The sequence below is a fragment of the Pinus tabuliformis genome, chromosome X, assembly GCF_031772625.1.
Source record: "Pinus tabuliformis cultivar Carrire ecotype Pingquan chromosome X, CPIR1, whole genome shotgun sequence".
NCBI lineage: Eukaryota > Viridiplantae > Streptophyta > Pinopsida > Pinales > Pinaceae > Pinus > Pinus tabuliformis.
Window position 1 is genome coordinate 1,422,722,248 of NC_142308.1, and position 72,089 is coordinate 1,422,794,336.

Below are 72,089 nucleotides of genomic sequence, written 5' to 3' on the forward strand. Positions count from 1 at the left end.
ATGGGAATAATTGAACACCAAGGAGAATGGTCAATGGGATCATTGGTGAGCTTGGTTAAATCTGGAAATTCGAGAGTTGCTACCAATGACAGCTGGTTGTTGAGGTCTCATGGAGGATATCGTGGATAAGATGGGATAGCCTATGAAATGAGTATATTTGTTCTCGGATACGGAGGATTTTGATAACCATTCTACACATAACCTTGCTTCCCAACTCTACGATAACCTTATAAAAGTTGAAATGGTTGAGTTTGGATTTGTTGACCGCAAGCCACTTGAGGGATACCTTGATATGGTTGATATTGTTCCCTATGGGATTTTTCATCATCCCAACATAAGGTTGGTTAGATTGTGCATGCACCATACCATACACATTCTGACCCAATTGAATTTGAGGAATGACCTGACCAAGTTGTTGTGATTATAAGTTACCTTGAAAAGGTTGGGTATACAGGGCTTGAGAAGTGCGAGACACTGGTGGGATAGGTTGAGTTAAAGATGAAGCATGTAAAGGTTATATCACATTCACTTGAGCTTGAGCAGGTCGAGATATAGGTTAATGAATAGGGATCTGAGATGTAGGTGGAATACATTGAGAAACTACAGATGAAGCCACAACTGAAACATGTTGTACAAGCATGGTGGGTTGCCAAACATTAGCAACCATCCTTGAATATGGAGGACTCATTTGAGGCCAATAACTAACTTAAGGAGATGTAAATGTCCTTGCAACAGGTTTACCCGCTTCATAAAGATAAGGGTCATGTGGAGGCAACTTCCCCCAAGAGGAGTGTTCCCAATAGGAGGTGGATTGGGCTATTGTATGTATCCATAGCCACTAAAATAAAGACTAGTTTTCTACTAAGCCTTAGGAGTAGATGGAGGAAGAGGAGCAGATTGTGTAGTGCTCATAAAAGAAGTACTAGATGGAATTCCATATGTGGATGACATGGGAGAGGTCCATGGACTGGATACCATGCTAGAAAAGCTGCTAGACAAAGAGCGATAACTAGGCGGGACATACGGGCCACCAAACAAATGTGTCTTTCATGATGTTAGAAACATAGATAATGTTGAAACATGGGTTGTCTCAGTCATGGTAGTAGATATAGGCTGAGAAACCATAACAAATCTAGTCATGGTTAACTATCCCAAAAAATATTACCGAGGGAAACTCATGGGTGAGTTTAAAGGAAAAGAACCCGATAAAGGAGCCTGGGATGGAGTATAAGCAGAAGGAAAAGGATGGGCCTAATAAAAATGAGCCCCTACTTGAATGGGAGAGGAAGGTTCAAGATCGTCTTGTGGAATCACTTCGATACTCGGAAGACTAGGTGGAATTGGTTTACGTCGGGTCCGAGATATATAGTTTGTGGTTGGGTCTAAGACAGAGGAAGAGAAGTGAAAGGTTCTGAAGTAATAGCTACAGATAACTTAGGTACCTTAAGTTTTATAAACTCAAGTTTTATTGTTTATGATTCGGTATAGTTAGGTTCAAAAACCTCAGGTAATGAGATTTTAGGTGCTTCTATTTCAAGTATGTCAGACTCATTAGCCAATGGAGAGGTAATATCGGGCTTCGTACTCACAAGAAAAGATGACTCTGGTGGATCTATATTAGGTGGAGGGCCAAAAGTATAACCCTTGTCCAAGGTCATCATGGTTATAATAGCTATTCAATTTGTTAAGAAGTAATTAGTGTGTATCATTTCCCTCAAGTCATAAAATTATAGTCTTCCTATGAGTCAACACATGATTCATCTCTATTAGGTTTATTATCTAGCAAATTTCCTTTAAATAAAGTTCCAATACTGTGTGTAAGAACTATACTATTTAATACATAATCAAGCTTTGTCAATTCTATTAATGATAGAGACCTAGCAATCCTCAACACTCATGGCACACCTTAACATGCTTTGGAACAATACACTAACATTCCTTGGAACCTCGCATGTCTTGGAACATCTTTGTACCTAGAACATCTTGCCATGAGTAGGATGCCAAAGCACATGTTTGTATACCATAACATAGCATAGCACTCCCCTATCATGTGTTGGCATTCCATTTACTCCCTAGAATTCCCTGGAACTCCTTGGCATAATATTACATTGACAAAAATTATCACTTGGCACACATTGGCACTTGGCATGTATTGGAACATATTATTAGTGTGCCTAGCATGCCCCTTTTGAAAAAGATAAAGTCCTGACTTATTAACCCTCTTATGTGTTCATTTCATTTCATTCTATCTTGGTTATTCTTTTTGTTTCCTTGAAACTCCTTGACGCATATTGGCACACTCTGGCACCATGCACATCCTAGCATGTCTTAGCACTTGGAATGCCTTGGCACTATTTGGAACATGTTAGCACACCTCGAAAGTACCTAGCACACTCTATCATTTCTTTACATTCCCTGATATTCCCTGTCATGCCTTACCCATTCTTAGCATACCTTGTCACTCCCTCCTTGGCATGACAACTAGCACTGATTGACACTCCCCAACACACACTCATATTCATTCACTTCCATGCATTTTGACCTAGTGCTCCCTTGTGATGTCCTAGTACTCCCTAACACTCCTCAGCATGCATTGGAACTCTCTATCACACCTTAGCACTCATAAGTGAAGAATGAAACTTGTAACCAATGTTACTAGACTCGGAATAGGCAATAAATTGGTGAGGAAAAAGAGATAAGAGTTTTAATCAGATTGGGGGAAAATCAGAAAAAAAATCAGGAAAAAATCAATGAATTCAATAAATAAAAATATACACATATATTGAATTAAAAAAGGACATTTTTCATTGATATTCAGTAAAGCCATGTCCAAATAATTCATAATATCAATAGATGTCCAAAATATCATGAATGAATAAGCATCTCATATATGTTATGAGTACAAACATGATCCAAAGTACTAAGTCATGACTCCTAACTAGTGACTACATAGAACTAGAAGCAACTGCTTCTAAAAATTTACAAACAATTGCATACTAATTAGAAAAAATCAGTAACTAAGAGTCTAAGACTCTTAAGAGTGATAACTGGAAGTGATTCCTCCCAATCCTCTGCTTGCTTGACTCTCAAATTTCTTCAAGTCGTGTAGGCTTAAAAGAGGAGCGTCCTCTACTTGGACCCAATCTGCTGCATTTGTAGTTTGTAAATCTACCTCTTCAAGGTCTATTTGTGAATGATCCAAACCTATCATTATCATGAGACATTGAAATGTGAATTTAAGTTTGACTTGAAACTTTAAAGTTTAAACTTTAAATTCCAAATCAGATTATGAAACCTTCAAATTCAATCTCTCACCTAGTATTTTCCTGTTGCAAAGTTGTATATTGTAATGGAAAAAAACAAGGTCATTTAAGCACTTTTGTGTCAATCAGTTGCACTTCTTAGAATGTATTTTCTCAAGCATGCTCTAGTTGCACTCACAACCTGAAGCATTGCATGCTTGGTTTAAGATATGAATGGAAAATATCTTCAAATTTGGCGTATCACTACGAAAGTTCTGCCACCAAAGACCTAGCAAGTGGCAAGGGTTCATGAGTAGACATACTAAATACTAAATAGTAAAAACTTAAAAAGACAACAAAAATTAATAAAACATTTAACATGCTTGGTTTAAGATTTGAATGGAAAATCTCCTCAAATTTGGAATATCACTACAAAATTTTTTCCACCAAAGACCTAGTAAGTGGCAAGGGTTCATGAGTAGACGTACTAAATACTAAATAGTAAAAACATAAAAAGACAACAAAATTTAATAAAACATTTAACATACAAAATAAAGTTTAAACAAATTTAATGAACTGATAAAGCATTCAAGCCTCAAAGGGTACCTAGCAACATCTTAGACCTTTCTCGTATAACACTGGTATAGGAAAATAATTTAGGTGGTGCTCTGTAATCCTATAGTTGGGAAAAGACTTGACATCGAAATTCTAGATCAGGGAATCACCTTTCCATGCATGTCATAAGTCCTCTGTGAACCTCCCCATCCTCATTAAATTTTCTCTTATCATAAAAATACTATGGGTTTAAGAAGTACCTAGTAGAATGTAAGGGGGAATGCAATTTCCTATCACAATGTGCATCAATAATGTCCCAAAGAGGCATATAATTTGCCTCCTCATCCCCATATCTTCTTTTGATGGCCTCCTTTGTGAGATCCATTGCCTCATAAATGTAACCCATAACAGGTTTGTCACCATCAACCATCCTGAAATTTCAAGCTTTCAAATTTAAATTAATATGAAACATTGAAAATAAAAAGAAGCTTGAAATGAAATTTAAAACATGAAAAGGTTAAAAGACTTGAAGTACCTGATAACTCTAACAAGGGACTCCATCACAACAATAATCTCTTCAGCATATTTCCAGAAACCGTCATTAAACAAAAGTGCAACAACTTCAATGCCTTCAAGGGTCATGGAATGTTTAGATGACATCCACTCAGGTCCCAAGGACATCCTCTTTAGATTTATCTTTTACTCAACCAAAAATTTCAAATATATGAAATTTGTTGCAAATCCAGTCACTACAGGTCGAATAATTTCTTTACCTTTAGTGTATTTTCTCATGGTGTTTAGGACAATAATGTGGTTGTATATGTATTTGGTTATGGATTTTTCCTTCTCCACAACCTCATGTATCCAATGTAGCTTACCAATGTCCTCAAGCATTAAATCTATACAATGGGCAACACAATAGGTCCAAAAAATAGTGGGGTGCCTAATCTCAAAAGGTCTACCAGTAGCGATATAATTAGTTGCATTGTCGGTGACAATTTGTACAACATGTTCTTCTCTCACTTCTTGAGCGAATTCCTCCATCATTTCACAAATAAGTTGTGCAGTCTTAACCTTGTCTGAGGCATCCACTAATTTGAGAAACATTGTACCTACTGGACAAGATACAAGGAGATTTATTAAAGGTCTATTCCTCTAATCTGTCGATCCATCACTCATGATTGTGCACCCTGTTTCTACCCATGATGAACCAAACTCAGATAGCACAAGCATGGCATCTTCAAAACTTTCTAATAGAAAATTTTCCTAATATTGTCTAATGAAGGAGCTTTGATCCTTGGACCTGCAACAACAACTGCATCAATCATAGCTTGCCAATAAGGACTTATGGAACAGTGGAAAGGTATGTCACAATGGTACCAAAATTTGGCAATGGCCTTCCTTACCTGACTATGGATATTTTTTTTCCAACCAGTGGTATCCAAGATGGGTTGGGAACTGGGTTTTGTGCAGGGAGAAAAAAAGTGTTTATTTTTCCTCCTATAATGTTGAATGCAAGAGGATTCATTTGGCCTTGAGTTTGACTTAGACTTGGAGACATGTGTGGGAAACTTGGGAACTGCATTGAGGATTCAACAGAGGGAGATGACAAGGGGGTAGTGGAAGAAAAATTGTCAACTCTAGGAGTCCCTATTTCTTCTTTTTGCTTTTCTCTCTTTGCATTATGCTGACTCAACATATCAATCGCCAAGGTTGCTTGGTGTTTAACATTTTCATCAACATTTTTGTAGAGACCTATATCATGGACGGGTGTTTGTGCAAGGTGGTACTTGAATCTATAAATGCCTCCACTAAATTTCTCTTTACAAAATTTACAAAGAAGCTTAGGGTCTCCAATAATCTTGTCACAATAAGCCCAAGAAAAGCCCTTCTCCCTTAGAATTGTTGCCGTTTTGGACTTGTGTTTAAATTGTGGCTTCTATTTATATATGGAGTTGTGCCTTCTATTCAATTGGCTCCTGTAAAATACAATAAAAAAATTAAAATTAAAAACGAAATATATAACTTCGCAAAAATGAGGGTTGGATTTAAAGGATATGATGTTTTGTTATGGATCAAACAGGAGTCTGTCTAGCAACACAAGCACATTTCGATCTAATATATCATTATGACCTTGAAACACAATTAGGCATATATCAGGAAATGCTACCTATAGGAAATATTATCAACATATATTGCATTGTAATCTTGAATTTGCAAGTTCGTTTAGCATAAGACAACTGAACCAATACATCAATAATAGATTCTGGAAGAACAAAAATACCTAAAGTTGCGAATGCTTGGTTAAAGCCTTTGAAGTCGGCAAGACATCGACCAGGGAAGGAATTCTTGATGACTGGGTCGATGGTTGGTATGAAACCATTTCTTAGTGCATTTTTAAAATCTATTTAAGCCCCATTTATAGGGTTGAAAATTCATAACCAAAGGAATGTGCTGAACATTTGATTGTTGAACAGTGAAACTTGAAACTTGCCATTGAAAATGACATTGAAACTTCAATATAGTAATATACCTATTATTTAAGCCAATTGCCAATGTACCTCAATTGTTGAATAGTGAAGCGGCTAAGCCTAAAGGTAACACATGTTGAAGGTGACGCGTGACTACCCAAGGGTCGATATGGGGTATGGATAGAATGCACATTGGTGACTACTCGATATGGAATCTGGACTTATGCTCACCTTGGTGGTTCCTTGATATTGAGTTTGGATTGTGTAATAGTGAGTAGTGATTCATTACTGAAGGTCTCAACGTATGAGTTTTGGGCCTAAGAAATGATAAATAAATTTTGGAATGACTGGCATTTAGTTTTTAGAAATGCAGCATACCTAAACTTGAAAAACTCGTGCTCATCAAGTCAAGGCTGAAAATTGAATAAATTAGAATCAATCGCAGGAATCTGCTTTAATCGGAAAGTCTCAAGTCAAACTTGCATTGACCATGAGTTAAACTTGGTCAGCGTGAGTTAGACTCACAAATATTTAGATCGGATCATTTGGAGAGTGAGCAGATTCCAACTCATGATTAGTCGTGATTGATAGACGAGTCCTGTTTCATTGGTTGTAACTGAAATCTGAATTGAAAATAGGAGATCTTACAATTGAAACTAATTGTGAATTTTCTAAATTGAAATTGGCCCATCGACATCATTTCTATTTGCGGATGGGCACGCCAATGGAAGAGATTAATTTTAAATCAGGTTCATGGAGAAAATATTTTATGGAATATGTTTCTTTTATGTCGAGGAAGACATAGTAATATTTTTTATTAAATTTGAATAACAATAGTATCTACTCTATATCTCCCATATCTCATTATTTTTATCTCCTGTAACTCATATAAAAAGTGGGGTAATAGTGGACATGTAGCATCAAGCTCCACTCCTTTTAATCCAAAGTTCTGCATGCAAACCTTTGTGTCACTTGTGCCGCAAAGCCTTCGATGTAGAGTATGGAGTTAACACATACCTCTACATGAAAAAAGCTACACATACCTTTGACTTGGTTTTTTCACCTTTTTTCCATTCTTTGTTTGGAGTCTAGGACAACAAGATCCACATACTTTTTTTCCATACCTCTATGTGAGTGTAACTTTGCACATTTTATTTGCTTCAACCAATATCAAAAGCATTTGTGAGCTTTTGTCAAGGCATGAATACATGCTCAATCATGGAAATTAGCAAAGTTTCTAAAGAAAAAAATAACGATGGAGTTATCCTTCTCCATTTCAAATATGTTAGGATTCTATTGAGATTTTTTTAGAGATAATTATTAACTAGCCTTCTACTTTTCCCTTTTCCTTAATATAAACTACATCTCTTATTACATTTCTACTCAATATATTTACATCAAATACTGGATCAAAGGGCCAAGGACTTTTCATAAATGCTTCCTTGTACAGTAGAAGAATAAATGGTCAACATGTTAGCGTGGCTCCAATTTCTTGGGAATTAATAATTGTTTTGAAAAATGACTACTCTTTCTTGAATCTAGAACTATGTTTAAGCTTTGAAAATAGATTTTCCTCCAAATTGATCTAGGAAAGGTCCTTATTAAAGGCTTCTCTGTATCTCCTCCACTAGAATGAATGGTTTGTATGTTGAAAAGTATAACAGAGTTCCCTTCTAAAAATACTGATCATTGCATTATCACCAAGAGCTCCTCCTTTTCCCCAAATTGGACCCAAAACAACATTTAGTACTTAATTATGATCCAACCTGAGAAATTTTGATTGATGCTGCAACTCAAGAGCTATTAAATTTGAAGTGCGCTAATATGATTCATCATTTTTTCATTGAATAAGTATATTATTGTTTAATTTGTCATTTGTGCTTGTAGTATGTTGTACTTACCTTGTTTCACTTGAAAGGGTTTTTATTCTTAGACTATGACAATGCTAGCAAGATTTAGGCCTTTTCTAGTATTTGTACCCCTTGATCTTTTTTACGAGATGTATGTCCTATGTGGAAAGAAATAATAATTTAGTTATTACCTCCTAAACTGAGGCATTGTTTCTTTTATTAGGTGCCATGTAACGTCCTCTACAAATTAAGGATGAATGGGATGTAATATCCTATCCATCCCCATAGACTATAGTCCTCCGTAAAGGGGAAAAACCCCAAAATACCCGTTGTTGGGCAATTTTTGGGGAAACTGGGCTTAAGAAACCCAAAGTTGGGGTTTGGAGTAAGGTTTACTCTATCACTTAAGAATATGAAACCCCTCCGCAAAATCTCTAAATAAAGAAGAATTGAATTCATTTTGGATCACCATGTGTGAATTAATTCATTTGTTCTTGAGCATTAGGTTTGATAGTTTTTGACCCCTTCTATCTCTTGTCAATTTCGGTTGTGAAATATTCCACCCTAGTTGACATTCCCTTATTATCTCGTTGTTTGAGCACAAGGGTCTCTGGCTCGTCAGCAAATTCTATTGGATATTGGTCTCTTGTCTTTTTCTAGGCACAAGATTTCTGTTAAAGGTGAATTAATTTGGAGGATAGTGCATGACAGCTTAGTTCTATTTGGAATACACCTCTCTTGAAGGAAGAAACAAAGTTTCTAAGTCCTTAATATCTTGTTCTGGGCAAAGAACTTACCTTAGGCAGTGGATTCGTTTCTGGCACCTCGAGTAGCCAAACACCTTGATTTATTTAGTTTTTGCATGCACAGTTAAAAGGATCACTTCCCTAGTTATCAATTCTCAGCCTTAGCTAAGGAAGCATGTTTGCATATCTCATATCATATTCACTAGCAACAGATTTTAATTGTCTTATCTATCCATGCAAGGAAGGTGCATTAGGATTACGACTTAAGAAAGTTGAGACATTGTTGTACATGTTTCCAAATTCATTGTACCTTCTAGACTAAAGGAAAAGTGAATAGTAGTGTTTGAAATTTTTAGTTATTTCTTGTTTCGAAGAGTAATAAATAGTGATGTGATTTGAGTTTCAAATCTGTGTACTTGTTGTTACTTTCTTCAGTGGCATGTGCTTCCCTATTCAGAACAAGGGGGTTTTCTGCAATATCTAGCCTGTAAAGCTTCTTCAATGCAAAATAAATATCAAATCATGCCTGCATACTCCAAATCATCTAAGGCATCACCCTAGAGAAGTTCAAAAGTAGACCAATGAGCTTTGACAATCCAAATCCAACCCCATGTCACTATACAAGTGTTGACATCACTGCTACAAAAATTATTCTGAAGTGTTGCACCTACACCAATTCCTAAGATGGATGCCCAAAGGGTTCTAGGATGAGTCTCAACCTTCATTACCAGATTTAAGACTTTTCAAAGGAATCGGTCCCTTTAAACCATACCAATTTTTACACTTTCACAATTTGGCCATGTTCCTATCAATTTGTATTTTGTATTGAAAAGTCAGTCCTATTTTACATGTTTATTAAATTTAGGAACAATTATAGGTCAACTCCAGCAAAATGTGAACAAATTTGTGGGTTAGGTTGGAATTTCTCCAAATACTATCACACATGTGTATATAATCACACATTTTCCTTTTTAAATCTTGATTGGTTGAACAAAAGGATTCGATGCCTATGTAATTTTGTCCCATACCTCGACATCAACACTCATAGATAACAATATTCTTAATTCTTCATCTATGTGCACAGTAAGGTCCCTTTCGGTTGAAATTTTTGATGGAGAAACCTTTGACATTACACCTTTTACCACAGAGATGTTGTTGTTGGATAGAAATTTCTAGAGTAGTCTTACACCAGACATATAAAGGGATATTATATATCACAATAATAAGCATTAGCATATTAAGATGTGTAGACCCTAAACTATGTGCATTCAATCCATTACTTTTTCTTTCATGGTAGATTTTGTTTTGCATAGTAGATGTTTTGTGGCACTTGAGAGTGTTCGCATAAAAAATTCTAAGGCCAAACCTGGATTCTCATGTGTCATGGAAATTCAACATATGCCTTGTTCACCTAAGAACTACTTGTAACTCATCTTAGGGTACTCATGTACAATGTCACTCATCCCACTTAACAAGTTACCAAGACAAGGCTCATCACATCCAACATTGGTCTAAAACAATTAAGCAACACAATTTACATCTTGACATGCCATAGCACTTGACATGTCTTAAAATTCTTTAGCACTATGTGGCATGCGTTAACATCCCCTACATTCCTTGGCATGCTTTGACACTCCCTAGCACACCGTGGCACTTCCTAACATGCCTTGGTAGTTTAGCATACCTTGGCATTACCTAGCATATAACCTTGACAATCCCTCCTTAACACACCTAGAACTCATTGAAACTCCCTCTCACACACTCTTATTCATTAATTTCCATGCATTTTGAACTAGTGCTTCCTTATTTTTCCTTGACACCCCCTAACACTCCCTATCTCACCCTAGCACTTGACTTATCTTGGCCTACCACCTTAACACTCTAGCATTCCTTGGCACTACATAGTATACCTTGTCACTCTCTCCTTAGCACACCTAGACATCGCTGACACTCTTGGTCACAAACTCTTATTCATTCATTTACAAGCATTTTTACCTAGTTCTCCCTTGTGTCTCCCTAGCATTCCTTATCACTCCTTGACACGTTTTATTACACCCTAGCACCTATGACATCTTGGCATGTTGCCCTAACCTCTAGCATGCCTTAACACTGCCTAGCATACCTTGTCAATTTGTCCCTAGCACACCTAGAACTGAGAGAAACTTCTAATCACAAAATCTTATTTGTTAGTTTCCATTCATTTTGGCATAGTTCTCCCTTGTGTTTGCCTGGCACTCCTAGCTAACACTTCCTTACATGCGTTCGCACATCTTGGTTGCATGTCGCCCTAGAACTCTAGCATTCCCTAGAATTGCCAAGCATGCTTTGTAACTCCTCCTTAACACACTTGTAACTCACTAACACTCCATGTCACACACTCTTATTCCTTAATTTCCATGCATTATGACCTAATGCTCCCTTGTGTTTCTCTAACACTCCCTAACACTCCTTGGCACACATTGGCACACCATGGCACTTGTCAGATATTAGTAGGATTTCCTAGCACTCTATCATCTATTGGCACTACTTATAATATGTTGTCACTCCCTCCTTAGCACACCTATAACTTGTCAACACTCTCTATCACACATGCACATTCATTCATTTAAATCTAATTGAAATGAGTCCTCCCTTGTGTTTCCTTGACAATCCCTAGCATGTGTCGGCACCACATCCTAAAACATAGCACACATTGGCATGCCTTAACACTTGGCATGTATTGACATGCCTAACATTCCTTTGAAATTTATAACATGTGTTAGCAATTCCTAAAATTTTCTTCACACCTTGGCACTCCCTAGTTTTCATGCCCTCATATATAACCTTACTTTTTTTGTGACTTGGGAACCCAACCAAGTCATTGAAAAAATAGTGTTGTGCCTAGAACAAAGTCTCCCTTTGTCTCAAACTGCTTTCTCCATCCTCATATCACAATCATAGGCTTTCCTCCTACAAGTTCTAATATGAAATTTTCCTAACACACTTCGTCCATGGGACACCTACAATTCACTAACACTCCCTAGCATAATCTCTTATTCATTCATTTCCATGCACTTTGACCTAGTTCTCCCTTATGATTCCCTGACACTCTGAAACACCTGTTGACATGCATTGACACTATCTGCCATATGTCAGCATGCCTTTTCATTACTTGGCACGCCATGGCACTCCTTAGTTATCATTCCCTCATAGTTATAATTATTTTCTTTTAGACTTAGGAACCCATCCAATTCATGCCTCGACAAAACAAATTTACCAAGTTACATTTAATACAACTAGGCTATGCCTTGTTCCCCTAATGGACTATAAATGATCTTAGGCTTCTCATGTCCAATATTAAATCATCCCACTTAACAAGTTACCAAGTGAAGGCTTGGATCCAACAGTGCCCATAAAAAAACTAAGCAACATAGTTTACATCTTCACATGCCATAACATCCGGCAGATATAACAATCTATTGGCACTACATGGCACACATTATCATCCCCTGCATTCCTTGGCATGACTTTCCGCTCCCTAATAGACCCTACCACTCCCTAACATGCCCTGACACTCTAGCATTCCTTGGAACTGCCTAGCATATACCCTTGTCACTCCCTCCTTAACACAATTGGAACTTGTTGACACTCCCTATCACACACTCTTATCTATTCATTTCCATGCAATTTGAACTAGTTATCTCTTGTGTTCTCATGGCACTCCCTAACAGACATTGGCACACCCTAGGACTTGGCACATCTTGGCATGTCTCGCTAGCACTCTAGCATTCCTTGGAACTACCTACCATACCTTGTCACTCCCTCCTTAGAACACCTAGAATTCGCTGACAATCCCCGTCACGCACTCTTATTCATTCATTTCCATGCATTTGAAACTATTGCTCCCTTTTTTTTCCCTGACACTCCATAACTCACCCTGGCATGCATTGGCAGACCTTAACACCTAACACATCTTGTCATGTTTCCCTGTCCTCTAGAATGCCTTAGCACTACCTAGCATACCTTGTCACTCCCTCCTTAGCACACCTTGAAATCACTGACACTTCCTATCACAAAATATTAATCATTCATTTTCATGCATTATTTTCACCTAGTGCTCCCTTGTGTTTCCCTAACACTCCCTAACACTTCTTAGCACTATTTGGCACCCCTTGGCACCTAGAACATATTAACTGCATGTCACTTTGGCATGCTAGAATGACTTAGCGCTTCTTAGCATACCATGTCACTCCCCTCTTACCACACCTAGAACTCATTGACACTCCCTATCACACACTGATCTTATTCATTCATTTCCATGCATTTTGACTTAGTGCTCCCTTATGTTTCCCTAGCACTCATTAACACTCACCACACATTGGCACACCTAACTACAATGAGTTTCACTAACAGTTAATCCAAAAACGCTTCCAAAGTCTAGCTAGTTACTTTTTCTTCACTAAGATATTAGGGTTAAGTTTATTGTATAGTGTTCAGTGTGAAAATATTATTGGGTGTTTTTATCGCATATAGTAATTTGTACACAAGGATAAATGAGAAGTGTTTCCCATAATCATGCAAGTGGAACTTCAACATGTACATCAGGGTAACCACAAAATATTTATCATATTTACATAATGCAAGGTGATAGGAAAATATTTACATTATATACATGAATGTACTAAGATTAGGACCATTAGCATCATATCTACATATTTACCACAAGACAAGGGTCATCACAACCCCTTAAAAGTAGCCATAAGGCCTTCCTCTTTGGCAGCTCCTTGACCACAAAGGTTTAATTGAGAAACACATACTTCCTTTAAAGATTTGTAGGTTGAAGCAGCCACTTCAAACCCTTGAACTTAAAGATAATCAAATATTTGCAATTTGTTACAATAATAAGTCCATTATGCACAATCCTCATATTAGAGTTGGGTAGAGAGGGAGAATACTTGATTGATGCCAACCTTGTAAATGAAAAACTTTGCCTACTCATTGGTTGGACATTTCACCACTAGTTGACACCACTAACACACACCAAAAGTCCAAGATACCCATAATATGTGCCCTACACCCAAGGGCTTAGACTACACCTCCATAAAATGTACCTTCAACTTTAGATGTCCCAAAACAATAATATCCTAACCCTAGCCTATTTGTTAGATTTTTGTAACTTTCTCCTTAACTAACATTTGTTTTTAACTATTTAATCCACCTACCATATACTCTCTCTTTTTTGCACCCACCTAGTATACAAGAACACTTATGTTTTTAATACAACCAAGTTGAGAGGACATGTTTCTTTCTTACACGTAAATGTTTTCAATATAGCCAAGTTAAGAACATGTGTTTCCTTTTCAAATTCCAAAAGTATAACATGTCTATCTCTATGAACTAACAACAAAATCATTGCATAAAAAAGGTAAGCTTAAAATTAAATTAAAATTAGATTATTATTATTATTATTATGATAAATACACCAAAAATGGAAAAATTGTTTTCAAACACAACCATAAAAAAAAGTGTTAGTTTACCAAATACAACTACAAACTTATTAAGCTAGCCTAGATCCGTCTTAACCCCGATCTATCAAGTGTCGAGAGGGATCCAATCTCTCGATGTGCAAACCTCTTTTTTGGTGCTTGGAAGATCCAAGTTAAGATGGATCTAGGCTAGTTATATAATACTATATAATACTATATAATATCTATATTTGTATCTATGTGTCTCTTTCTTATTCCCTCTCTCTATCTCACCCCACAAACATACACACTCTCTCTCCATATCTATCTCTCTCTCCCTCCCTCTTCCTCTCCACCTCTCTCTCTTCCCTCTATCTCGCCTCTCTCCATCAATCTCTTGTCACTCCCTCTCTCTCTCTACCTTTCTCCCTCTATGTCTTTCTCTTTCCTTCCCTCTCTCTCCCCCTCTAATTTCATCTCTTTCTCCTCTTCCTTAGTCCTCTCTCTCCCTTTCTCTCTCACCTCCCTCTGTCCCCCCATCACAATCTCTCTCTCTCACCTCCCTCTGTGCCCCCATCACTGTCTCTCTCTCTCTCCCCCCTCCATCTTTGTGCCTCCCTCTCTCTCTCTTTCCCTTATCTCCCTATCTTTATCCCCACCTATTATCTCTCTCCCCTCCTCTCTTTTCTCCCTCTCTCTCTATCCATCTATCCCTTGTCACTCTCTCTCTCTCTCCACCTCTATCTCCATATGCCTTAGTTCTTTCCTCCCTCTCTCTCCCCCTCAAACTCCATATCTCTCTCTCCCCCTCCAACTCCGTATCTCTATCCCACACTCTATTCTTCTCTCTCTCCCCTCTCTCTCTTCCTACCTCCTTCTCTCTGTCTCCCCCCATCTCTATCTCTCTCTCTCTCTCTCTCCACCCTCCATCTTTGTCACTATCTCCCTCCCCCTCTCTTCCCTTCACTTTGCTTGCTATCATCACTTGGATCCATAGTTAAGATAGATCTATGTTGTTTCTTACTAATAGTTGTATTATATAAATTTCACATCTTTAAATACAAAAGTATTCTGATTTTTTATTTTATTAAAATCTTAATTTAATTTATATGGGAACAATTTTAGTAGTTGTGAGGATAGAGGGTTTATATATATCTCAAAACTAGTTACAACCCTTTTCCTATTAGCTTCAAATAAAAAAATGTTATAAAATTAAATTATATTAAAATATTTTTATTGTGAAATAAGTTATGGTTTTTGGGCATGTGGTATTGATAAGGCATGATATTGGCCCATGGTATTGTAACAAAGCCTATTTACAAGTTAATAATATCCATGGTAAAGTGGGGGTGAATATCGATGATTAAGAATCTTGTCATATTGTTATAAAATATTTAGATTGTGAAATAAGATATGATTTTTTGGCATGTGGTATTGATAAGCCATGGTATTAGCCCATGCTATTGTAACAAATCCTATTCACAAGTTCATAATATCAATGACAAAGTAGGGGTGAATATCTATGATTAAGAATCCTGCCATATTCTTATAAAATATTTTGATTTTGAAATAAGTTATGTTTTTTGGGCATGTGATATTGATAAGCCATGGTATTGGCCCATAGTATTGTAACAAAGTCTATTTCCATGTTAATAATATCCATGGTAAAGTGAGAATGAATATCCATGGTTAACAATATTTTCATATTGTTATAAAATATTTTGATTGTGAAATAAGTTATGTTTTTAGAGGATGTGGTATTGATAAGCCATAATATTGGCCCATGGTATTATAACAAAACCAATTTTTTACAAGTTAATAATATCCACTGTAAAGTGGGGGTGAATATCCATGGTTAAGAATCTTGTCATATTGTTATAAAATATTTTGGTTGTGAAATAAGTTATGGTTTTTGGGCTTGAGGTATTGATAAGCCATGGTATTGGCTCATGGTATTGTAACAGAACATATTCACAAGTTAATAATAAAATCAAAATGTAACAAATTGAATTTTATTATTTTTATTACTAATTGAGCCAACATTTTGATTTTGGAACTCATCCCCATACTTTCGACATTTATTATTATTATTACTATTATTATTTAACTAAGCACTTATTTAGAATTGTTTACATACTTACATTACACCTACACAACTACTCTATACTTTATAAATATTGTATTTATTGTTTTTTAGGGAGCAAAATTTTAACATTTTTTAAAAAATTCAGCCTTAATTTTGATGTAACAAAGCCCTCCTAATTCCAATATTCATTTAAATTCTCAAAAAGTAATATATTTCATTTTTCATAGGGCAGAGGGGAAACTAGTAGAAATTTTCATTTTCACACGGCAAAAGGGAAAATGAGATTGAAGATAGTTGTGAATTAAATTTTCGCTTTTCATAAGGCAGAGGGAGGGAAAACTAGTAGCATATTTTCAATTTTCACAGGCGGGAGGGAAAACGAGATTGAAGGGAGTTGTGAATTAAGGTTTTACGAGTAGCAGATTGATATCGAACCCCACCATTAGATCTCCAATCCACTAATGGCGCCCAGGTATGTTTCATTTCTAACATTGCTACATTTACACCCCACTTTTAGTCTTCTTCCACACGGGAGGAGTACACACACCTCAGATATCTAGTTCAAAACTCACTATTTTTTTCATCCTTTCTTTTAAGTTTACGAGTAGCATATTTTCACTTTTCACAGGGTAGGAGGAAAAACGAGATTGAAGAGAGTTGTGAATTAAGGTTTTACCAGTAGCAGACTAATATCGAACCCCACCATTGGATATTCAATCTATTATGGTGCGCACGTATGTTTCATTTCTAACATCACTGCATTTCCACCCCACTTTTAGTCTTCTTCCACACAAGGAGGACTGGTTCAAAATTCACTATTTTTTTCATCCTTTCTTTTATGTTTAAGAGTAGCATATTTTCACTTTTCATAGGGTGAGAGGGAAAATGAGATTGAAGAGTGTTGTGAATTAAGGTCTTACCAGTAGAAGAGTGATATCGAACCCACCATTGGATCTTAAATCCATTAATGGCACTCAGGTATGTTACATTTCTAACCTCGCTACAATTCCACCCTTCTTTTAGTCTTCTTCCACACAGGGAGGAGTACACACACCTCAAATCCCCCACCATTGTATCTTCAATCCATTAACAGTGCTCAGGTATGTTTCTCTTCTAACCTCGCTGCATTTACACCCCACCTTTAGTCTTCTTCCACACAGAGAGGAGTACACACAACTTAGATATCTGGTTCAAAATTCACTATTTTTTTCAACCTTTCTTTTAATTTTATGAGTAGCATATTTTCACTTTTCACATGGGGAGGGAAAACGAGATTGAAATTCACTATTTTTTTCATCCTTTCTTTTAAGTTTATGAGTAGCATATTTTCGCCGTTCACATGGGGAGGGAAAATGAGATTGAAGAGAGTTGTGAGTTAAGGTTTTACCTCTTCAATCCATTAATGGTGTCTGAGTATGTTTCATTTCTAACCTCACTACATTTCCACTCCACTTTTAGTCTTCTTCCACACAAGGAGAACTATTTCAAAATTCACTATTTGTTTCATCATTTCTTTTAAGTTTAAGAGTAACATATTTTCACTTTTCACAAGGCGGGAGGGAAAATGAGGGAATATAGGTAAAAAGCATATGTATTTTTCTTTCTTTTATGGTTTGTCTCTATAGAGTTGATTTTACTTGGTGTACATTGTATGAATCTCAAAATTTCTCTTTAGGAAATCCTATTCGAAGAAAAAATCTATGGGGAATCCCAATGGATGTTTCCCCACATTCATGGATGGCATTCCTGGTAAACCTATTGGCATTAACTAGTGCACCTCACCAAAGGGTTTCAAATAGGGCACTTGCCAGCACAAAACTAGCCAAACACCCAGTAACATTAATGACATTCAGTTGGGCTAACCCCTTGGGCTCAATAAATCATAATCAACTACACTATTTTCCATATTAACATATTGATCCTATTTAACATTTTATTAGAGTAACCATAACAATCCAAGATTGTTCCTATTTTTATTTTGGTTTTTAATTCCTTCTTTGGTGTGGTGACAACTTTATATGACTGTATATATGTTTATTCTTGTCAAATTATATGTTCAAAAGTAGATGCTCTCTTACATTCTACCTTGTGTGTTATGTATTGATGGAGTTTAGTTTCATTAGTTGTGACTAAAGAACCGTGTCAGGCATGTATACAAGGATTCTTGTATCACTATTTATAAATTGAACATTGTCCTCAAACAAGCAACGTAGATCTTTAATGCTACATGTTTGTATCTCAGGGAACTTCCCATCCTAATAAATGAGGTGAAATTTAAGTGTTTCCAGAATCCAAATCTCAGGTTTTGTGAATTCACTCATATATGGTCCTGGAAAAGAAGTGAAATTTAATTATTTCCAAATCTTAGGTTCTGTGAATTCACTCATATTTGGTGCTAGAATCTTTTGAGCAAATAGGAATAATTTCTTTTAGTTGCATTCAAACTTTCCAAAAATAATACTAAACTTCTCCCTGAATAAAATTCTACCTGAAATGGCTTTGGGATTGAAAATTTTAAAATATTTTTAGGGAAACAACCCTGTCATGCAGAAAGAGTCGATAGTGCGGACACAACCGACCTCCCTAGAAGCAAAAGTTTTCTAGTGACAAACAAGACAAATAAACACTACCTTTCTCTAAACATGCATCGAGAAAACAAGTAATCAGGTGATTTTAACATACCTTTAGTCCAATGCTTTGTAGTAGTCCAGCCTCACCGATCCGCATGAGCTCCTCCTTCTCTTCGAAACCTGCATTCACTAACAAGCCAAAAGATTAAATAGCACCTGATAAACTCATAAAACAATACATATCTATCATACAAACCAAGGAGTATATGAAACAAATCATGAATAACAATCTGTTGAGAAAAATGAGTTCATTTGTATTAAGAGGAAACAAAAGGAACCATTACAACCTGAGCCTTGGTGTTGTGCAAGTCCCTCCTAGGGTTCAGCAAGAGTTTTCCTTTACTTTGATCAGCTCACCTACTCTCAAATAAAGCTAGGAAAGGATGGGAATCTCTCCTCTCAAGCTTTACAAGGGAGTCCTAATTCCAGTAGCATCTACACTTAGGAATGTTCAGCTTTCAACCTCCCCTCCCTTTGGCACAATGCCTGTATTTATAGTGCTCTAGAGGAAGTTATTCAGGTCCACCATCAATGGGATAAGCCCCTCTTTGGATGGGATAGCTCCCCTCTTGATGGGATAAGTTCCTCTTTGGTAGGGATACATGAACCATCTGGAAGCGCTTCATACACGTCAAACAAGCTTCTAGAATGCTCTAGAAATGACCACAAGTAACTTTTTTGGAGTGAAACTTGCGCCTTTTGACCTTTACAGGAGTACGCACCCATTGCTTTATAGACAGAGCGTACAAGTACGTAGGTATTGTGAACTTGGGGTGCGTACACGCAGGTAAGGCTTAGAGAAACTGCGTACCCAGAGATATATAGATTTTTAATGACTTTCTCTCTTTCTTGGAGTTTGACATGGAGAGCAGAGGTATGAGGCTTGCCAAGGAGGATAGTATGACAGTTGATGGAGCCATACTAACTGCAAATAGTCATGGTGAGAAATTTTAGTGTAACAGATTGCCCCCTAAAGTGTGAAGCCTGTAGTAGATAAGGGTTTCATATCATCTAGGAAGGGTGAAGTACTTTATCATTTCAAGGATTATCTTGTGGAGAGCCCAGTCGGAACTTGCAAGTATTCAACACAAAATACATATATAATATCATATCATCGCTGAGGTAGGCATTCCCATACTTAGATTGAAAACTTTAACTAATTGACTATCTACTGCTCTGATACAGGAATGATTCTGTAGTACATCATAATCATAGACTTTTGTAGACACAGTATGGACGCAGCCATCTGTTTATAGTTAGTCTACTGTATAATGAATACAAAACTCCTCGCAGCCTGGATGGTGGAAACTAGATCCAGGGTCTTCATTTCTATTTCCCGAACAGGTACGATTCTATCCATGCGAATAAATGAGTTGATGTCGAACATGGTAGAAACCACTTGATTACCAGTCAATGATGTAAACTGTTAATAAGTGTGAGAGAGACCACCAGTGATGTCAATGGTTCTCAAAGTACCCAGTACAATCCATGAGATGTGAATGAATGAGTTGATGTCAAACATTTCACGGAATCCTTCGATCGAAAGTCAATGATGTAAATTGTCGTCAAAGGCGAGAAACCTGCCATTGATGCATGCAGACTTCAAGGTACTGACGATTCCTAGGACATCTTTCTAGATAATATGCTGATGTCAATAGAAAGCGACCCGTTGCAGGCAAGCCCACAACACAAAATTATACATCAAGTTGAAGAAATGTAGCTGTAAGGACTGACTCAGGGATGGTCAAAATGGATGATGAGTATTTTGCAGATGAATGTTTATTGCAGAGACCTCTTGAACACATAACGACATGACAGATGGCTTGGTGACATTTGACCCAAAGTTAATACCCGGCTGAAGACTTTCAATGTGGTTTGATCAACTGTGAGGCAAAGGATTTCCCAACCCAGGTGAATGAAAAAGTGTCGTGTTCAAGAGTTGTAATAAGGCTTCTTCTGAGACAAAGGATAACAAATGGGCTCATTTTTCTCTCTTTTCCCCCACCATTTCTGGCAAGTACCTCTTTATTTTTTACAAGCTTGAGGAGGATAACATATGCTTGATTATAAGCTCATCCTTCGGATGAGTCCAACTTAGTTTTGATTCGAACCCTAAGAAGGAGTGGTCCGTTCCTGTTTGTAATCGAACAGGTCCTTTACTGTGAAATTTTAACGAGTCCAGTATAGGAGAAACTCGGCGTTTTTCATTTTTAGAGAGTCTGAAAAAACTTAAGAAGACTCCAGGTTGAACTTTTTCGTAAAGTTGTGTCTCCCAAGCCCGAAAAAGTATAAAATAATACTTGAGAGAACCGCTTAGTCTTGCGACCAAGGAGTACTTTCATGATTAGTGTCTTTGACATGAAAAGTAAAAAGAGATCAAGGACATGTCGTTTTATTTCCAGTATCAAGTTTGAAACGACAAAAACCCGGCAATCTTTTCCTATTTTTACGGTCAGAAAAGAGCTATAAGGGGACCATCTTTTAATTTCGTTTTAACGAGTGTAAAAGAAACGCTTGGCAATCTTTTCATGTTTTAGGAGTCAAAAAAGGGCTTAAAAGATGACTCTGATGTTTTGGTTCGTAAAAAATGATAATTTTCCGTGAAAGTCCTTTTGTCCTGCACAAAAACGACACATTACTCATACCTGTTTAAGATAAGCAAAAATGCATTGGAAAATATCCTTCCATGGTGAAAAATAAACAAACTTAGCATTCATTTATCCAAAAAACCTATAAAAAGACCTTTTACCATGTCATTTTTACCATTTTACTGTTGAGGGAGAGAAAAGGGCTTTTGGAAAGAAACTTCCCGTGGACTTTGCGGAGAATCCGACCATCGGAATCGAGCGCCGTCTCTTTCAGGTATTTCACAACATCCTCCTCTTTGTTTTTATCCATTTGGAATTTCATTTTAAGCCCTAGTTTGATTTTTTGGGGGCTTTGGGGTTTCAAGATCCGCTTTTCGGGGTACGCAGGTGCCCCATAGGCGACCTACATACCCCGACATTTTTGTTAATGGGAAAATGGCAGGAGTACGCAACCTACCTTCAGAACAGCTGCGTACCCACACTCTGTTTTCTGAAAGCGGGGTGCGTACTCCGCGCAAAGTAAATTTAAAACCCCAAATCTCAAAACTAAACCATTAATTTTTTATTTAATGAATTCTAATGAATGTTTTTTGGTGTGTAGATTGCCCACCATGCTTGATTGGCGTGAAAGAGAACACGAAGATGTCGATTTGGCTGCAATAGATCATCAACCCTCGATTAATGCTTTGAAGGCATGCGGTCTCTACAAATACTGGGCCATACCTGGCATGAGGGCCCACGTGCGATTCTTAGAATGGCTGGTTGAAAGGTGGAACGTTCAGGATCAATGCTTTTACATCGGAGAGCACCAGCTCGAGATAGAGCCCTCAGACATATATTTTCTCACTGGTTTTCCTAATAGGGGCGAGCAACTGACTCTGTCTGGGACTAGGCCGGGTGGCCAATCCCTTGCTAGCGTCCGGCTAGAGTGGTGCAATAATCAAAACCAGGAGAAAGGGATAGAAATCAAATACATATCCCTGTCTGAACTTATGGTAATTGCCTTTACAGTTACCAGACTCTGCGGTACAGCCACTTTGCATATTGCCACCGGGTCCCAAATGCGGATGGCGATAGATTGCTACCGAGGCACCATTTTCAACTAGTGTGACGCTGTGTTGGCCAATATGAAGGGCCAACTGACTAGGGCAAAGAACGGGCAATTAAAGACCTTTGGGTATGGGCCTCTAGTTGTGAGCTTTGCCCTAGAGAGGGTTCCGATGCTGATCCCACAGCATCTCACTGTTGTAGCTGGGCCTCCTCGGGAGCCAAAGTTGATGCGATGGGTTGTGGTGATGGCCCGACATCCTGATGATGGAGCGGGAGTTGTCCGATTTCCTGCAGGTTACTTTCACTGGTTGGAGGACCAGGTCTTTGCGATTCAAGATTTTCCTTATGCCGGAGTAGATTTTCGCGGTGATCCGAACATGGTTCTTCCACAGGGAGAATAATGGGATGACAGAGGTACTTCATTTTTCACAAGTTTTTAAATCATTTACTTTTTTTTGTTTTTTATCTCGTCTCAAAACCGACAGTGACAATTTTCAAAATGCAGATGTAGGTCCACAGCGTCCAGCCAATCTCCGGCCATTCGAGAGAAGAGTACCATTTGCACCAGCACCGGCCCCACAGGATGCGGCCGCAAAGACCTTAGCCGAGTTGGAACAGGACCTAGAGCGTCTCACGGCAGACATACCAGAGACGACTATAGACGATATTCCTATCCGACTTCAGCGCTATGTGGTTGCAGTCCCAGGACCTTTCAGGAGGTTCCTGTGTAGGGTAGCGCGGGCAGTGGTCTCGTATAGAGAGCACCACCAGTGATTGGCTAGTCACTTTTTGTAGACACATGTGACATTTTTGGTTTTTTGTACTTATCATTTTTGCCGATCATAAGGTGTTTTTCAACCTATGATCGAAGACGATGTATATTTTTTGACACACTCCTATCTATATATATCATTATTACCGGCTTATTTTGTTAAACATGTATGCTGAAATGTTTTTAAATTTACATTTATGATTATCGCAAATGTCTGTCTAACATTCGAGAAGCAATTGCATCTGCTAATGTATTTAATGACCTTGGAATATGTTGATATTCAATGTAATCAAATTCACGTTCCAAGAGGCGCACTCTCAAAAATAACCTTAATAACACTGGATTTCTAATGGCATATACTCTATTAAGCTGTAATACAACAAGTTCAGAATCTAACCTCACTATCAAACTCCGAATCCCAAACGAAATAGATTCGGATAATAACTCAATCACTGCACTGTATTCTGCAATGTTGTTTGTTGTTTGACCGAGGCTCACCCCATGCATAGAAACTAACTTGTCAGAGGGCGAATAGATAACCCAAGCTGCGGAAGAGATATTCCGTGTACTACGACAAGCACCATCAACGAATCCAATGTACGTTTGGAGAGGCGTCGACATCTGCAATATCAAGAGTAAAACCGAGATAAGCCAGAATAACGACCAAAAACACACTCTCTAAGCTAAGCACACTGTCTATACTAAGAAACACACCGGCTAGAAAGAAAAAACTAACCTAACTAAATCTCCATACCCATCATTTAAGCATAATACCTCTTTAGGTAATGTCCATTTCTGGGCTTACCCAAAGAGTCCCCATCAAAATCTACCAGCTCATAGGCCCCTTTTGCTAGCTTTCGCTTGACAATGTAGGGCCCATGCCACATAGGAATGAATTTTCCAGCACCTAATTTATCGTTAGCTTGATCATATAATAGCACTAGGTCGCCTTCCGAAAAATTACGAGGGGTCACGTTGCGATCATACTGAGCTTTCATCCTTTTTGCGTGAGTCTCGATTACCAATGCAGCGTCACGTCGAGTCTCATCTAATTTAGCTAAGTATAATAGACGCTTCTCCTCTTCGGAAGTAGTTGGAAGTAATTCGACAGCCATTTGAAGTGATGGGATTTCGCATTCAATGGGCAACACTGCTTCCAAACCATAAACTAGTTGGAAAGGAGTGAACCCTGTTGATGTTTTCACTGAGGTTCGGTACGCCCAAAGCGCTGAAAATAACATGTTGTGCCAATTCGACCGATGAATACCAATGATTCGTCGGATCATGATAACTAGAACTTTGTTGGTGGACTCAACCAAACCGTTTTCTTGGGGATAATAAGGAGTAGAACTATCATGACGTAAACCAAGCTGGCCTATAAGTTCTGTCATCATAATGTTTCGAAAATGGCACCCATGATCAGTGATTATCACTTGTGGGACACCAAACCTAGCAATAATATGATTGAATACGAAAATCGCAGCTATCTTGCCGTCTGCCTCGAATGTAGGCATCGCCTCGGCCCACTTAGTAAAATAATCAACCGCAAGGATGATATACGCATGCCCCCCGGCCGAGTGAGGGTTACATGTAATAAAATCGATACCCCATTTAGCGAAAGGACCAACGGCAATTATAGGGTGGAGAGGAGCAGGTGGTGCGCGCATCTTGCGATCAAACACTTGACAGTTGTGGCATTTTCGGACCGCAATGATACAATCTTTAAACATGGACGGCCAGAAGTAGCCAGCACGCAACACCTTCTCGGCTGTGGCATACCCAGACATATGACCGCCACACGCTCCAGAATGACATTCATTCATAATCCTTTCTACCTCTTCATGAGTTAAGCAACGACGAAAAACCAAGTCCGCCCCACGACGATAAAGAGTATCTCCAATAATTTTGTACTGTTGGGACTGGGATCGAATTTTTCGGCGTTCCGACTTTGAAGCTTCGGGCCGAAAGGATTGGGTTTGGAGATAGACGATTATACCCCATACCACGGATCTAAAGTGCTGATGAGAAACAGAGATTCATCCGCAATTGGTTCCTCTGCCACAGTTTCTGTGTCAGCACGCGGGAAGTCACACATCAATTCCGCAAAAACTAAAGATTTCTTAGACTTAGACTTTTCAAATTCCAAGTCGAACTCCTGCAGGATAATGATCCATTTAGAGTACTTTCCCCCTAGCATCTGTTTAGTCAAAATGTAAATCATAGGGTTGCAATCTGAAATGACTGTAGTTTTACGGAGAAGAATGTAATGACGAAAACGCTGGACAGCCTGAACAGCTGCCAGGGCCAATTTCTCCACATGCGAATATTTTATTTCAGTGGGATTTAACGTCCTACTAAGATAATATATCACATGTTACGTTTCGAATTCATCTTCCTGTACTAAGACCATTCCAATGGTGGAATGAGCGGCGGCGAGGTACAAAAAGTAATCCTGGTTGTAGTTGGGAGGATGCAGCAACGGTGCATGGGTCAATGTGTGCTTTAGCGCATCAAAAGATTTATGAGCTATCTCATCCCAAAAGAATTGAGCATTTTGTTTCAACAACCGGGTAAAACCCTTGGTAATCTCGGTGTAGTTAGGAATGAATCGACGTAAAAAGTTTGCTTTCCCTTGCAAACTTTGGAGTTGGCGCAGACTCGAAGGAGGAGGCAATTTGATGATAGCTTCGACCTTCGAGGGATCGATGCGAATGCTGGCTTTTGAAACTACAAATCCCAGCAATCTTCCCACTTCTATGTAGAAGACACATTTGTGTGGGTTCAACTGTATACAATAATGCCTACACCTCATAAAAATTGCTCGTAAATGGACAAGGTGATCAGCTCGATGTAAGGAGTGAGCGGGCAAATCATCGAGATATGGTTGCACAATGTGCTTGATTTCATGAAATACATAAGACATCGCCCTTTGAAAAGTAGCTCCGGAATTCTTAAGCCCAAAAGGTAATTTGCAATAAGCAAATGTCCCCCATGGACAAATGAAAGCCGTTTTTGGTTGATCGGCAGGTAGAATATTGATTTGGTTGTAACCGGAAAAACCGTCCATGAAGGAAAATATTTCACTGCCGGCACAATCATCAATTATTTGATCGATATAGGGCATTGGATAGTTGTCCTTGGGACAAGCACGATTGATATCCCTATAGTCGATACATATTCTTATTGTTCCCTGCTTTTTGTTAACGGGAACAATATTCGATACCCAATCTGTTAACGGGATCGGATAAATGAAACCTGCTTTCAACAGCTTCTCAACTTCTGCTTTAATTGCAGTCGCTTTCCGAGGGTGTATCTAATGCAGACGTTGCCGAACGGGTTTAGTGTCCGGGTAAGTCTTGATCTCATGAACAACAATGGAGGGATCAATTCCTGGCATCTCCTCGTAAGACCAGGCAAACACGTCGCTGAATTCTTGAAATAGGGCCTTGTATGTTTGAATTTCGTCATCTGAACACGAGGCACCTATATGAATGTGTTCAACAATTCCGGGCTTTACTGAAATGTCAATGGGAATAGTGCGAGAAACGTTTCCCAAATTCAGCTCTGAATCAGGATGTTTCATTGGACTCTCAGCGTCTTTGACATATTCAGCTGTAAAGATTGATGAGAAATCGTTTTCAAAACGATCATCCTAAGGTAAAAACGAAGATCTATGATGGAGATCTTCCCATGGTAAATCGTCTACACACAGGACTTCACAAACTTGTTCGTCAGATGACACAACTTCGGGAAATGTTATTAACTCTGAGGTTGACGCGAAAAGGGATTCCTCACGGACCACATTCATTTGGTCGATTTGGGTTGAACTTGGGTCGGAAAAAGACTGCACGGCTTCATAGGCAATTTCATATGGACTCAAAGGCATTGCATCACCGAATGAGTCTATCTCAGATTCAGATGGGACAATCCAAGGATCATCGTAAATATTAGTGTCTGATGTAATCATATGAATGAATGCCAATGAAGGATCTGCGTTGACTGGAGGAAAAGGAAAAGTTCCTAGTAAACCAGAATCTTTAACTAATCCTACGCCAACATCCTTATAAGGGATAGTCATTTTACCGACATGCTGGATACTCTCTGAAGAGGCTCGGTCGGATGAAAAATAAGCCAGCTGGTCTATTGTCACGATCTTGCCATTATGTGGAAACTTTATGACTCTCAAGACGGATGAAACGACCACTGTCATAGCGTAAGACCAACTTCGACCCAAAAGAAGGTTGTAGTCCAGAGGGACATCAACCACCTCCACATCCAGACTAACGGTTTTTCCTTCAACCCCTATAGGCAAATGCTGTAAAATGCCAAACGAATGGAACCCACGGCCATCAAAGGCCTTAAGAATTGTCGGGGATTGGTTCAGCGAAGGAGAACCAAGCGATCTCCAACACTGAATCGACATAATGCACGTGGAAGCTCCCTCATCAATTACAGTCCGATGAATAGGCCTGTTTTTGACTATCACTGGAATCTGGAAAGCCATCTGATGAGGGAGACACAGTGTACTATTTTCTAGATCAAAGATTATCAGGTTCGAGTCATGAACATCAACAGCTCCTATAGCCGACAAAAGTAATTTTCGCTGTGCTGGGCATGATTGCAGCACTTATAAAGCCGACATTGCTGAGGGTGAAACAGCTAAATCCTCAACAATGTTGTAATTCTGGGCCGCTCTCGCATGTGGATTGAAAGCAGACCTTCGAAGTACACCCTTGGCGGGCGGTTTTATTACTAAGTCAGGGTTAGGTTTCTCAATTTGTAGTGGATCGGAACCGGGAGCTGAGGTTGATGGATTTGAATGAGAAGATTCTGCTTCTTTCGATCCATCAACAGGACTTTTACTACCATAATCTTGCGATCGAGTTGCAATCCTTACATGAGACATCATCAATATGGGTTCTTCAGTGGCACTCGAGGAAGAACCTATCATCTTACTCTCCTGCTTTGGAAATGTATCTTTCAAAACAGCAGGAGTTGAGGATCCTTTAACAATTTTCACAACCTCAGCCCGATGGGGGCAATCTCTCGTAAAATGATCCTCTTCACAAATTAGACAAGGATATCGAGGTTTGCATTTTTCGTCATTGGTTTCCGACTTTTCTATTTTCTCCTTTGGAGTCTTCTCTGCTTTATTCTTCTTCTTACCCTTCTTCTTCCCACCATTTTTTGATTTAGCCGTAGATGACTCTACAGCGTGAATGTCAGCGGAAATTTCAGGAGAAGGCTCTCCTGTCGGGGAATCTGGTAAGGTTATAATGGGCGAAGAATTCTTTGAAGATTTCTTCTTGCTTTTAGTATTTACCGAACCAATCATGCCATCAGCAGTATGAGATCCCGAAGGAGCAGCAACGATTTGATTTGACTTTCGAAGATCTGGGATCTTTTCATGTAACGTACCTGACTGAGTGTAAACTAAGTCAAGGTACTGCGCTTGAGCAATTACATGCTCCTCAGTAACTACTCCGGCCTTAGCTACGTCTTTAGTAATCTTCGGTAATAATGATTTAACAAACCATTCAGCTAAGATTTGGTCCGGGATAAAAACTTTCACTAATCGCCGTCGACGCCTCCATTCATGTATATGATCAGAAATATAAGTGGACGTCGACTATTTTAATCAAGTTAGTAGCTCCGTGCCATTATCATATCTGACCGGCAACTGAAAATGAGTTAGGAACGAGGTAGCTAACTGACTAAAATTGTAAAAAGAGGCCTATGGTAACTCAATGTACCACTTGGCCACGAGACCAATGAGCGTACGCTGGAAAAGACGTAAGCGGATCGAATCATCCAAGATGGAATTTGAAGCACACCAGAGATGGTAAGTCATCACATGATTGGATGGATCCTCTCCAGACTTACCTTTGAACTTGGGTATATCACTGGGCAACTTATTTGGTATTGGCGGCCAAAACGGAAGATAATTTATTGGATCGTTCGTTAGGCACGACAAGTCTGGTAAATCCAAAGTTGCGATAAACGGTAATTTCCGATTAGGATCCCTAAAACTCTGGGTCACAAGACCAGTCCCAGGAGGAGGATATCCAAGATAACTTGGAATAGGAATCGCATTCGGGATATTATATCCTCCTGGAAAACCAGGATTAACCGGACCGTACTGGGGTTGCTGAGGTTGTTGATAAGTGTACCCAGGATACGGTTGATACTAGTAAACCGGCTGTTGGATAGCAGGCCCGTATTGATACTGCCCCTGGTATGGTTGATAAGTGAATTGTGGTTGACTAGTGACAACCGTACTTAAACCAGGTTGTCCTGCAGGCATCTGAACCATAGTTTGAATCATAGATCCAGACGATGGTAAAGATGTCTGAGGAGTAGTTGCAGAGACAGTAGAAACCGGAGCTGTCGATACTCCAGAAGTAAGTGTGGTGGAAGGAGCAGATGTTGCGGTAGTTGCACTAGCCGTTTGAGATGGAGTACTAGGTGCAATTGGCGGCTGAGTAACTACCGAAGGCACAAAAGTTTGAACATTAGACTGGACTGGTTGCTAGGATGGACCAGCGACTAAGGGTTGTCCAGCTTGAGATGACAACTGTACGCTTGGCTGCAATACCTGCTGAACTTGTGATGGATCCCACACTATGTTCATTCCGGGGTATTGACCCATGACAGGTTGAGGATATTGAGATCCATAACCGGATTGAGGATAGGATTGATAACTGAAAGGCACAGTTCCCATACCTTGAACATATGATTGACCTTGAGGTGGTTGATAACCTTGACTCAAGTATTGACCTTGAGGTTGATAACCTTGAGGTAAATACTGATACTGGTTTGACCTTAACCTTGAGGTTGATACCCTTGAGGTAAATACTGATACTGAGGTTGACCCTGGGGTACATATTGAGGCTGGGGTTGACCTTGAGGAATGTATTGTACTATGGGTACATACTGTCCTTGAGGTTGCCCCCCAGACGCAATTTGTGTACCTTGAGGTTGCCCCCCAGGCGTTAATTGAGGCTGCCCCCCAGGCGGTAATTGACCACCTTGAGGTTGAGAACCGGGAACTGAACCTGACATCATGTAAATGTCTCCTACACCCAACGGTTTATTACCATTGTTTCCAACTAATAACCCATGTTCAATGGGTTGAGGAGATGCTCCCGCAAAAGTACCAGAAAGTGACTGATACCCAGAGGGAACAGAAGGACCGCCATACAAGAAAGATTCAGGAGATTGAGTGAACACGGACAACTGACCAGACATATTTACAGGAGTATAAATACCTCCAGGTGGAAAAGGAGTATGAGGTGGATAAAAACTTATCCCTGAGTTGTCTAAATAATTGGTCAACGAAAGGTACCAAGTAGTACTTCTAGGAGGATTGTAAAAGGTAGATTCACGCTCCCTTAGATCAATAGTAGGTTGATCTTCATGGATAGATACGCCAAATTCTTCCTCTGGAGCAAGTCCTTCAATAGCTATCAAACCAGCAGGAAGATTTTCGGTGATGACTCTTTCTACCCTTGGTGAATCAGGTGCACTAGAAGTTGGAGTAACAGGTTCAGATATTTCAGGTTCTTCGCCTATATCACTAGTAGATGAAAAACTACCAGCAAGCTCGGAAACTGCAACAGCTTCAGGATTATAACCTGTTTCTAGACCTTGGTAATCTGGATGGACTACCAACGACGATTCTCCTTCTTCAGGTGAACCTACTTTACTACCACTAGGAGTTACAAGGACCTTCAAACCTTCGTAATGACTCGGGACCTCTTCAGGAGGTTTGCCCCGAAATCTTCGGGACTTCCTCAATAAATCGGCCACGGTAACAATCTCAGGAGACTTGCCCCGAAGTCGACGGGACTGTCTCGGTAATTCAGCCACGGTTAAAAACTTTTAACTACTGCACACGCAAACAAAGTAAAATCTCAAAGCAAACCACCTAAAGTCTCTAAAGAACCAAACAAATTTGAATCACACGCCTAAAGAATCTAGGGCGTCAAACCATACACAAATAGTAGCCTTCCGGACCGAAAACACTAGTTGGAGATGAAACCCAACATCGCCGAATTCGGTACAGGAGTGGTGGGCGGAACAGTTACCCCGACAACCTGCTTAACGAATAGACCGGCACAAGTTCCTCCACTTTAACTGTCTCGACTGAAGTGAACCCCCCGGAAAATCCAAGTGAGTCTAGCCGACGTCTGCTCCAGCTATAGTGGGATCTTCCCTCCACCGTCACCTCGGTAGAATCCTAAAGATAATGGTCACTAAGGTTACCAACAACAACAAATGCACCTGGGGGAACAGTCTACGCTCCGACAGCACGCAAGGGTAGAGTATCAAGCTCAATCCCCTTGCCGGCTCCTTGACAATAATCCAAGGTTTACCGACAAGTGACCCCTGGCTCCTTGACAATGGTTAATCCGAGGTTTACCGTTTGTAATACGTGCGTGTCTGGCGTCGTTCCCAATGAGGGAGGATTGATCCCCTCACTGGTTCGGACACGAGCTCGTGCTTCTCCTTTAAGAGGAGATTTCCCAGAGTACAAATGAAACAGTTGGATTTATCCTACCACAAGATCAGCTACTTGTTTGGTTTTGCTGTCTTGGAGAGTTAATTACTCTCCTACTCCAAGACACTAGCCTGATCTATATTGGTGTATCAAAGCCCTAGTAAATAAAAGTTACTAAGTTGATTTTACTTTAAGCGTTAATTTTTATGGCTTTTCTTTAAGACAAAAGGTAGTGGAGATGAAACTGATGGTGTGTAGACTCGACCGAAATCCACTAAAAAGATGCACTTAGGATGATTTATACTAATTTTTCCTTTTTCAATGAATTCCTTAGCTAAGAGAGTTGGAGAATGCAAACTTGATATAAAGACAACTTTCTTGGCAATGAAAATCAAAGAAACAAACTCTTTATCTTTTCAAAACACACGACACATGACCACTAATCACTTCACGAAAATTCCTTTTTCTTTCAAAGACTCAAATGCTACCAAAGCAAAGTTTCCTTCAAAAGATGTTTTTGTATTTTTTCCTAATTAATAAAGCATGTAAAACTTATTTTAACAAAAATCAAAGTTAAAAAAGCTATGGCAATCAAATCAACTCAAAAGCAAATCTAAGAGAAAAGCACCTAAAAGTAAATCTAACGAGTCAAAAGCTTACTAAAGATGATTCCTGGATGTTTTACTCAGTCAAAATGTAACTAAGGACTAGTTAGTGCAGAACCAAAAACCAGTCAAAAACAAAAATCAAAATCTTTTGTTCTTTTTCTCAAGAATAAAATTCAAAGTTCAAACAACAAACGTTTTCGAGATTCGCAAAGAGAAGACGCAAAGGTAGGTCTCTCACAAGGGTGAATTCTATGACAGGCCCGACTCCTAAGAGGACTGAACAAAACCAAGGAGATCCAAAGTTTGACAACCTCTAACGCCAAAGTCACTACAGGACCAGTTAAAAATCAAACCCTAAGGCCAAACCTCTATGAATTTCACTAAAACTCTCGACACTGACGAAACAAGCTTAGGTGAAGATTTATGCCAGAAAAGCAGTGGATCTGGGCAGAAAAAAAAAACAAATTAAAAACAAAATCTAAAAGGCAAAAAGAAGAAAAATGAAATTTTCTTAATTTTGACAGGGTATGCAGGCGACCTGTTTGCACAGGTGCGGGTACACTCTGTGCACAAAGCTACAGTGCATACAGGTACGCACTGTGCTCAACTCAGAGGCTGCGTACTTCTAGCAAAACAAAGAAAAACTAAAATCTAGTTTAACTCTAAGCTAGCCCACCCAAATACACAGTCAGACAGCCAAAAACCAGAAAACAAACGACTTTTCTCAGATCAAAGTTTGATACAAAGGAAAAAACATTCACATCAATGGATTCCCCAGTGGAGTCGCCATTTTGTCATGTGGAAAGAGTCGATAGTGCGGACACAACCGACCTCCCTAGAAGCAAAAGCTTTCTAGTGACAAACAAGACAAATAAACACTACCTTTCTCTAAACATGCATCGAGAAAACAAGTAATCAGGTGATTTTAACATACCTTTAGTCCAACACTTTATAGTAGTCTAGCCTCACCGATCCAGATGAGCTCCTCCTTCTCTTCGAAACCTGCATTCACTAACAAGCCAAAAGATTAAATAGCACCTGATAAACTCATAAAACAATACATATCTATCATACAAACCAAGGAGTATATGAAACAAATCATGAATAACAATCTCTTGAGAAAAATGAGTTCATTTGTATTAAGAGGAAACAAAAGGAACCATTACAACCTGAGCCTTGGTGTTGTGCAAGTCCCTCCTACGGTCCAGCAAGAGCTTTCCTTTACTTTGATCAGCTCACCTACTCTCAAATAAAGCTAGGAAAGGATGGGAATCTCTCCTCTCAAGCTTTACAAGGGAGTCCTAATTCCAGTAACATCTACCCTTAGCAATGTTTAGCTTTCAACCTCCCCTCCCTTTGGCCCAATGCCTGTGTTTATAGTGCTCTAGAGGAAGTTATTCAGGTTCACCATCAATGGGATAAGCCCCTCTTTGGATGGGATAGCTCCCCTCTTGATGGGATAAGTTCCTCTTTGGTAGGGATACATGAACCATCTGGAGGCGCTTCATACACGTCAAAAAAGCTTCTAGAATGCTCTAGAAATGACCACAAGTAACTTTTTTGGAGTGAAACTTGCGCCTTTTGACCTTTACAGTAGTACGCACCCATTGCTTTATAGACAGAGCGTACAAGTACGCAGGTATTGTGAACTAGGGGTGCGTACACGCAGGTAAGGCTAAGAGAAACTGCGTACCCAGAGATATATAGATTTTTAATGACTTTCTCTCTTTCTTGGAGTTTGACATGGGGAGCAGAGGTATGAGGCTTGCCAAGGAGGATAGTATGACAATTGATGGAGCCATACTAACTGCAAATAGTCATGGTGAGAAATTTTAGTGTAACAAACCCAAAATAATTTTTCCAGATTATAGTTTTATAACACTAGGTTATAAAACAGTCTTCTATTTCTGCTGCAAATGTCTGATAGAGTCTTCCCAGAAACTAATCAGAAAATTAGGTAGATGCACTGGACAGACTAAATAATTTTTAATGAGTAATCACTTAACGTAAATGATGTATTAGGTTGCATAAATATATAACTTAGAAGAATGAAATGAAGAAGAAATCTCAACAAGATTGACATATTCTTAATTGAGTTGAAGAGGCCACGAATAACTTTGACTAGAGGGTATTGAAAATGGCATAATTTTGTTCTAGTTGGATAGATTTAGAACTAAAAATTAGCAGTTTTCTTGTTGGCATAACTTGGGAAGATTTTTGTATCTCAAGTCTCAACCTTATTGAATAATATGATTCATGCCTTACGATTTATGCCTTACAATGTTGAGATATGCTATGATACCACTTGCTAGTAACCTAAACACTTCGGATGAAAATTTAGTTGTGAATTTTACTGACAAAAGATATAAGTGAAAATATAGATTAATTGTCCCTTGTGTAGAATTTCCTTGAAATTATGCTACTGCTTGAGTGAATAAATCTGAAACTAATTGTTGCCTGAACACAAAAAATATCTCTGCCAATTTGTAGTGGAATAGAACAGAAATAAAACACAGTCACAGTATAGCAAGAAAAACAAAATTTTCTTGGGAACCCAAATGGGAAAACCCTATGCCAGTTGTAGAAATTTAAAATACTATCCATATTAGACTTTGAGACACCTTCTTCAAGACTAGGTTCATCGATGCTTATTGCTTTCCATATTCATTTTCATAAGCATTAGGGTTGCTTTCTGTCAAATTATAGTAGCTAGAAAGTGTCTCTTTGATTTCAGAAAGAAGATTAGGATCAACTTCATCCAAGAATCCCCTAGAAGGCTCATCAGTAACAAGAATAAAGATATTTTTTTATTTTATTTCATCACATGCGTCCATCATAATCACTTATTTGTCTTCATTTCTTTCACAGTAATTTTCAATGTTAGATGCAAAAGGTAATTTCATATGATATAATCCTTAGGTAACCAACCTCAGACATATTGTTGGTTAATTTATGTTGTTTGAAGTTTATAGAGTTTGAGTTTTATCATGAAACTACTAGAAGTGTACTAGAATGGGTGAGTTGATTATCTTGATAACAATGTTATGGTTTGATCTAGTCCTTGAAAGGAACTTATAGTTGATGGTCAAAATTTCACATTCCTTTCATTTTTTTATCTTCACATATAACAAATATCTTTATGTTAGAGCCTCCAGCTAGATATATACAGTAACTGCCACTCAGAAGTTGGATGCCATCATTTTGGAGCTTGAGCTTACTCAACTTACCTTTGTTTGAGTTGAAAATGTCATTAGATCTCATTATATCGTCTATTGCAGAGAATGAATCCAATTTACATTTGTTTTGGTTAAAAATGTAATTACGTCTTGCTATATCATCTTTTGTAGAGAATGAATCCAATTTCTCATAGTCCATTTGCTTGAGGTATAACAAAGCTACTTTAATTCATTAAACTTACATTTCATATTTTTTTTGTTGATTGTGATTCTACAAGCCACATCTGCATTGGAAAAGGGGCATATTTAATGAAGTGTGGAAGGAAAGGGAAGCTTCGGTTATGTCCTTTCAAACATTCTAAGGTAGTAATATTGTTTTCAAAAAATTCTCCATAGAATGTTGTTCCTAATGTTTTCTTTCAATAATGGATTATATATGTGACCTCCCCTCTCTTACATACAACCAGAGTCTAGACATACATGGTTTTTTGGGATATGTGGACAATGGACAGATTTACGCTAACCATTTATCTAGAAATTTATGTTGTAGAAGATCAAGAATTTACAATTGAATATTTCCTTGCCACTAAATTAGAGTTGAAGAGTCGGACTCCTATTTTTCAGGTACATACCTCACTTTTAAATCAATTTATTACTAACTCTGAATAGACCTTCCATGGGAGGGTAAAGAGTGATCACTACCATTGCTTAATATTTCTGCAAACTAAGTAAAGATTCCAAATGTGTATAACTTAGTGGCTCCTTGGAGAATCCCAAGAGGGGCGTTATTGTAGCAACAATAAATTCATTTATTTTGAGTTCTTCATTAGTGCATTGATAGTATATTGTTTATTCCATACAATACCTCAATAGTGTATGATCAAATTATAGTTAAGCCTGTCATAATATTTTGACTTAGCCTCTTTTAGAGGGAAACTAGAGTGCGTGTCAAGCTTGCAGATCACAATTGTGTCATGCAAAGTTTACCTGAGCCAAGTTTTGTGGATCCAAGCAGCAAGATACCCGTTGTAATTCAAGAGGCAACAATACTACAAAGTGGGAAATAGGTTTCATAGTTAACCTGGATTTCACATTATGGTTTGGCTCGGTTTGTTGGCAAGATGCTAGATACCCCAACTTCCTTTTTATCACTGAGTTCAAGATTGAATCCTTCGAAATATTCCTCGCTCAATTTTCATTAAGTGATGAATTTTCTCAGAAGTGTTGCGCACCTGTAAACTTTACTAGAGTTGTTCTTGAGTCTTCGGAGGTGGTTAGCTTTTCAAAGAACACACATACAAGAAGAGGAGATATAATATGCCCACTAATTTTAAGTTATCTACCTAGGAATAGGGTGTTCCCATTCATAGCCCTGACGACTCGCTCTACTTCTTTCTAGTGAACAACTTTGGGACTTGCCATGAATCGTGAGACAATTCCAACCTGATAAATATAAATTTCTTATTTAAATCTATACCCGATATATTAGAATTTGCACAAGGAGAACTCCATTCTTGTTTCGAAAGAACCTGCAATCGACTTGTACCATGCTATTGAATATTTTATGTATTTATTAACATCCTTGGTTTGTGACATAAAGATGCAACAACCTGCCTTGCATTTTCTATACTAACACTCCTAAAAAATAATAAAGTATGCCCAGATATATCATTTCAAATGATTTATGTAGCTCACATTTTGGTTTTTCAATTATCGAAGTTGTTCCCTATATTGATGAGAACTTCTACAACAAATACCACAGTGACAATATATGTTATAGTTTTATATGTGTTTCTTTGAAGGTGTTTCTCCTTCAGTAGAGCAGCAACACACTGTAGTTTCCATTTAGGGGAGAAGTGTACCCAGTAGCAACCTTGGCCTGTGTGCAGATGGGTTGAATGAAAATTAGACTCTATCTATAGTTTTGAAGGTGTTTCTCCTTCAACAATACTTCATCTTAGTATATATTTTCAGTCTGCACCTTTAGTAGATGCATGCAGCCTTGGGATACATGTTGTAGATTATAGTTTTCCTATGAGGTTGTAGCAGCGATGAAAGAAGTGCATCGATTTTAGGCATATTTAGTATGCCTTTATAGTTTGACTTAGATGCTCACTTTTCTTAATTTAGGTGTTTTTCTTAGTTTTGTTTTATGCATAGATGTATCTTTAATAAAAGTGCACAGTAGAGAAGGGTTCTATATTTTGAGTAGGGGACACACTTCTAGGTAGGAGGTACTCTATTCTACGAGGATTTTTCCATGCAGATTAGGTGCTTTATCGGAGAATCCCAAGAGGCGCTATCGTAGTAATAAGAAATTCATTTATTTTGAGTTCTTCATTAGTGCATTGTTAGTATATTGTTTATTCCATGCAATACCTCAATATTGTATACAACCATATTCAGTATGCTTTTATAGTTTGACTTATATGCTTACTTTCTTAATTTAGGTGTTTTTCTTAGTTTTGTTTTATGCACAGATTTATCTTTAAGAAAAGTGCACAGTAGTGAAGGGTTCTATATTTTGAGTAGGGGACACACTTCTAGGTAGGAGGTACTCTATTCTAGGAAGCTTTTGCCATGTAGGTTAGGTGCTTCATCCGAGAATCCCAAGATGGGCTATTGTAGCAATAAGAAATTCATTTATTTTGAGTTCTTCATTAGTGCATTGATAGTGTACTACTTATTCCATGCAGTAGCTCAATATTGTATGATCAAATTACAGTTAATATTGTCATAATATTTTTACTTACCCTCTTTTGGATGTGTTGGGTTGTGTTATATTCTTTCCACGATTAACCTACGTATTGAACTAGGGGGTTAGAGGGGGGGGCCGAGCCCCCGCTTCGTTGTGCTGATTGCGTAGTGGGAGGCTGACAACCCCCCTTGTCCAGGGGGTTTGAGTGGGGCGGGTAGCCACCCTCTACGGGGTCTGAGGTAGTGCCCTGGGAAATTTTTTTTGGACCCTATATTAGCTTGGGTGGACCTACCTATGGTTTTTTGGTCCATGATTTTGCACACAATGGTTTTCGGTCCATGGTATTGGACGCTTCAACGTGTATAAATATGTACTGTAACATTGAAAGGAATATAATGAAAAATCAAGCTGGTAGTCTCGGTTTTGGGATCCGAGGGAAAATCTCTATGTATATGTGTTTTAAGTGTTATGCTCTAGCATTGTTTATTTTCTATGTTTTAGAATTCGTATGCAGGTAATTTTTGTACGGGGTTAAAACCTACATTTGGTATTAGAGTTGTTTTGGCTTCAAGGGGATGCCTTTGTTGCTGAGGTGTTTCGCTCAGGCCTATGGTAGACCCTGTTTAGTGGGAGATCTGTGAGATCGATTCTAGTGGTAAAAGAAGATGGTGAGCAGTGGAAAGATAGAGATCAAGAAATTTAATGGTCAGAGTTTTGAGTTGTGGAAACTCAAGATGGAGGATCTGTTGGTGGATAAATATCAGTGGATCACAGTAGATCCGAGTACTAAACCAACAGGATGACCGATGAAGAATGGAAGAAGTTGGATCGAAGGAAAAGAGCACAATACGATTGTGTGTCTCAGATTCAGTATTGATGAATGTATCATGGGAAGCTATGGCGAAGGCTTTGTGAGACAAGTTAGGGACTTTGTACCAATCTAAGTCTCTGGTGAATAAACTATTCCTGCGAAAAAAGTTATATAACCTGAGGATGAAATATGGAGACTCGGTGACAGAGCATCGGAATGCATTTAATACTATGGTAAGTCAGTTATCATCTATTGATATCAAAATTTCAAATGAATATAAGTGCATTAGTTTGTTGTGTTCTCTACCAAATTCGTGGGATAGTCTAGTTATTGCAATAGGTAGCAATGCAACTTCCTTGCAGTTTGATGAAATAGTCTCATCCTTCCTCATGGAGGAGATGAGACAGAAAAATATGGAGAGCCATAATGGTGATGCCTTGTCATACGAGGATGGTCCCAGAACAAAAACAAAAATAAGTCATTGAGTGGGAGATCTAAATCTAGAGGGAGATATAAATCTCTAAGAAAACCTGTAAAGGTGGTGTGTTGGAAATGCAGAAAAGAAGGGCACTACAAAAGGGATTGTAAATCTAAATCTCCTGACAAAGGAAAGGGATCTGATGATTCTCCTTCTACAGAGGTGAAAACCACCTTAGATGAAGGTGGGGATGTGTACTTGGCTTCTTCAAGTACACATGTAGATCATGAGGCATGGTTGATTGACTCAGGTGCATCCTTTCACTTCACTCCCCATAGAGAGTGGTTCTACGAGTATGAGAAATATGATGGTGGTGATGCCTTCTTAGGGGATGATAGGAAGACTAGAAGCATTGGTCATAGAAAAGTAAAGTTGAAGTTGCAAGGTGGAAGGGTTAGAACACTTCCGTGTGTTCTACATATTCATGCATTGGCCAGAAATCGGATTTCTATAAGCGACTTAGATGATGCAGGTGTAAAAACAGTGTTTGAGAAGGATACCTGCAAGATGGTTCAATGAGCATTGGTATTGATGCAGGGAGTTTGAACTGGAACTCTGTACAAGTTGAAAGGTAGCACTGTTGTTGAAGGGTGTAAGAGTTTTGTGGTTCCTGAAAGTGGAGCAGAAATTCTAGTGGTCTCTAGAGAGAAGACCACGCTTTGGCATCAAAGGCTTGGACATATTGCAGACAAAGGCCTTCGAATACTTCATGGTAAAGGTATGGTAGAAGGTATGAGTAATAGCTCTTTGGATTTTGATTTCTGTGAAAATTGTGTATATGGGAAGTAGAATCGGGTGAGTTTCCCCTCTATTGGTAAGAGGGCGAAACAGATAATAGAGCTTGTGTATAGTGATGTGTTGGGACCTGTGAAGGTTCCATCACTGGGTAAGTCTGTGTACTATGTATCATTTATAGATGAATTCTCAAGGAATACATTGATATATTTCCTTAAGAAGAAATATGAAGTCATTGATAGGTTTAAAGAATTTAAGGCTCTGGTGGAAAACCAGAGAGAGATGAAGAAAAAGGTGCTGAGGAAAGATAATGGTGTTGAGTTTTGCAGTAAGGAATTTGAAGAACTCTGTAAGAAACGTGGTATAGCATGGTAGAAGAATACTCCATATACAGCTCAGCAAAATGCAGTTGCAGAAAGAATGAACAAGACATTGATGGAAAGGGCAAGAAGCATGCTCAGTGGTGCCGGGTTAGGATAGAATTCTGGGCAAAGGTGGTGGAGACAGCATGTTACCTAGTCAAAACATCACCTTCATCAACGTTGGAGGATAAGACTCGACAAGAGGCATGGACTGGTAAGAAACCCTCTCTTTCACATCTGCAGGTATTTGGATGTGATGCATATGTACGTGTTCCAAAGGAGAAATGAACCAAGTTGGATAGTAAATCTGAAACGTGCATCTTTATTGGGTATGAGGATGGTTTAAAGGGTTATAAGCTTCGGAACCCAACAACAAGGAAGGTTGTGTACAGTCGGGATGTGGTGTTCAGAGAGGTGAAAGATGTTATTAAACATGAAGTCCAACCAAAGGAACCTAAGAAGACAGAGTTTGAGCTAAAGTAGGAAGAATTAGACTGTACAACAAAGGAGGAATCAGAAGATGAAGAGCCACAAACTCTGAGTGTAAGAAGATCAGTTCGAGAAAGAAGGCAGCCAAAAAGCTATAGTCCATTTGCTTTCTATTCAAATTTTTCTTTATCTATTACTAATGATGATCCTAGAACTGTGAAGGAAGCAGTAGATTCAGAGGATGGAAAAGTCTAGAAAGAGTCCATGGTTGATGAAATGGCATCTTTGCACAAAAATGAAACTTGGGATCTGGTGGAGTTTCCATCTAGAAAGAAACCCATTGGCAGCAAATGGGTGTTCAAGAAGAAGACAAATGTAGAAGGAAAGGTGGAGAAATACAAAGCTCTGTTGGTAGCAAAAGGTTATTCCCAAGTGCCAGGAACTGATTTTGGTTGTTGGGTTGTGTTATATTCTTTCCATGACTAGCCCACATAGTTAACTGGGGGGTTAGAGGGGGGCAAAGCCTCCCTTCGCTGCACCGATTGTGTAGTGGGGTAGGGTCATAGGGGGTTTGAGGCATACTCATAACCCCACTTTATGGGGTCCGGAGTAATGCCCAGGATTTTTTTTTTTTTGGACCCTATGTTAGGTTGGGCAGACCCACCTATGGTTTTTTGCATGATTTTCGCACATGTTTTTGGACACGATGGTTTCTGGTCCATGGTATTGGAAGCGATGGTTTTCAGACCATGGTATTGGATGCTTTGGCATGTATAAATATGTATTATAACATTGAAAGTAACATAATGAAAAATCAAGCTGGTAGTCCCAGTTTTGGGATCCAGGGGAAAATCTCTTTGTATATGTGTTTTATGTGTTATGCTCTCGCATTTTTTTATGTGTTTTAGAATTCATATGCAGGTAATTTTTGTACGGGGTTAAAACCTACATTTCATATCAGAGCTATTTTGGCTTCAAGGGGATGCCCTTGTTATTGAGGGGTTTCACTCGGGCCTATGGTAGACCCTATTTAGCGGGAGATCTGCGAGATCAGTTATGTTGGCGAAGGAAGATGGAAAGTAGTGGAAAGATAGAGATCGAGAAATTTAATGGTCAGAGTTTTGAGTTGTGGAAACTCAACATGGAGGATCTGTTGGTGGATAAAGATCAGTGGATCAGTGTAGATTTGGGTACTAAACCAATGGGTTTATCCGATGAAGAATGGAAGAAGTTGGATCGAAAGGCAAAAAGCACAATACGATTGTGTGTCTCAGATTCAGTATTGTTGAATGTATCAGGGGAAGCTACAACGAAGGCTTTGTGGGAAAAGTTAGGGACTTTGTACCAATCTAAGTCTCTAGTGAATAAACTGTTCCTGTGGAAAAAACTATATAACCTAAGGATGAAAGATGGAGACTTGGTGATAGAGCATCTGAATGCATTTAGCACTGTGGTGAGTCAGCTAGTATCTGTTGATATTAAAATTTCAGATAAAGGTAAGTGCATCAATTTGTTGTGTTCTCTACTAGATTCGTGGGATAGCCTAGTTATTGCAATATGTAACAATGCAACTGCCTTGCATTTTGATGAAATAGTCTCATCCTTGCTGACGGAGGAGATGAGATGGAAAAATATAGAGAGCCAGAATGGTGATGCCTTGTCTATATGAGGAAGGTCCCATAACAGAAACAAAAAAAAGTCATCGAGTGGGAGTTCTAAATCTAGAGGGAGTGTCACATGGAATCAGTCAAAAGTGCGGACACAACCGACCTTCCTAGAAGTCTAAGACATTCTAATGACAAACAAGACAAACTAGAACTATCCTTCTCTAAACATGCATTGTGATATGAGAAATCAAGTGTTTCGTTCTTACCTTTGTCCAAACGCTGTTGTAGAAGTCCAAGCTTTGTTGATCTGGATAAGTTCCTCCTTTTCTCCAAAACCTGCAATCACCAACAGTCAAACAATTAAATAGCACCTGATTATAACATAAAACAAAGCATATTCAACATGTAGACCAAGGAGTACATGAAATAACCCATAAACAACAAGTTATTGAGAAGAATGGACCAATTTGCATTAAAGGTAATCAAAAGGAACCATTAAAACCTGAGCCTTGGTGTTGTGCAAGCTCCTTCCAGGGTCCACAAGAGTTCTCCTTTACTTTGACAAAGCTCACCCACTTCCAAATAGAACAAGCAAAGATGGAAATCTCTCCTCACAAGCTTCTAAATGGGAGTCCTAATTCCTGCAGCATTTACCCTTAGAAAATGTATAGCTTCCAACCTCCTCTCCTTCTGGCCCAATGCCTGTATTTATAGTGCTCAAGAGGAAGTTAATCAGGTCCACCATCAATGGGATAATCCCCTCTTTGGATGGGATAGCTCCCTTATTGATGGGATAAGTTCCTCTTTGGTAGAAGTGCATGAACCATCTGGAGGCGCTCAATACACGTCGAACAACCTTCTAGAATGCTCTAGAAATGACCACAAGTAACTTTTTAAAGATGAAACTTGCGCATTCTAACCTTTACAGGGGGACGCAACTGTCCCTTTACATACAGAGCGTCTTTGGACGCAGCTTTTGTGAACATTGGGAGCGTCCCCGCAGGTAAGGTTGAGAGAACCTACGTCCCCAGAGATAAATACATTTATACAAGACTTTCTCTCTTTTTTGGAGTTTGACATGGAGAGCAGAGGCATAAGACTTGCCTAAGAGGGTAGCATGACTGTTGATAGAGCCATCCTAACTGTGAATAGTCATGGTGACATTTTTTAGTGTAACAGATTGCCCCCTAAAGTGCGAAGCCTGAAATAGATTAGGGTTTGTAATATCTAGGAAGGGTGAAGCGCTTTATCATTTCAAGGATTATCTCGTGGAGAGCCTGGTCAGAACCTACAATTTTCAACACAAAATACATGTATAAGATTATATCATCACTGAGGTAGGCATTCCCATACTCAGATCAAAACTTTAACTAACAGACTAACTACTCTGATACAGGAATGATCTTGTAGTACATCATAATCATAGACTTTTGTAGACACAGTATGGGCGCAGCCATCTGTTTATGATTAGTCTACTTAGATAATGAATACAAAACTCCTTGCAGCCTGGATGGTGGAAACTAGATCCAGGGTCTTCATTTCTACTTCCCGAATTGGTACGATTCTAGCCATGCGAATAAATGAGTTGACGTCGAACATGGTAGAAACCACTTGATTACCAGTCGATGATGTAAACTGTTAACAAGCGTGAGAGAGACCACCAGTAATGTCAATGGTTCTCAAAGTACCCAGTACAATCCATGAGATGTGAATGAATGAGTTGATGTCGAACATTTCACGGAATCCTTCGATCGAAAGTCAATGATGTAAACTGATGTCAAAGGTGAGAAACCTGCCATTGATGCATGCAGACTTCAAGGTACTGACGATTTCTAAGTCATCTCTCTAGATAATGTGCTGATGTCGATAGAAAGCGACCCGTTGCAGGCAAGCCCGCAACACGAAAACATTCTTCAAGTTGAAGAAATGTTGCTGTAAGGACTGACTCAGGGATGGTCAAATGGATGACAAGTATTTTGCAGATGAAAGTTTTGCTTGCAGACCTCTTGAACACATAACGACACGACAGATGGCTTGGTGACGAATAACTCAAAGTTAATCCCCGGAACCCGGCTGAAGACTTTCAATGTGGTTTGATCAACTGTGAGGCAAAGGATTTCCCAACCCAGGTGAATGAAAAGTGTCGTGTTCAAGAGTAGTAGTAAGGTTTCTTCTGAGACAAAGGATAACAAATGGGCTCATTCTTCTCTCTTTTCCCCCACCATTTCTGGCAAGTACCTCTTTATTTTTAACAAGCTTGAGGAGGATAACATATGCTTGGTTATAAGCTCATCCTTCGGATGAGTCCAACCTAGTTTTGATTCGAACCCTAGGAAGGAGTGGTTCGTTCCTGTTTGTAATTGAACAGGTCCTTTACTGTGAAATGTTTAACGAGCCCAGTATAGGAGAAACTCGGCGTTTTTCAATTTTAGAGAGTCTGAAAAACTTAAGAAGACTCCAAGTTGAACTTTTTCATAGATTTGTGTCCCTCAAGCCCAAAAAAGTATAAAATAATACCTGGGGGAACCGCTTGATCTTGCGACCAAGGAGTACTTTCATAATTAGTGCCACTGACCTGAAAAGTAAAAAGCGATCAAGGACACGTCATTTTATTTCCGTATCGAGTTTGAAACGACAAAAACCCGGCAATCTTTTCTTGATTTTACGGTCAGAAAAGAGCTATAAGGGGACCGTCTTTTAATTCCGTTTTAACGAGTGTAAAAGAAACGCTCGGCAATCTTTTCATATTTTAGGAGTCTGAAAAGGGCTTAAAAGAGAACTCCAAGGTTTCACTTTTTCGTAAGTTTTAACGAGTTCGAAAAAATGATAAAAATGTACTCATATGGCCGACTTTCATTTTAATTTACGAGCAGGAAAAGACGGAAAGAACTCGGCATTTTCATTTGTTTTACGAGAATGAAAGATAGCAAAATAATCTCAGGATTTTCATGAGTTTAACGAGTCTTGAAAATAACTAAAATTGACTCGAGATAGGTTTCATTTTTACAAAAGCTTGAAACAGAGAAAAACTATGCTTCAAAGTAGTTTCATTTTTGCACAAGCTTGAAACAGAGAAAAAACTGTGCTTGATGCCCCCTAAGAATAACTGCTAAAGCGCATGCCCCCCCAGCTTCATTTCATTCAACCAGTTGGATGAAATGAATGTTGAGTTACGAGATCATTTGAAAGACTGGACCTAAAACAAAAAACTGAAATAACTAACCTAAATATACAACTTAACATCTATGAGATCTAGTCAAACTTTCGACTCAAGTAGAGGAGGATTTGTTTCATTTTTTAACGAGCTTGACACAGGAAAAGAACTATGCTCGGATTCGGTTTCATGTTTACGCAAGCTTGAAACGACAAACTATGCTTGTTATAAGTTCACATGCCCCCAGCATAATGACGCGAAACGAGGTACATGCCCCCCAAGCTTCATTGCATTCAATGAGGTGGATGGAATGAAGCTTTACTTTCAAGATCTTGGAAAGACTTGAGGGCGTTGTTTCATTTTTTAGTGAGGTTGACACAAGAAAAGAACTATCCTCAAACCCTTGTTTCATTTTTTAATGAGCTTGACACAAGACAAGGAACTATGCTCATAACTACTCTCTACAATCTACCTAACAAAAACTCTACTCTAAAAACCTTGATTCATTTTTTAACGAGCTTGACACAAGACAAGGAACTATGCTCTAAAATCCTTGATTCATTTTTTAATGAGCTTGACACAAGACAAGGAACTATGCTCATGGCTACTCTCTACAATCTACCTACTTAACCTACCCTTGTTTCATTTTTTAACGAGCTTGACACAAGACAAGGAACTATGCTCAAAAAGTTCGCATGCCCCCAGCATAATGATGCAAAGCGAGGTACATGCCCCCCAGGCTTCATTGCATTCAACCGGTTGGATGAAATGAAGGTTTACTTTCAATATTTAACTTGAAAAGGGAGTTGTTTCATTTTTAAGGAGGTTGACACAAGAAAAGAACTATCCTCATACCTGATTCATTTTTTAACGAGGTTGACTCAGTAACAGGAACTATCCTCAAAAACCTACTTTCTACAATCTACCTACATATCCTAAAATCTACCTGATTCATTTTTTAACGAGGTTGACTCAGTAAAAGAACTATCCTCATGCTAGCCTGTTTCATTTTTTAACGAGGTTGATACAGGAAAAAACTATCCTCATACTCACTGATTCATTTTTTAATGAGGTCGACACAGTAAAAGGAACTTTCCTCGTACACACGGATTCATTTTTTAACGAGGTTGACACAGTAGAAGGAACTTTCCTCACCCTCACTGATTCATTTTTTAATGAGGTCGACACAGTAAAAGGAACTTTCCTCACAACTCCTTGTTTCATTTTTTAATGAGCTTGACACAAGACAAGGAACTATGCTCATGACTTCCAGTTTCATTTTTTAACGAGGTTGAGACTAGAAGAAACTATCCTCACAAACTTCTAAATGGGAGTCCTAATTCCTGCAGCATTTACCCTTAGAAAATGTATAGCTTCCAACCTCCTCTCCTTCTGGCCCAATGCCTGTATTTATAGTGCTCAAGAGGAAGTTAATCAGGTCCACCATCAATGGGATAATCCCCTCTTTGGATGGGATAGCTCCCTTATTGATGGGATAAGTTCCTCTTTGGTAGAAGTGCATGAACCATCTGGAGGCGCTCAATACACGTCGAACAACCTTCTAGAATGCTCTAGAAATGACCACAAGTAACTTTTTAAAGATGAAACTTGCGCATTCTAACCTTTACAGGGGGACGCAACTGTCCCTTTACATACAGAGCGTCTTTGGACGCAGCTTTTGTGAACATTGGGAGCGTCCCCGGAGGTAAGGTTGAGAGAACCTACGTCCCTAGAGATAAATACATTTATACAAGACTTTCTCTCTTTTTTGGAGTTTGACATGGAGAGCAGAGGCATAAGACTTGCCTAAGAGGGTAGCATGACTGTTGATAGAGCCATCCTAACTGTGAATAGTCATGGTGACATTTTTTAGTGTAACAGGGAGATATAAATCTCCAGGAAAACCTGTAAAGGTTGTGTGCTGGAAATGTGGAAAGGAAGTGCACTACAAAAGGTACTATAAATCTAAAGCTCCTGATAAAGGAAAGGGATCTGATGATGCTCCTTTTGCAGAGGCGAAAACCACCTCAGATGAAGGTGGGGATGTGTACTTCGCTTCTTCAAGTACACATGTAGATCATGAGGCATGGTTGATTGACTAAGGTGGAAACTTTCACTTCACTATGTTAGAGTCAGTCTGGTCAGCCCTCCGTCAGAGATCAAAACTCTTTGTGCATTTCAATTTTTAGGTGTCCTGCTCCATTCACTCAGCTGCATTTTGCTAGGGGCATGCCATGATCTGATGGAGAAAGTCATGGTAATCATTTTCCCTCATGTCTGGCTCATGCTGCCTCAGGTATTTTGTCCATAATCACCGAAATTCATGACAGTCAAGGTCTGATCCTTTACAGGATAGAGTCATTTTTATGTTTGTGGGTCTAGGAATTCATCAATTTGGTCTTTGAAACATGTCCAGTAAAGCCATGCAGGCCAGAGGGAGGCCATTACACAACTATGGTTCAGAGAGCTTCATCGTCACATGGATAGACTTTGACTCTTCTTCAAAACTCTGTTTTGAAGAAAAGTCAAACAAGGTCATTTATGACAAAAATTTTCCAAAAAATCACCAGTTGACTTTTCAGATGCAGTTATGATTTACATGGCCAAATGCCCTGTCATACAGTCCTTGCAAAGATGTGCCGAAAATTTCATCTTTTGAGCCAAAATGTCAAAGGGAAAGTGAAAATCAGTGTGTTTAAAAGTCAATGAAAAAGTGCAAAACACAACATTAGAAAAATGGGTTTTCAAAGAGGCAAAAATTAAACCCATCTCCTCCAAGGCTATAAATACATGTTTTGACCCAAAGCAAAGGCATTGTGCTGCTACAAGACTTGGAGAAGACATTTGCAAAGGCGTGAGGGTGAGATTGGAGAGTTTGAGTGAGTAGGAGCAGGTTGTAGAGCGTGCGACGCACATACCCAGGAGCGTGGCACACTCACCGAGCGCGGTGCACATGTAGCCAACCCGCCATTCAAAGATTGCATAGGCGCGACACATACACAGCGCGTGGTGCACTGGGAATTGCGTGTGGTGCACACAGTCCAGCGGCCAAGAAACAGTGCCAAACCACTTCAAACTTTGGTGAAGGCTATCAAATTGAGAGGTAAGCCTTATGACATCACCTGCTCATCAAATTTTGTCAAGGATATGGTGTTTGTGAAGAGGTCGAATGTCACCCAAAATGCATAATGTCAACCATGAGAAAATCACTAAGAAAACAAGGGCTGGGGTTGTAAATTTGTGTTGATATTGCCAAGGTTTCACTCCACTCACCTATTCCCCTCACCTATCATTTTTTCCCCATTCTTCCTTGTCATTTTTCCTAAACCCGTGCCCTAAGTCACTACCAAGCCCCCTCCCTATTCCTCCACTGTTTGGCTAATGCAAAATCACCATAGGACCAACTTATTGGGCAAGAAAAGCTGTGGAAGAGGGGTGCATGGTCAAAGGGTTAAAGAGTCAAACAATTAGGAAGAAATTTGGGTGTTTTCATAGCGCGCGGCGCACACACCAAGGAGCGCAGTGCACTCATTGTGTGCGGTGCACACAGGGCCCGTCCACTGTGTAAATACAACACTGGCGCGGCGCATACCCGGCGCGCGGCGCGCTGGGCAGTGCACGCGGCGCACAAAGATATAAAGCCCCGAAACTATCCAATTTGCCTAAAAAATTTTGGATGCTCACCAAATTTGAAAGGTAGGCCACCTACCTCCATTATTACATCAAAAATTGAAAGGGATAGCATGGTGGTATGGGTATAGATCGAGTGCAAACATTTTTATAAATCCAACAAAAGAGAAACAAAGAAATCATGATCCTAGGGTTTATGCTACAGTGACAAGGCTGCCAATATGTTTCAAACCCTACCCCATCAACCCTATACCCAAACTACTCCCAAATCCCTAATAAATCTCTCCCTTTAAACCACTATTCCTATTTCGTCATTCCCCTCCTAATACTACCTGTTTTATTGTCCCGTTGGCGTCAGATTTTCAGAGCAGCTACCAGCTTCATTGGAATTCAAGGGCAACATAAAACTCAGGGTACAAACAACAGTAATGGCATCCGAAGTTTCATCAGAGTATGAGGAGGAGACCCACAGTGACACAACTTCGGGAGAAAGGGCCCAAAGGAGACATCACCGGAGTGGCAGACATCTTAGAGACGAACCAAACACCCTCACCGAGTTGCAGGCATGCCCTCTTGCTATGTCTTGTTTCCAGCACTTAGCATGTTTCGAATTTTGTCAGAGGGTGGCAAATGTCAGAGTTCATCAGGAGTTGGCATGACTTTTTTCACTTCACCTACATGGAGGATAGTCTATCTTGGTTGGGGTCACTTTCACATTGACACCTGAGACCATATCAGTGGCAACAGTCATACCAAATATTGGAGAGCAGCGGCATAAGAAAAAGAAGGTAGAGAGGCATCATTATGAGCCTTACATCAAAGACAACTATTTGAGCCACCCCACGAGAGTTTTTCCATTCAGATTTTTGAAAGATGAGTATGCCCCGCTCATGAAATTAATCAAGAAATACTTCAGTTGTGAGGGGAGGTTTTCTCGCCTTTATGAATACCACATCAAGCTGCTCATGCACTTTACCAAGGTACGAATGATGAGCCTCCCATTTTTCATTTGCGGGAACATAGAGAGGATGAGAAATTTCATGCAGCACAAGACCCCTCAAAAGCAGCTCAACGGTGTTTATAACTTTGCCCTTATCCGGATTTTGGTGGACCATCAGTTGGGATTGTAGGGCATTGCTTGGGAGGACTTCATTTCCCGTGACTTCTTCAATGCTCCACAGGTAGTATCAGAGGCAGAGCATGAGATAGGGGGTCTGTCACATCAGGATGAGCGCCATGAGACTGCTACCATGCCAATATACATCACCTATCAGAAAGGCAGTAGACCTTTGTTTGTAGCAGAAAAGCGAGTGTTATCTCCACTCGGGGTGGAAGGGGCCTCACTTCCGACATCAGCATCATAGGAGCGGGGCAGAGGTAAGGAGCCAGTGCATGATGAGGGACCTTCAGGTGAGCCATCAGGTGAATGAGAGACAAAATTCGTTCTCCTTTAGGATTATGAGGCAGATGTAGAACCTACAAATGTTGAGCTTGGAGAGATCATCCAGGAGCAGCAATCAGTGATTGAGAACTTATCCCTGGACTTGGAGAGGGCCAAGTGGAATATGAAGTATCTGGAATAGAGGAACAAACAACTTGAGGATCAGCTAGCTCAGATAGAGTTGCAATTGATCAAGGAAAACCGGCAACACATCATGGCAGCACAAGGCAGACCTATGGAGCAAAGAGATGAGTACTGGGAGTATGTTTTAGAGAAAGTGAACGTTCACTTGGAGTAGTGGTTGGATAAGGCTAATAGGGAAAAAGACATGCTAAGGCGCATGACACACCACTACATGGCCCGAAATATGAGCTCCAAAGCAAGAATCAGGAGCCTAAAGGCGAAATTGAGCAAAGCAACAAAAGAGGAAAAGGAGGCAAAGGAACAAGATCGGCTTCGAATCTTAGCTGAGGCATCCTTGGCACAACATAGCACTTCATAGGGAACATCCAGCCCAAATTTGAAAAAATTTGGGGAAATTTTGGTCAGTTGGCAATTTTTTGGGTAAAAAACAGGGATTTCCTCCCTGTGCGCCATGCCACTGGCGCGACGCTAAAATTATAGGGTTCCAAATGCGAAATGGCTTGCAGATTTGGATTCAGCATGGAATATTACAACTACTGGTGTCTGGGAAATATATTTGGGCAAGATCTGGGTCTCCTAAAGGTCAAAAAACACCCAAAAATGGCCTCTCTGCCACTTTTTTGACACACAGGAAGCAGTCTTCGGAGAATGAAGATTTGGAGGAGCAAATGAGCACCAAATTAAAAAATTCCAGTGGGGTTAGAAAGTAGACAGGACAAGATTTCCAACAAGCCCACTTGGGCACATTTTGGACACCTACAACTGCCCCAAAACAGGCCCCAAAGTAGCGCGGTGCACAGAGGAAAAATTGCCCAATTTGCTTCCGTTTCACGAAATTTCGGTTCGCGACTTCTCCAAGTGGGCCCGCTCATCTAAACTTTGTTTTTTTGGCACCAAAGGCAGCATTAAAAGTGTTTTTTCTCCAGATTGGCTTCTATCCAAGTGGCGAAGGAAGGCAAACGGTTACCCAAGCCAAATGTCATGTTTGTGGCGCTGCACCTATAGCTGACGGTTGGCTCTCCATCTCAATTTTGCAATGATTCGAGTAACTGCCCAACCCTTGGGCGTTCTATCTCTTCCTTACACATTATATATATTGTATGCAATCTATTTGCAAAGGGTTGGTTGGCTTGTAACTTCTGGGAGACTGTGGGAAAGAAACCTTGTTTCTTCACTGTGCATTTTTGACAGAGAATTAATGAAAGGCAGCAGCTCTGTTTCATGAGATTATTGTGGTTGTGAGTGTAGAAAATGTGTTTCTTATGTTTTCATATGTATTTCGTTATGTTTCGTAATTCAATTCATGTTCATTTCGAGTGAAATTTTCTAAGTGAGATTAGGTAGAATTCAATTTTATTGCTCTGCTTGTGGGAAAATTTCATGTTCAGTGTCATTCTTCTATTGAAAAGGGTTCATGTCACTATGCCCTTTTCACTTTCTTTAGCAATCTATTCATGCCGCAGTACCTCAAACTAAATTGTTACATTTTCCGCCTACCTTGCCTCACGAAATAATCTGTGCCTTTGTGTTAAATTCTCTTTTCTTTGTTGAGTGCCGGTCCCATAACATCCCAGAAGCTCGGTTATTCATAAAATTGTTTCTAGAATCCCTATTCACTTACTAGCATAAGGTAAACATTCAATTGTAAGTCATCTCACACCATTTTCGATCATCTATTCACTGAGCGTGACTCAGAGAGATCCCTCTCCTGCTCTGGTAGGGCTAGCTACGAGACTGAGCGTGGTTTGTGGTTACCCTAATTTTTGCCTTCCTTCAACCTAAGGCAGATTTAGGTGCTAACATAGTGGCGACTCCACTGGGGACGAAGTTGAAATCAAATCCCCTTGTTTCATAATAATTCTCAGCTTCTGAATGATGAGCTTAGGATTGGAAAGGCTGAGTAAGTTGGTCGTGTCCTGTGATTTTTCTCAATAGCACGCTGGCTTCGAGGCAATATACCAGATCCAATCTAGACACGGATCCTCCTCATATTTACAAAAACCCTAATTTGATCCCAAGACTCCTTGGTCAAGAAAGAACAATAACTCCCGTGTTCAAATCCCATTCATGTCCCGACATTTTTTAGTATCTTGAAGAGCTTGAGTTTGATGAACGGTTTGAGATATCATTGTTTGAGACTAAATCCGAAAGGGATGTTGATAATACTGTCCCCAATCCGCAATTTCTTGTAGACCTCGAAACCGAAAGAGCTAATAGGTTAATTGATAATTACATTACAACATAGCCCCAAACTCCCATTGCAAGCCCCTTGCAAACTGTGCACACTCCTCCAATACCTCCACGGCCAAATCCACCAAGAATGATGGCTACCTGTTTTGCTCCCCTTGTTCTACCACAAGTTCTAGATGACATGCCAACGGATTATCAAAGCAAAATCCCATTTTTTGATGGCACTCCTAACAGCATTACTGCTCAACAACATGTAGACAAAATGACAGACTTTTATGAACTTCATGAGATTGATGCAAAGAATGTGGTAATAAGGCTCTTTGTACAGACATTTGCAGGTGATGTGAGGAAATGGTTCAGAGGTTTGACGGCTGCAAGTATCACTACCTTGGCTAAACTACAAACACAATTTTTGAACCGGTGGGAAGTGAAAAAGAATCCCCTTCAAATTCTGGCCGGGTATGAACAAATCAAACGGAATGTCGGTGAGTCGGTCCAGGATTATTGTGTTAGATTTAATGCAGTCTACAATGAAATTCCAGATCATCTAAAGACACATGTGGGACTAGCAATGATGAAGTTTCCAAATGGTTTTGATGCTGACATGGCGTACCAATTAAGGGAGAGAGAACTGGCTACAATGGAAGATATGCAGAAAATTGTGGTCAGCGTTGAGGCAAATCTACTGTCCAAAAGAGCTAGGGCGAAAGCAGAGAAGAAAACCACTGTGAAAGAAGAATCTTCTTCAATGGATCAACTTCTCAAAAAGGTAGAGAAAATGCTTGAAAGTGTAAAACTTGACAAGCTAGAGCCACAAGTTAGGAATCCTAACTTTCGTGGCCAACACCAGCCACAATATAGAATAAGACAGAGAGATTAGTGAACTCAAGAGCAGACAGCACAATAGCCGGTACAAACACCCTTGCAGCAGAATTTTGTGCATGGACCAGAGTCAGATGATGACGGGAATGTAATAGGCGAAGAAAACCACCTCTTTACTCCAGATGAGCTGCCTATTTACATTATCGAAGAGGAAGAATGTGCAGTGAATTTAGCTGCACACCAAGACACTGATTTTGTTCTAGCTAGCAACACCGTGTTGGAAGAAGAATCAGAAGAATATCAAAGGGGGTATATGAATGCTCTTTCCGCACAACAACAACAATATTCACTTAGAAACAGAGATGTGCCGGCCAAACCAATTCAGAAAATGAAGGAGGTTGAAACAACGAAAAATGATGCATTAGCTACACAAAGAAAAGGAAAGGAGGTGGTTGGTTCGGAGAGCAGCAAATCAAAATCAGTAGAACAATCACAGCAGCAAGCCACATCAAAGGAAAAGGAAAGGAAAGAGATCCCAGTCAAAGAGGTAGAAAAGACTCCCGCTTTTAGCTTAGAAAATGAGATTTCTAAGTTAAAGGTATCCATCCCCTTAACTGAAATCATGAAGAAGAGGAGTTATAGAGGACAGATTTCTAAAATGTTGAATTTGGACCCAATGTCCGACATGGTAAATGTAGAAGATGATCAGCCCAAAATGATTATTGGACCAGCATCCAATGGTGAGTCTCCTGATAGTGATGTGCCACCCTTCTATATCAGTTTACAATTGCATGATTTTGTGTTACACAATGTCATGTTTGATTCCAGAGCTTCTCACAATCTCATGCCTAAGGCTATCATGGATAAGCCCTATCTGGACATCACCCAGCAATATCATGATCTCTATTCATTCGATTCCAATTGAGTAAGGTGTATAGGACTCATCAAAGTCTTGGTTGTGAGTTTGGATCAGCTTCCTATGAAAAATGTCTTGATGGATGTGGTGGTAGTAGATATTCCTCCAAGGTTTGGCACACTTCTTTCACGATCTTGGGTAGAGAAATTGAAAGGGACACTACAGCTGGATTCTCCTATGCAACAATCCCGGTATTTGGACAAATGAGGAAGTTATATCAGGAACAAAAAATGAAATATATGATCACAAGCAAGGAGAAACCTATAAATCATCCTATTAACTATGTACATATAGATTTAGAGTCTTTTGTTTTGTTTTCAGATAGTTTAAATGATCTAGATAGTCAGATAGTAGAAGCAGATGACATTCTAGAAATAGCAGAAAATTTCAAAGAAATTTTGAAGAAAGAAAGACAAGAAAGGCAGGAAAATGTTGGGCAATCAGCTGAAAGTAATGAAAAAGAAGTAGACAAGGCATGGCAAATAGATTTCCAACACTTACAAGAGGAGGAAGAAGGCTTTTGGACCATGGATTTCGATGGAGCAGTAGGGAATGATGGCGTTGGAATTGGAATTTGGGTACGCAGTCCTTTCCCTGCCCCAAACAAAGTGCCTAGCAGTGTGAGGGTTTTCTCTTACAAGCTGGCCTTTGAGTGTTCAAACAATGAAGCTGAGTATGAAGCTCTGATTGCTGGCCTGAAGATTCTTAGAAATCTGAATGCAAAAAGTATTTCAGTATATGGCGACTCCGAGTTGGTAATAAAACATGTCAGAGGTGAGTATCAAGAAAAACATCCTAGGATGCAGGCCTATCGTAATGCAGTTTTAGACATCTTGAAGTTATTTTCAGAATACACCTTAACATGTGTGCCTCATATACAAAATCGTATTGCTGATGTTCTTGCTAAGGCAGCAAGCGGCTTGAAGATCCCCATGAACTCCAACAATAAATTTGAAATCCATGTCAAGCATCGTCCAACCATTCCATACAATCAGCGATATTGGCAAGTGTTTCAAGATGATGAGGAGAATAAGGATTTTCTGCTCAACAAAGGCAAGTTCAAAGAAACCTCAATTGATGTGGAAAACGATGAGGGCAAAGGGAATGGTACAAATGAAGTGCAGATCAATCAAATGGACGTATTACAGCTGAAGAATAACATCATTCCTAAAGGCTTGATACATCTAGAGGAACTTTTCGATCGGGATGATGTGGCCCGCAAGCCAACATTGCAGCCGACAGAGAAAGGTATAGAAGAAGTCAACATCGGTACAACAGCCAATCCAAAGTTGGTAAAATTTTCCAAAGCATTACCGCCAAAGATAAAGGACAAATACATCAGTTTGATGGCTTCATTTGTAGATGTGTTTGCTTGGGACTATTCTGATTTAAAGACCTATGATACAAATATTATTCAGCACACAATACCCATCAAGCCCAATCAAAAACCATTTAGACAGAAGCTCAGAAGGATAAATCCAAAGTTGCTACCATCTATCAAAAAGGAGGTAAATAGGTTGTACAAGTCAGATGTCATTGTGCCCATTAGGTTTTCAGATTGGATATCTAACTTAGTGCCTATACACAAGAAGACCGGTGAGATCCGCCTATGCATTGATTTCAGAAATCTAAATAAGGTCTCATTGAAGGACAATTATCAACTACCCAAGATGGACCATATACTTCAGCGAGTAGTGGGGGCATCTCGTATGTCACTGCTTGATGGTTATTCCGGATATAACCATATTTTTGTCCATGAAGATGATAGAGACAAGACAACGTTCACCACTCCATGGGGAACCTTTCACTACGCCAAAATGCCCTTCGGTTTAAAGAATGTAGGTGCCACATTTCAGCGGGCAATGGACTTGGCTTTTGCAAACGAGAAGGATGTGTTTTTGGTGGTGTACTTGGATGATTTGATGTTATTTTCCAAATCTGATGAAGAGCACATGCATCACCTAAAAATTGTCTTTCAAAAGTGCAGGAAATATGGTCTGTTGTTGAATCCTAAGAAGATCTTGTTCGCCATGGAGGAAGGCAAATTACTTGGACACATCATTTCAAAGGATGGCATTCGTATAGATCCAACACGTGTGCAAGCAATTCAGCAAATCGATCTGCCTAGGAACAAAAAGGAGATACAATCATTCAATGGTAAAATGAATTTTCTGCGTCGCTTTGTGCCTAATCTTGTAGAACACTTGAGAGAAATGACCAACATGCTTAAGAAGGATAGCCAGGTGAAATGGATAGAGGAGGCTGTAAAATCTTTCAACTTGGTCAAATTGGCCCTTTCTTCAGCTCCAGCTCTAGTCAGCCCAGACTACACTCAGGATTTCATATTGTTTTCATTTGCTTCTGAGCACCCTATGGTAGCGGTATTGTTGGAGAAGAGAGACGATCATGAAAGACCCATTGCATTCTTCAGCAAGGCTATAAGGGATGCAACTTTAAAGTACAACATCATTGGGAAGCAAGTCCTGGTGTTGGTGAAGGCATTGAAGGATTTCTGGGTATATATCGTACATTCTCACATTCTGGCCTATGTTCATAATACTACTGTAAAAGATGTTTTAGTGCAGACCGATCCAGAAGGGAGAAGAGGCAAATGGATTGCAGCCTTGCTGGAATATGATGTGGAAATAAAGCCCACAAAGCTGGTCAAAGGACAGGGGTTGGCGAACCTAATGGCTGAATCAAACTTGCATGCCTTGGACATAAATCTGATTGCTGCCATGTCCGATGGGAATGAGGAAGGAACGTCAATTCAGGTATCCAAAATGTTTTATTTGTCCCCATGGTATTCAGATATAATATATGTGCTGAAAAATCTATCATCACCGCCTGGCATGACTAGAAACAAAGTGAGAACACTCAAATTGAAGGCTGCCAAGTTTTGTATTTTGAATTCTGCACTGTATTGGAAATATCCCGGTGGCATTTTGTTAAATTGTTTGGTTGAAGAGGAGGCAAAGAAAGTCGTGGAGGATTTCCACGGAGGAGAGTGTGGTGGTCATCTATTTTTGAAGTCAACAATGAAATTTTTTTTGAGAGCAGGGTACTACTGGCCTACTTTGTTTGCTGATGTGTATAAGATGGTCAAGCGCTGTCATAAATGTCCGATTTTCAAAGGGAAACCAAAATTACATCCTTTTCCACTTAAGCCCATTGAGGTGAGCGCTCCCTTCTAGCAGTGGGGGTTGGATTTCATTGGGGAAATTCATCCTGCCTATTTCGGACAACATAGATGGATCCTTACAACAACAGAGTATTTCACAAAATGGATTGAGGAAGCCCCTACCAAACAAGCCATAGACACGGTAATCCTTTCATTTCTTGAAAATAACATCTTGTCTCGCTTTGGTTGTCCAAACAAATTAATTACTGATAATGCAACAGCTTTCAAATCGAAAAGGATGGCAGAATTTTGCCATAAATATAGCATAATTTTGGGTCATTCAACTGCCTATCATCCGCAAGGCAATGGATTGGCGGAATCCTCGAATAAATCATTGGTCAACATCATCAAGAAGCTGCTGGAAATAAATAAGAAGAGCTGGAACAAGAGGTTGGTCCATGCACTTTGGGCAGATCGGATCAGTCAAAAAATGTCCATTGATATGTCACTATTTGAGCTTGTTTATGGAGTTGACACAATATTCCCTGCCTCTCTTGCCACCCCGGTGGTCAGACTTCTTCAGGAGTCCACAGTGAAGAAGATCCCATGCAGAGAAGGCTGAATCAAATGATCCACTTACAGTAAACAAGAGAAGAAGTTTTCAAGAACACATCCAAGTTGCAGGAGAAGATAAAGAAAATCTATGACAGAAAAGCAAAAGCAGATAAATTTTAGTTGGATGATGTGGTGTTGAAGTGGGATGCAAGGAATGAAGAGAAAGGCAAGCACGGAACGTTTGAAAATCTTTGGAAATGTCCTTTCAAAATTGCAGCATATAGGGGTCATAATGCCTTTCTTCTGAAGGAAATGAATGGGGAAGATTGTCCTAGAGGGCCGATTAATGGTCGACTGCTCAAGCGGTATCACTACTGATCTATTAACGCTACTTCCACTGTCATTGTAAATACCATTTTTATTTCAGTTTGGTTTCAATCTGTAAAGTTAGTTTTTGAGTTATTTCAATGTCAAGTAGAGCCAATTTCTTGGTCATTTCAGTTTCATAAATAAGTCAGAGTCCTGTGCTGTTTATAGAAATGATGACTCCATAGCCCAATGGACAAAAGGCACTGTCTAGCTCCTCCAGAGATCTATTGTTCTTGGCACCTCCAAGAAGATACCATCCCCCATTGGAGCCAATGTTAGATTTGGTCTGGTCAGCCCTCCGTCAGAGATCAAAACTCTTTGTGCATTTCAATTTTTAGGTGTCCCGCTCCATTCATTCAGCTGCATTTCGCTAGGTGCATGCCATGATCTGACGGACAAAGTCATGCTAATCATTTTCCCTCATGTCTGTCTCATGCTGCCTCAGGTCTTTTGTCCATAATCACCGAAGTTCATTACAGTCAAGGTCTGAACCTTTACAGGATAGAGTCATTTTTATGTTTGTGGGTCTAGGAATTCATCAATTTGGTCTTTGAAACATGTCCAGTAAATCCATGTAGGCGAGAGGGAGGCCATTACACAACTATGGTTCAGAGAGCTTCATTGTCACATGGATAGACTTCGACTCTTCCTCAAAACTCTGGTTTGAAGAAAAGTCAAACAAGGTCATTTATGACAAAAATTTCCAAAAAATCACCAGTTGACTTTTCAGATGCAGTTACGATTTACATGGCCAAATGCCCTGTCCTACAGTCCCTGCAAATATGTGCCGAAAATTTTATCTTTTGAGCCAAAATGTCAAAGGGAAAGTGAAAATTAGTGTGTTTAAAAGTCAATGAAAAAGTGCAAAACACAACATTAGAAAAATTGGGTTTTCAAAGAGGAAAAAATTAAACACATCTCCTCTAAGGCTATAAATACATGTTTTGACCCAAAGCAAAGGCATTGTGCTACTACAAGACTTGGAGAAGACATTTGCAAAGGCGTGAGGGTGAGATTGGAGAACTTGAGTGAGTAGGAGCAAGTTGTAGAGCGCGCGGCGCACATACCCAGGAGTGCAGCGCACTCACCAGGCGCGGCGCACACACAGCCAGCCCGCCGTTGGAAGATTGCACAGGCACGGCGCACACAGTCCAGCGGCCAAGAAATAGTGCCAAACCACTTCAAAGTTTGGTGAAGGCTATCAAATTGAGAGGTAAGCCTTATGACATCACATGCTCATCAAATTTTGTCAAGGATATGGTGTTTGTGAAGAGGTCAAATGTCACCCAAAATGCATAATGTCAACCATGAGCAAATCACTAAGAAAACGAGGGCTGGGGTTGTAAATTTGTGTTGATATTGCCAAGGTTTCACTCCACTCACCTATTCCCCTCACCTATCATTTTTTCCCCATTCTTCCTTGTCATTTTTCCTAAACCCCTACCCTAAGTCACTACCAAACCCTCTCCCTATTCCTCCACTATTTGGCTAATGCAAAATCACCATAGGACCAGCTTATTGGGCAAGCAAAGCTGTGGAAGAGGGGTGCATGGTCAAAGGGTTAAAGAGTCAAACAATTAGGAAGAAATTTGGGTGTTTTCATAGCGTGTAGCGCACACACCAAGGAGCGCGGCACACTCATTGTGTGCGATGCATACCCGGCGCATGGCACAATGGGCAGTGCGCGCGGCGCACAAAGATATAAAGCCCCGAAACTATCCAATCTGCATAAAAAAATTTGGATGCTCACCAAATTTGAAAGGTAGGCCACCTACCTCGGTTCTTGCATCAAAACTTGAAAGGGATAGCATGGTGGTAGGGGTATAAATCAAGTGCAACCATTTTTATAAAGCCAACAAAAGAGAAACAAAGAAATCATGATCCTAGGGTTTATGCTACAGTGACAAGGCTGCCTATATGTTTCAAACCCTACCCCATCAAACCTATACCCTAACTACTCCCAAATCCCTGATAAATATCTCCCTTTAAACCCCTATTCCTATTTCATCATTCCCCTCCTAATACTCCATGTTTTATTGTCCCCTTGGCGGAAGATTTTCAGAGCAGCTACCAGCTTCATTTCAATTCAAGGGCAACATAAAACTCATGGTACAAACAGCAGCAATGGCATCCGAATTTTCATCAGAGTATGAGGAGGAGACCCACAGTGACACAGCTTCGGGAGAAAGGGTCCAAAGGAGACATCACCAGAGTGGCAGACATCTTAGAAACAAACCAAACACCCTCACCGAGTTGCAGGCATGCCCTCTTGCTATGTTTTATTTCCAGCACTTAGCATGTTTCGAATTTTGTCAGAGGGTGGCAAATGTCAGAGTTCATCAGGAGTTGGCCCAACTTTTTGCACTTCACCTACATGGAGGACAGTCTATCTTGGCTGGGGTCACTTTCACATTGACACCCGAGACCATATTAGTGGCAACAAGCATACCAAACATTGGAGAGCAATGGCATAATAAAAATAAGGTAGAGAGGCATCATTATGAGCCTTACATCAAAGACAGCTATTTGAGCCACCTCACGAGATTTTTTCCATTTAGATTTCTGAAAGATGAGTATGCCCCGCTCATGAAACGAATCATGAAATACTTCAGTTGCGAGGGGAGGTTTTCTCGCCTTTATGCATACCACATAAGGCTACTCATGCACTTTACTAGGGTACGGATGATGAGCCTCCCATTTTTCATTTACGGGAACATAGAGAGGATGAGAAATTTCATGCAGCACAAGACCCCTCGACAACAGCTCAACAGTGTTTATCACTTTGCCCTTATCGGGATTTTGGTGGAACATCAGTTGGGATTGCAGGGCATTGCTTGGGAGGAATTCATTTCCCGTGACTTCTTTAGCGCTCGACAGGTAGTATCAGAGGCAGAGCATGAGATAGGGGGTCCATCACATCAGGATGAGCGCCATGAGACTACTACCATGCCAATATACATCACCTATCAGGAAGGTAGTAGACCTTTGTTTGCAGCAGCAAAGCAAGTGTTATCTCCACCCGGGGTGGAAGGGGCCTCACTTCCAACATCAGCAACATAAGAGCAGGACAGAGGTAAGGAGCTAGTGCATGATGAGGGACCTTCAGGTGAGCCATCAGGTGAATGAGAGACAAAATTCGTTCTCATTCAGGATGATGAGACAGATGTAGAACCTACAAATGCTGAGCTTGGAGAGATCATCCAGGATAAGCAATCAGTGATTGAGAACTTATCCCTGGACTTGGAGAGGGCCAAGTGGAATATGAAGTATCTGGAATAGAGGAAAAAACAGCTTGAGGATCGGATAGCTGAGATAGAGTTGCAACTGATCAAGGAAAATCGGCAACACATCATGGCAACATAAGGCAGACCTATGGAGCAAAGAGATGAGGACTGGGAGTATGTTTTAGAGAAAGTGAACGTCCACTTGGAGTAGCAGTTGGATAAGGCTAACAGGGAAAAATACATGCTGAGGCGCATGACACACCACTACATGGCCCAAAATATGAGCTCCAAAGCAAGAATTAGGAGCCTAAAGGCGAAATTGAGCAAAGCAACAAAAGAGGAAAAGGAGGCAAAGGAGCAAGATCGGCTTCGAATCTTGGCTGAGGCTTCCTTGGCACAAAAACGCACTTCATAGGGAACATCCAGCCCAAATTTCAAAAAATTTGGGGAAATTTTGGTCACTTGGCAATTTTTTGGGTAAAAAACAGGGATTTCCTGCTAAAATTCTAGGGCTCCAAATGAGAAATGACCTACAGATTTGGGTTCAGCGTGGAAAGTTATGACTACTCGTGTCCGAGCAAGAGATTTGGGCAAGGTCTGGGTCTCCTAAAGGTCAAAAAACACCCAAAAATGGCCTCTCTGCCACTTTTTTGACACATAGGAAGCAGTCTTGCGAGAATGAAGATTTGGAGGAGCAAATGAGAACCAAATTCAAAAATTCTAGTGGAGTTAGAAAGTAGACAGGACAGGCTTTCCAACAAGCCCACTTGGGCACATTTTGGACACCCACAAGTGCCCCAAAACAGGCCCCAAAGTACCGCGGCGCACAATGAAAATGGCGCGGTGCATAGAGGAAAAATTGCCCAATTTGCTTCCGTTTCGTGAAATTTCGGTTCGTGACTTCTCCAAGTGGGCCCGCTCATCTACACTTCGGTTTTTTTGGCACCAAATGCGGCATTTAAAGTGTTTTTTCTCCACATTGGCTTCTATCCAAGTGGCGAAGGAAGGCAAATGGTCACCCAAGCCAAATGTCATGTTTGTGGCGTTGCACCTGTAGCTGATGGTTGGCTCTCCATCTCCATTTTGCAATGATTTGAGTAACTCCCCAACCCTTGGGCATTATATATGTTCCTTAGACATTCTATATATTGTATGCAAACTATTTGCAAAGGGTTGGTTGGCTTGTAACTTCTGGGAGACTGTGGGAAAGAAACTTTGTTTCTTCACTGTGTATTTTTGACAGAGAATTAATGAAAGGCAACAGCTATGTTTCATGAGATTCTTGTGGTTGTGAGTGTAGCAAATGCATTTCTTATGTTTTCATACGTATTTCGTTATGTTTCATAATTCAATTCATGCTCATTTCCAGTGAAATTTTCTGAGTGAGATTAGGTAGAATTCAATTTTATTGCTTTGCCTATGGGAAAATTTTATGTTCAGTGTTATTCTTCTGTTGAAAAGGATTCGTGTCACTATGCTCTTTTCACTTTCTTTAGCAATCTATTCATGCTGCGGTACCTCAAACTAAATTGTTACATTTTCCACCTACCTTGCCTCACGGAATAATCTGCGCCTTTGTGTTAAATTCTCTGTTCTTTGCTGAGCGCCGGTCCCATAACATCCCAGAAGCTCGATCATTCATAAAATTGTTTCCAGAATCCCTATTCACTTACTAGCCTAAGGTAAACATTGCATTGTAAGTCATCTCAGACTGTTTTCGATCATCTATTCACTGAGCATGACTCGGAGAGAGCCCTCTCCTACTCTGGTAGGGCTAGCTATGAGACTGAGCGTGGTTTGGGGTTACACTAATTTTTGCCTTCCTTCAGCCTAAGGCAGATTTAGGTGCTAACACACTCCCCATAGAGATTGGTTCGGTGAGTATGAAAAATATGATGGTGGTCCTGTCTTCTTGGGGGATGACAGGAAGGCTAGAATCATTGGTCGTGGAAAAGTAAAGTTGAAGATGCAAGGTGGAAGGATTAGAACACTTCCAGGTGTTCTGCATATTCCTGCATTAGCTAGAAATCTGATTTCTATTAGCAAGCTGGATGATCCAGGTGTAAAAACAGTGTTCAAGAAGGATACCTTCAAGATGGTTTGGGAAGCACTTGTATTGATGCGGGGAGTTCGTATTGGAAATATGTACAAGTTGCAAGGTAGCATGGTTGTTGATGGGTGCAACAGTTTTGTGGTTCCTAAAAGTGGAGAAAAAAATCTAGTGGTCTCTGGAGAGAAGACCATGTTATGGCATCAAAGGCTTGGACATATTGGAGAGAAGGGCCTTCGAATACTTCATGGTAAAGGTATGGAATATGGTATGAGTAATAGCTCTCTGGATTTTGATTTCTATGAAAATTGTGTATATGGAAAGCAGAATCGGGTGAGTTTCCCCTCTAGTGGTAAGAGGGTGAAACATATATTAGAGCTTGTGCATAGTGATGTGTTTGGACCTGTGAAGGTTCCATCATTGGGTAAGTCTTTGTACCATGTATCATTTATAGATGACTTCTCAAGGAATACATGGATATATTTCCTTAAGAAGAAATCTGAAGTCTTTGATAGGTTTAAAGAATTTAAGCCTCTAGTGGAAAACCAGAGAGAGGTGAAGATAAAGGTGCTGAGGACAGATAACAATGTTGAGTTTTGCAGTAAGAAATTTGAAGAATTATGTAAGAGATGTGGTATAGCATGGTAGAAGAATACTCCATATACACCTCAGCAAAATGGAGTTACAAAAAGAATGAACAAGATGTTGATGGAAAGGGCAAGAAGCATGCTCAGTGGTGCCGGGTTAGGATAGGAATTCTGAGCAGAGGTAGTGGAGACAACATGTTACCTGGTCAATAGATCACCTTCATCAGCGTTGGAGGATAAGACTCCACAATAGGTATGGACTAGTAAGAAACCCTCTCTTTCACATATGAGGGTATTTGGATGTGATGCATATGTAAATGTTCCAAAGGTGAAAATAACCAAGTTGGATAGTAAATCTAAAAAGTGCATCTTTATTGGGTATAAGGATGGTTTAAAGGGTTATAAGCTTTGGAACCCAGTAACAAGGAAGGTTGTGTATAGCCGAGATGTGGTGTTCAGAGACGTGAAAGATGTTATTAAACGTGAATTCCAACCAAAGGAACCTGAGAAGATAGAGTTTGAGCTAAAGGAGGAAGAATCAGACTCTACAGCAGAGGAGGAATTAGAAGATGAAGAGCCACAAACTCCGGGTGTAAGAAGATTAGTTCGAGAAAGAAGGCAGCCAGAAAGGTATAGTCCATCTGCTTTTTGTTCAAATTTTTCTTTATTTATTACTGACGATGATCCTAGAACTGTGAAGGAAGTAGTAGATTCAGAGGATGGAAAACTATCGAAAGAGTCCATGGTTGATGAAATGACATCTTTGCACAAAAATAAGGCTTGGGATTTATGGAGTTACCAGCTGGAAGGAAACCCACTGCTAGAAAATGGGTGTTCAAGAAGAAGACAAAAGCAGAAGGAAAGGTGGAGAAATACAAAGCTCGGTTGGTAGCAAAAGGTTATTTCTAGGTGCCGGGAATTGATTTTGGTGATACTTTTTCTCCTGTTGCCAAGGTAACTTCTATTAGATTACTTTTATCTGTTGTTGTTGCTTTTGATTTTGAAGTAGAACAAATGGATGTGAAGACAACATTTCTTCACGGGGATCAGGAAGAGGAAATATACATGAAGAAACCTAAAGGCTTTGCGGTGAAGGATAAGAAAGAACTGGTATGCAAGTTAAAGAAGTCTTTGTATGGCTTAAAACAGTCACCAAGGATGTGGTATCAAAAATTTGATACATTTATATGGGGACCTGGCTTCACTAGAAGCAAAGAAAATCACTGTGTGTATTTTAAATTAATTGGTGACCGTGTTATTTATCTGGTCCTGTATGTGGATGATATGTTGTTGGTTGGAAATGACAAATAAATTATCCAGGATTTGGAGACCGAATTGTCCTCCAAATTCGACATGAAAGATCTTGGTGTTGCAAACTATATTTTGGGCATGAAAATTAAAAGAGATCGAGCAAAGAGGAAGCTCTGGTTAAACCAGAGGAAGTATGTCGAGACAATGCTACAGAGGTTTAATATGCAGGATAGTAAACCGGTGAAGGTTCCTATTCCTGTAGGTGTGAGGTTATCTGCTGAACAGTGTCTCACGACACAAGAACAGGAAGAGGACATGTCTTGTGTTCCATATGCAAGTGCAGTTAGTAGCTTGATGTATGCAATGGTCTGTACCACACCAGACATTGCAGATGCAGTGGGAGTATTCAGCAAGTTTATGTCAAAACCAGGGAAGGAGCACTGGACAATAGTGAAGCGGGTTTTCAGGTATTTGCATGGTACTAGTGATTATGGTTTGTGCTACCAAGGAAGATCAGGATTGAACAAAATGTTGGATATTCATGGCTTTTTTGATGCAGATTGGGCTGGAGATTTGGATCAGAGAAGATATACAAGTGAGTATGTGTCTAACCTATTTGGAGGTGCAGTCAGTTGGATGAGTAAGAAATAATCTGTAGTGGCACTATCAACTACAGAGGTAGAATACATGGTAGCCACTCATGCAAGAAAGGAAGCAGTTTGGTTGCAGAGATTATGTTAAAGTATGGGGTTAGTACAAGGAGATATAAGGATAGACTATGACAGCCAAAGTGCAATTTTCTTGGCAAAGAACCCCACATATCATTCAAAGACAAAGCACATTGATGTTCAGTATCACTTTGTGAGGCATGTGATAGAAGAAAAAAAGGTGTTGCTGGTAAAGGTGGACACTTTGAAGAATACTGCAGATGCATTGAAAAAATCTGTGAGCTCTAAGAAGTTCTCTTTGTGTAGAGAGACAATGGGCATTTTAGGGCTGCAAAAATGACTAAGCTCTCTTTTTCCCCCCTGTGGAAAGAAAGCAACAAGTGGGAGAATGTTGGGTTGTGTTATATTCTTTCCGCGACTAGCCCACATAGTTAACTAGGGGGTTAGATGGGGGGTGAAGCCTCCCTTCATTGCGGCGATTGTGTAGCGGGGCAAGGTCACAGGGGGTTTGAGGCATACTCGTAACCCCACGTTATGGGGTCCGGGGCAGCGCCCCGGGAAAATTTGGTTTTGGACCCTATGTTAGGTTTGGCGGACCCACCTATGGTTTTGTGCATGATTTTTGCACATGTTTTTGGAGGCGATGGTTTTTGGTCCATGGTATTGGATGCTTTGGCATGTATAAATATGTATTATAACATTGAAAGTAACATAATGAAAAATCAAGCTGGTAGTCCCGGTTTTGGGATCCAGGGGAAAGTCCCTATGTATATGTGTTTTATGTGTTATGCTCTCACATTTTTTTGTGTTTTATAATTCATATTAAGGTAATTTATGTACGGGGTTAAAACCTACACTGGTGATATTTTTTCTCCTATTGCCAAGGTAACTTCTATTAGATTACTTTTATCTATTACCGCTGCTTTCGCTTTTGTGGTAGAACAGATGGATGTGAACACAACATTTCTTCATGGGGATCTGGAAGAGGGGATCTACATGAAGAAATTTGAAGGCTTTGTAGTGAAGGGTAAGAAAGAACTAGTATGCAAGTTAAAGAAGTCTCTATATCGGTTAAAACAGTCACCAAGGATGTGGTATCAGAAATTTGATACATTTATATGGGGACTTGGCTTCACCAGAAGCAAAGCAGATCACTGTTTGTATTTTAAATCAATTGGTGACCGTGTTATTTATGTGGTCTTGTATGTGGATAATATGTTGCTGGTTGGAAATGACAAAGAAATTATCCAGGATTTGAAGACCCAATTGTCCTCCAAATTCGACATGAAAGATCTTGGTGCTAAAAACTATATTTTGGGCATGGAAATTAAAAGAGATCTGGCAAAGAGGAAGCTCTGGTTAAACTAGAGGATGTATGTCGAGACAATACTATAGAGGTTTAATATGCAAGATAGTAAACCGGTGAAGGTTCCTATTCCTGTAGGTGTAAAGTTATTTGTTGAACAGTGTCCCAAGACACAAGAAGAGGAAGAGGATATGTCCCATGTTCCATATGCAAGCGCAGTCGGTAGCCTGATGTATGCAATGGTCTGTACTAGACCAGACATTGCACATGCAATGGGAGTATTGAGTAGGTTTATGTCAAAACCAGTGAAGGAGCATTGGACAATAGTGAAGCGGGTTTTCAGGTATTTGCATGGCACTAGTGATTACGGTTTATGCTACCAAGGAAGACCAGGATTGGATAGAGTTTTGGATATTTGTGGCTTTGTTGATGTAGACTGGGCTGGACATTTGGATCAGAGAAGATCTACAAGTGGGTATGTGTTTAACCTATTTGGAGGTGCAGTCAGTTGGATGAGTAAGAAACAATCTGTAGTGGCACTATCAACTATAGAGGCAGAATACATGGAAGGCACTCATGCAAGCAAGGAAGTAGTTTGGTTGCAGAGATTGTGTTCAAGTATGGGGTTAGGACAAGGATCTATAAGGATAGACTGTGACAACCAAAGTGCAATTTTCTTGGCAAAGAACCCTACTTATCATTCAAAGACAAAGCACATTGATGTTTAGTATCACTTTGTGAGGGATATGATAGAAGACAAAAAGGTGTTGCTGGTAAAGGTCGACAGTTTGAAGAATATTATAGATGCATTGACAAAATCCCTGAGATCTGAGAAGTTCTCCTGGTGTAGAGAAACAATGGGCATTTCAGGGCTGGAAAAATGACTAAGCTCTGTTGTGGCCCCCTCTGGAAAGAAAATAACAAGTGGGAGAATGTTTGGTTGTGTTATATTATTTCCATGACTAACCTATGTAGTGAATCGGGGGGTTTGACGGGGGAGGAGCCCCCCTTTCATTATGCCAATTGTGCAGCGGGGAGGTCACGGGGGTTTGAGTGTGTTGGGGGTAGCACCCTGGGAAATTTTTTTTTGGACCCTATATTAGGTTGGGCAGACCTACCTATGGTTTTTCGGTCCATGGTATTGGATGCATCGGCATGTATAAATATGTATTGTAACATTGAAAGGAATATAATGAAAAATCAAACTGGTAGTCCTAGTTTTGGGATCCAGGGGAAAATCTCTGTCTATATGTGTTTTATGTGTTATGCTCTCGCATTGTTTATTTTCTTTGTTTTAGAATTTGTATGCAGGTAATTTCTGTACGGGGTTAAAACCTACAAGAGGAAAACTAGAGTGTGTGTCAAGCTTGCACGCCACAATTGTATCATGCAGAGTTTACCTAGCACAAGTTTTGTGGATCTAAGCGGCTAGATACTTGCTGGAATTCAAGAGAGAAGAATAATACAAAGTGGGAAATATGTTTCACAGTTAACCTTCCTTTCACATTATGGTTGGAGTTGGTTTGTTGGCAAGATGCTGGATACCCCAACTTCCTTTTTATGACTGAGTGCAAGATTGAATCCTTCGATATATTCCTCGCTCAATTGTCATCAAGCAATGGGTTTTCTAAGAAATGCTTCACATCTATAAACTTTACCAGAGTTGTTATTGAGTCTTTGGATGTGGTTATCTTTTCAAAGCACACACGTACAAGAAGATGAGAAATAATATGCGCAACTAATTTCAAGTTATCTTCCTGTGAATAGGGTGTTCCCTTCCATAAACCTGGAGACTCGCTCTGCTTCTTTCTAGTGAAAAAATTTGGGACTTTTCATGAATTGTGAGACAATTTCAACCCCATAACTATCAGTTTCTTATTTAAAGTTAAACCCACTAGATTAGAACCCGCACAAGGAGAATTCGTTTACTGTTTCAAAATAACCTTAAATCGACTTATACCATGCTATTTAATATTTTATGTATTTCTTTGCATCCTTGGTCTGTGACATAAAGACGCAACAAATTACCTTGCATTTTCTATACTAACACTCCTAAACAATAGTAAAGTATGCCCAAATCTGTCATTTCAAATTCTCTATGCATCTCACCTTTTGGTTTTTTAATTATCGAATTTGTTACCTATATTGATGAGATCATCGACAACTGAGGCCATAGTGACAATATCTGTAAGAATTTTATCCATGTTGCACTAAACTTGTTTTTCCTTCAGGAGCACTACAACACATTGTAGTTTCCATTTAGTGGAGAAGTGTACCCACTAGTAGCCTTGGTCTGTGTGAAAATGGGTTGAATTCACAATAGACTTTATCTATTGTTTTGAAGATGTTTCTCCTTCAATAGTACTTCATCGCAACAAATCCTTTCAATATACACCTTCAGTAAATGCATATAGCATTCGGGTACATGCTATAGATTCCAGTTTTGATGTGAGGGTATAGCAATGATGAAAGAATCACATCGATTTTAGGCATCTTATTCTCGTTGTATGAAAGCATGCTTGTCTAGTGTTTCCCAAACTTATACAGAGACATATTTAGTATACTTTTATAGTTTGACTTAGATGCTCACTTTTCTTAATTTAGGTGTTTTTCTTAGTATTATTATATGCACAGATTTATCTTTAAGAAAAGTGCACAGTAGAGAAGGGTTCTATATTTTGAGCAGGGGACACTCTTCTAGGTAGGAGGTACTCTATTCTAGGGAGCTTCTATCATGCATGTTAGGTGCTTTATCCTAGATAGAGTTCCAAGTCCTTGCCTTGTTGACAAATTTCGTGCCAGACAATACACCGGTGGATAGAGTTCCAAGTCCCTAAATTTTCCAAAAAACCACCTGACCTTAGCTATCTAGCCTAAAATACTTTACATTCCAGTCATCTCTTGGCTGTGATTTCATAGAGAGAGCCCTCTCTAGTTTGGTAGGGCTAGCTACCAAACTAAAAGCTTGGTCTGTGGTTACCTATGTTGATATCTTCATCAGCTTGAGACATTATGGAGGATAACAGAGGGCATGACAACTAGGGAGTGCTAAGGTGTTCTAGTGAATGTAAGGTTCCCAAGTCATGGAAAAATGCAATGCTAGTTGTGAGGTCATGACTGCCAAGGTTTTTTAGGGAATTCTAGGGCATGCTAGGATGTGCCAGATAGTATGAAGACATGTCAAACAAGTTAAGATGTGACAAGTGCTAAGGCATGCCAAGATGTACAAGGGTTCCAAGTCCTTGCCTCCTCTTCTTCCATATGATATCCACTTATGACATTTCCTTTGCAATATTTGGTGCATTTGATAGTTATAGGTCATTTATAGGTTATAAATGTCTTTAGAGTTTCACTTCTAATTGAGTATTCAACTAAACATATTGACAATCTTATACATAACTATTTTTCCCTCCACCCAATTTTCATAAATTCAATAACCATTAGGTAGGGACCTACATCTTTGATGTTGCTTTGCTTGTTTAGTAAAATATTGCTGAAACTTTAATTTCTTGAAAGTTGTAGAATTTACAATTTATGAAGTTTCAAGGTCTAATTTCAAAAAATATAATTCTTTAAAGGGTGCTAGCTCAATGGAAGAGCACTTGCTTTACAAGCAGGAGGATGGTGGTTCGATTCCATCATGCCCTTACATCCATATGGAATGGCAATGATCAATTTTTGGTGACACAGTCTCTTTTAACCATCACCAATGAGCTTTGGTGACATTTTTCGACCCTCACCAAAATATGAAATGGTGACGATCAACGAACGACAGCATATATACGCTTCAATAGTGATGACCTTCAAAGGTCTGTAACCATAA